The sequence below is a fragment of the Lacerta agilis genome, chromosome 12 (assembly GCF_009819535.1).
Source record: "Lacerta agilis isolate rLacAgi1 chromosome 12, rLacAgi1.pri, whole genome shotgun sequence".
NCBI lineage: Eukaryota > Metazoa > Chordata > Lepidosauria > Squamata > Lacertidae > Lacerta > Lacerta agilis.
Window position 1 is genome coordinate 33,283,186 of NC_046323.1, and position 60,948 is coordinate 33,344,133.

The 60,948-nt window shown below is 44.9% G+C and overlaps 1 protein-coding gene across 2 annotated transcripts; it reads left to right on the plus strand.

Annotated features, from left to right (window-relative positions):
• Nucleotides 1-37,405: 37,405 nt before the first annotated feature.
• On the plus strand, nucleotides 37,406-59,977 carry PTER (phosphotriesterase related). 2 transcript variants are annotated; one of them, XM_033165358.1, is made up of 5 exons: nucleotides 37,406-37,471; nucleotides 49,947-50,395; nucleotides 50,937-51,202; nucleotides 54,945-55,085; nucleotides 58,824-59,977. In XM_033165358.1, the coding sequence occupies exons 2-5, from the start codon at nucleotides 49,964-49,966 to the stop codon at nucleotides 59,032-59,034; spliced, it is 1,050 nt and encodes a 349-aa protein (XP_033021249.1). In that variant the 5' UTR covers nucleotides 37,406-37,471; nucleotides 49,947-49,963; the 3' UTR covers nucleotides 59,035-59,977. The 2 variants fall into 2 exon arrangements, with proteins under 2 accessions (XP_033021249.1, XP_033021248.1); XM_033165357.1 differs by lacking the exon at nucleotides 37,406-37,471 and adding an exon at nucleotides 48,155-48,263.
• The last annotated feature ends 971 nt before the right edge of the window (nucleotides 59,978-60,948 follow it).

The following is a 60,948-nucleotide window of genomic DNA, read 5'->3' on the forward strand; positions in this document are numbered from 1 at the left end:
AACTGGACTGGTAGAAATCCATTGCTGTTGCTTTGGTGAGGGCATTGGGAGAGAGAACCAAACTCGTCTTTAATAGCAGCCTTAGGAAACAAAAGTAATATTTGTATAATTCATTTAGGCTTGAGAGATCTCCTTTTTTAAAAAACTGAAAATCCTGAGTTCCACCACCCTGAGCTACGTGCAAAAAACATACACAAGACCCTTTTAGATGCCACAGTTGGTAGCCCATGAAGGGGGAATAGGGACAAACACACGGGTTCCATTTAAGTCACCCTCCAATTTGTGGAAGGTGATCATCTGAAATGGGCAGGGACTGCTGTATGTGTGCATTCTTGTTCTGTCTTGTATAATGGACTCAGCGATGCTGAGATGAGCAAAGGAGAGGTGAAGGAGAGGTTCAGTGGTACCTTGGACAGCAATCCTCTAGACAGCCCCATGCAGAGCTCAGATTGGATCCACCAAAGGAGTGGTGCTCATATGATGTCTCTGCAGCAGCCAGCCTCAGAATGAGCCTTAAATAGAAGCAGCAGCAGCTCTACCTCGGTTGCCCTTGCCTTCATCGAGAAGAACCTCTTCATCTAAAGGGTCTACTTGAGCTACTTGAGTTGAGTCTAATGGACCAGAGCAGGCTGTGATTCCATTAACATTTCTGGAGTCCTTTGAGTCAGAGGAGGGTAACATAATGTCCTTGGGCTGGAGCCTCCTCTTACACAAGTGGTTATGGTTCATTATGTACTTCCGGGGCTGGCTCCAAGAGTAATTCTCTCTCCCACTCCAAATCCCCAGCTTCGTCCTCTAAAGAGGAGTCAGATTCAGTGTGATGACAGTTTCCACTGATGCATTTCCTCTCTGTTCCCCCCCCCTTCAGATCTGTAACTAAGCCTCCTAGAAGGTGCCTATAATTTTGAAGGCTCTGAAGCACCAGAGTTGTGTCACTGCATTTTCCCTTTCCATTCTTGTTTACTTCCCCTGACCCTCTTGTTTACTTCCCCTGACCGCAGCACAGAAGTCAAAGAAGGAGGTGGGCTATAAGCTGGAGGAACCACCTGAAATTTCACCTTGTACCTCGGGGCATAAAATGCTGTAGAACATGACACACTTAATCTCATATTGGGCAAAAGATTCTTGCATTGCAGGGGATTGGACTAGATCAGGGTTTCTCAAAGTTGAGTCTCCAGCTGTTTTGGGGCTACAATTCCCATCATCCCTAGCTAGTAGGTTTCAGTGGTCAGAGATGATGAGCTAGATGACCCTTGTGGTCCCTTCCATCTCTACGATTCTATGATTCTGCCTGTAGTTACATTTTCTGGGTGAAGACCTGCTATTCTTTTATTTAACTGGTTAGCATAGCATAAATGCAGAATAAATACTCTTAGCCAATTACTTGCTTTTTCTAAAGTTCTGGAGCTTTTCCTACCAGCTGTCATTTTGAGTAAGCCTGTGCTGAGCAGGAAAAAGGAGGTGGCACTTATAAGCTTCAAGCCTATTGCCTTTGATAAAGGCCACGAAATCTATGGAACTATAGAAGTTCAAACAGATAAGCCTTTGTGTGTGCCAGATTCCCCTTAAAGCACGAGGAATATTAATAGCAATAGCCTCTTGCCTATGCATGAAGCTGCTAGCAAGGATCTCATTAAAGAAGCAGCTCACGTGACTACTTTGGTTGTTCCAACACTGTCCTCCAGATAAGGCACCAATTTTATTCTTGCCAGGGAACTGTTGCCTTTAACTGCTTCATGACACAAGCAGAAAATCAGCAGGAAGAGCTTTGCCATTGCTGTGTCACATCACAATGATACTGAGGTTATGTGCCAAAATCTGTCCTCCAATTTCTTCCCCTGTTAAAAAAAAACTTCAATTTTTCTACCTCATTCTCAGGGTGCTTCAGAATTTCTTTAGGATTTTGGTAGGTCTGGAGTTTTGAACTTAACTAACATCGAAAGGGGGCTAAGGCGGGTGGGTGGGATTCTCTTTACAAGAAACATCTTCATTATTCTGCAGCCCACACTGCCTGATCTAGGTTTGATATGGCAAATGGGCAGAGCAACACAAAATCATGGGTGGTCACCTGCAATGTTTTAAGAGGCTTATTGTGTTTTAATCTCGAATATATATTTGTATTATACTGCCCCACTTCATTTTGTAAGACACCTAGGCACAAGTTGCATAAGGCAATGAACAAGTAAAAGTAAAAAGTAATAAGGAAGATAAAATAAAAATATATAAAATAAAAATAATAAATAAATAAATAAATAAATAAATAAATAAATAAATAAATACAGTATAAGGAAGAATACTGAAATGCAACACACACCCCACCCACTTTGGCTTAATCTGCCTCTCTCGTAATACAGCCAGGTCTCATCCAAAGAATGAGGCTGAATGCTTGGAGATTCAGGAAGGAGAAATGGACGTACTTCACACCACACACAGTTAAAACTATGGAATTCATAATCAGAGTATAAAGGGGTGGCCACCAACTTGAATAGCTTTAAATGGGGATTAGACCAATGAATGGAGAATAAAGTTATCAGTGGCTTCTAGCTGTGCTGGCTGTTTATTACCTCCTGTACTGGAGGCAGCATGTCTTTGTATTTCAGTTTCCGGGAAACACACATGGTAGAGTGCTGTTATCACACTCATGTCCTGCTTGTGGGCTTCCTGAAGCATCTTGTTGACCGCTGTGCAAAACAGGACACTGGACTGAGTAGGGCTCTTCTTGTGTTCTCTGTGTCCAATGGGGAGGAATGGATCGACAGGAGAAGGAAGGGTGAACCAGGAAGTCCTCCTCCCCATGGCATAAAGTTAAAGGTAAAGGAATCCCTGACCATTAGGTCCAGTCATGTCTGACTCTGGGGTTGCAGCGCTCATCTCGTGTTACTGGCTAAGGGAGCTGGCGTACAGCTTCCGGGTCATGTGGCCAGCATGACTAAGCCGCGTCTGGTGAACCAGAGGAGCGCACAGAAACGCCGTTTACCTTCCCTCCAGAGTGGTACCTATTTATCTACTTGCACTTTGACATGCTTTTGAGCTGTTAGGTGGACAGGAGCCTGGGACTGAGCAACGGGAGCTCACCCCATCGCGGGGATTCGAACCGGCGACCTTCTGATCAGAAAGCCTGAGGCTCTGTGGTTTAACCCACAGCACCACCCACATCCCTCCCCATGCAATAGCCAGGTACAAACTGGGAGGCCACACACCTGTTCTTACAAGGAGAAATTGAATTGGGAGCTCCCAAGATAATGTACAGAATAAATCCACTTTTATTGTGACATAAACAGAGATCCTTGGTCCATTGGTCCATGTAGCTCAGTACTGCATACACTGATCATCAGAGGATCTCTGGGGCTTTAGACAGGGATCTCACTGGAGATGCTGGGGAGTATCCAGTCCTGTCACTGTTATCTGTTCCTATGAAATGATGCTTCTTGCCATGAGATTGGTTAGGGTTCTCCCCTCATTGTCAGCACTTGCCTGGCAGAAGTAGGAATGAGAATTAACCCCTCCAGCCTGCCCAGCTGGGGGGAAAGAGTCAGAATTCCTTGGCAGGCAAGCCACTCCCCCCCCCCCCCGTTTCTCTTGCAGGGAGTGCGGTGGCAAACAGGATGAACAGAAAACATTGTGGGAGGTTACTCAGGAATCCCCACCCACCCACCAATGAAGCTTTCAACAGGAAATGCAGAGGCATGAATCAGAATATGGACAGAGGCAGAATGAGCTAACAGGCCACATGCATTGAGAAGGTGGCAGGGGGGGGGAGCTCTGGGGCTGAGAAGGAGAAACACACACATCTGAATGAAAGAGAAAGGGAATAAAAATTGAAACATATCTGGGGTAAAATGAAGATTCAGTAAGGTTGAGATCTGATGCACACTTTTCCTGGAAGTAAATTCCATAGTACAGTGGGACTTACTTCTGAGTTGCACAGGGGTTGCATTTAAATGACTGCAGCCCTAAACATACATACTAGGGAGTAAGCTTTGTTGAACTCAGTGAAACATCGTTCTCAATAAACATGCAGTGGACTGCACTGTGCCAAGCCTAAGGCTGTAATTCTGCATACAGTTATGCGTCTGAATAAGCAGGAAGCAGGATCTGAATCCAATGACATAGTCCAGTCAAGAAAAATCACAAGGGTGCAAAGCAGGTTCGGTAAAGAGTGTGGGCTGGGGAGGGTGTTTGGCAAGATAGAGAGGTTTGGAGGGCTGCATTTGGCCCCTGGGGGTGAGGTTTCCCATGTAAAATGTGCCCTGTGTACCTCAGCTGTTGAAGGGAGTTGAGGGGAGTGTGGGGCAGCAGCTGAATTTGGCAGCTGTGGTGGTGCAGAGCTGGGAAATCTGTGGCGGACTTCAGTAAAGGCCTGTGAGGACTGCCCACCTGCACTTTAAGAAATTGTGCCTGGCCTGACAGAAGCGAGCAGCAGTAAATCACATTGAACAATTTGGAATTAACCCTTTATTAGCAAAAACAGTGTCTGCACAGTAATATCAAGCCTAATGAGTACACCAGTTCATCTCCGACAGGTCTTGACCCCATGAAGCAGTTGCTGACACTGAAGATCCCTGACTCCCCACAGCTGCCTAGGTCCAAGCAATCTGAGACTGTGCCTGCATGAAGGCACTTCTCTGCCCTCTTCATGCCTCTCCTGGTTCTGGGAGACAAGTGAGGAGGGGAGCTCATCACAGCAGGAGGCAGAGACACTGGTAACTCTTCACCAACCAGACTCCTCTCTTCCTCTTATCCTCCCTCCTATCCAGCTTCAGTGTCTGCCCCTCATTCTGGACTGCTCTCTGCCACAGACTCCTCCCTGTTCACTAAGTCCTGTTACCTCTTCAGCTTCTGACACCTCCTCCCAGTATTCTTCTCCCTCAGACCACTCATCACCATCCCACCACCAATCCCTGAGCTCTGGGTCTTCTTCACTTGGTAGTTCCCCAGTTGGTGCCTTCCACCATTCCTGTGCGTCCAATCAGTCCATCACACAGCCCTACCCTTGGACAGAGTGAGGCAACCATCTGAGGTGGTAGGTTCTTGGGGTTGAGGAGCAACAGCAAGGTGTCGGAGGACAGAGCAGTGTATGCCACTAACTTTCCTTATCCTTATCCTACTTTTGCCCTACACTACACTGGCTCATTTGATAAGATGGGAGATGAAGGTTTATGGTTATGAACACAGGGAAGAAAAGTTAGAGCAAAACGTGCATTAACCACTAGGAATACTCGCTGATTTTGTTTGGTCTGCAATCCACACTTCCACTCGTCCCGCTGCTTTCCTCCAGGAACACCAGCTATTTACCGCTGAATCAGAACAAACATCAGTCAGGTTTTCTATGGATTTTCGTTTGTTCCGATTCAGCAGTAAAGAGCAAGTTTTCCCAGAGCAAACGATAAACCCTGCACCTAGGAAGCACAGGACAAGTGGAAGGGTGGGTGAGCCCTTAGTCGACCAACCTGATTCACGTTTTAATACAAAGATAGGAATGTACTTGTCCTTTGCTTTTCATATTTTCTGCCTTTTGCAGTGCAATTCCCACCTTTATTTGTCATATAAATGCGTAGGGTAAAATGCCCCACAAAATGTGTATTTTGTGAAAAATAGGGGGGGTTGTTTAATGAAAAAGCATGTGTATTCTAAATATTGACACAGATTTATTTATTGTCTGAATGGTAAAACTCTGCGTAAAAGCATTTGGAAAGCAGCGTTGGAGGCCATATATAACTTTGGTTAAAATATATTTTTTATGGAAGGGTGCATAACAGTAAGGCACTGCAATAGCAGCAATTCATGATGTTCCCCTTTTTAAATTAGGTATTTATTATCAGAGAAACCTACCAGTAGGATGCCAATATGATTTCCCAATGAGTGGTGCTATTGTGCCTTTCTGTAGTAGGATCAGGTTATGACGGAATGTGAATTGTGTCATGTAAACTGGGGGAGAACGTAGCGGAATGAGGAGGAAACAGGATAGAACAGACATATGTGAATGAACACATGTGGGACCGACACAGACCAAAAGAAGGCCGGTCTGTGTGTCTTCCCCCACTGTACACTTTGGAAACCCTTCAAATGCGGTATTTCCAGGATGGAAAGCCCTGTATGTTAAAGTATACCTGCAGGCGGAAACAGTCCACATCTGTGCTTGCTGTGCCTTCTTCCTCACCCCTCCCTGCCCAAACTCTCAACAGTGATTGCCCAGCATGCCTAAGACATTTGCATGCAATCGAGGGAGGGGGGGGAGGGAGGGAGAGAGAGAGAGAGAGAGAGAGAAAGCAATTGAGGTGGGGTAGGGAATTGTCTCCGAAGACAATCAAGAGAGAAAAATCATTTCTTCATTCTCATTGAAAGTCTACCCCCTCGGTAAGGTCAGGGAATGACTGATAGACCTGTATGACAGTCAGGACACGGGCTAGCAGTCAGATTGCCTCTCCTGGGAAGTTCACACAATCAGTCCTGCGTCCTTTACACAGCCCTAATGAGCTTAGCATGAAACTCGCTGAACCCAAGCATGCAGGACTTTCACAATTAGGAGCTGGAAATGTCGAAGTCTCATACATATTGTCACACTTTAATTTTCAGAATTCGGAGCATCGCCTTCATTCTCATTTTTGGCTGCCCAAGGACTCCTTTCTTTTAGGCTGGGGGGGGTGTAGGGTGTGGGGGAGGGGAAGAGAAGATGATTAACTGACAGGCAACATGTCAAAAAAGGCCCCTAATCATGATTAATTAATTTGGTGTTGCATAATTTCTTAAACACACGATGCATTAATTTAGCCTAATTATGGATCTAACGCAAAAGTCCCCAGATGGCAGCTATAATTGAGCATTAATTAATTTGCTTGCTATACTTGTGGTTCACAAAATCTCGCGGAATAGAAGAGCTGTGGTGAAACTTGAAAACACCCACCAAAACACCCTCTCTGTCAACGACAACAAAAGCCACAATTTTAAAAAAGGAGAAACAGAAAGAACGGAAGGGCTTCTTGCAATAAACGTTGAGATTATCCACTCTTGTCTCATAAAGGTAAAACAATTTAAAAACACACCCACAACTCTAAATGAAAGCATGGCTATAACTCTGAAGTGGCCCTCTTCCTTCAGCTGGCAGAGTTTTGGAAATGTGTGTGTGTGTGTGTGTGTGTGTGTGTGTGTGTATTCCTGTTTATAATAAAAACATTCAAGTAGAATATAGAATTTACAAATCTCCTTAGGGCTTCTTCCAGATGCCCTTTCTATTGCACATTCACAATGAATTGTGCTCATGATGCTGTTGGAGCAGTCACACACAATCTCATTTTCAGTACTATTTGTGCCTGCAAACATTTTGGGGTGGACGCACTGCTTCATTGACAATCAGTGCATATCCCGCAACAACTGAATGAAATCCCATTAATTTTTATACCACAATTGTTCTGGTTTGTGTTTGTTCCACTTTTGTCGCACAGCAGTAAAGTGGTAGTATTGAGGGGAGCACTGCAGAACAGAATCAACCCACTTTTGGTGTCTTATTTTTTTTTAACCGTGTTGCAGAACACACCTGCAATAAAACAACAGTCTGGAGGGACTGAGTCAGACCGTTGGTCCATCTAGCTCAATACTGTCTACAATGATTAGCAAAGGATTTTGGGGTTTTCAGACAGTGATCTCAGCCTGCCTTATAAGAAGAGGCTGGGGATTGGTGGGCCCAGAGGTAAAGGTGGGTGGGAGAGCAGATCTGACTCTTGTCTTTGTATAGTAATCTACATCCCAGTCATACAAACTTCAGAGGTTTCTACACACATGTCTCTTCCTCCAGCCAATTCACAGAGCAAAATACCGAGTGTCACCTCAGGATTACTACTAATTGAAAACTAGTCCTGCAATGTGGCAGGATAAAAACATGTGGTGGGCTAGAAATATCTATTTTATGGGGGGGGAGGGGGGTCGTGTCTTTTTCCTGCAGCATTGCAGCACTTGTGGGATTTGATAAAATGAACATCTCACCAGAGGAATGTGTCCTATTGTAGTGCTCCTTTGGTCTGGTCAACCTAAGCTGGAATCCAAGATGATGGCAACAGCTTTGCAGCAACCCGCCTGACCTAATGAGAGTCTTGAGGGGGGGGGAGAGAGAGAGAGAGGTAGGGGTGTTGTATTTGACCCCTGGGCCTGAAATTCCCCACTCCTGATTTGGGCCAAGAATGTCATGTTCACAATCCAGGGAAGTGGGGAAGGATACTATTCTATCCCATGCTTACAGACGTTTGTGGAAGCTCATGTGCAGAAGCTCCTTCGACAACAAAAGGGGGGGCATGATGTAGCAAATCAGGCTCCAAAATGATTCATTTAATTGCCCTCTCACTAGTCACTTGCATGGGTAGAAGCAAAGGCCCCAGATCAGTCAGCCATCGCAATGATTCATGTGGAGAGATGGCCATTTGTGTGTGCAAGTAGCAGTGGAAACGAGCACAACAAATGGCACACGTTGAGTGACATTTCATTGCGCAGCAGGGCTCGCTGCTGGGAAACAAAGAGAAGAGAAAGGAGAGCTTATGCTACTCAAATGAAAGGCAGGCCGCTGCCGGTTTAGCCCAAAGAAGGGTGTCAAAGGCAGACAGTCAGGCATTTGCTCATCTCTCAGGTCAGCCCTGTAGTGTGTAGTGTCAAGGCCCAGTGCACTGATGATCAGCAGGCTCCCAAGTTGTTGCTCAAGTGTAACTGCGGACATGGAGGGTGATGCAATTACACTGGTGCATCTGTGCTGTGCATTTATTTAGTTAGTTACCGGTAGTTAGTCATTAAATAACTTTTATCCCACTCTAACACTCCCCCCTCCCAGAATGGCATTGCAGATCAGTAAAAACAAGACAGTTAAATGTGATTGATATGAAAGTGCTACCTGTGGCCTTTGATCTGGGGGTGGCTCATTCACATAAGGGCTCCATCACTTTGATACCACAGTCATTTACAAATGAGCATGCATGTGTGAATCAGTGCTCAGCACAAGCCTATCTTGAGTCATCAAAAGCAGGACCGCCCCTCAAAAAGGAATATTGCCAAACTGGAAAAAGTGCAGAAAAGGGTAACCAAATTATCAACCCCTATGTTTGCAGCTTTTTAATGTAGGGGTGAAATGGAGAATGAGAGGGTGTATAAAATCATGTGTGGTTTGGGGAGAGACATTTCCCTCCTTATAGTAGTAGAACTCGAGGTCATCCCATGAAGTTGAATGGTGGGCGATTCGGGACAGACACAAAGAAAGCACATCTTCACATAGCACCTGCTGTAAAATACTGTGCCAGATTTGCAGGCATGAGGTGTTGTGATGGGCAGTGATGATGCTCAGTCCTTTCCCAGAACCCAGGCGAGGTGAGGCACTGGCAGGGAAGTGGAGGCAGGCAGCCCTCTGGCTGCTGTTGATGGGAGCTGAGCTTGGCTGCCATTTAAAAGCTGCACTCAGGCACTGACACCGCTAAAACACATTGGACCCAGGGCCTGGCAGTGGGATTGCGAGTGAGTGTGAGGCTGGGTCAAGACTGGAGAGGGGCCCTTTGAGCCCTGGGGCCTCAGCCAGGGCCCAACCTGGCCAGCCGCTGAGTTGGTGAGAATGAAATGCTGAGCTTTGTATTAAGCCCTACAGGCTTCATATGGGATACTGTTGTCAAACCACAGGAGATGTAAAAGAACCTGCCAAATCTTAAATAAAAGAAGCACAGTGAGCTCCTTCCTTCCTTCCTTCCTTCCTTCCTTCCTTCCTTCCTTCCTTCCTTCCTTTCTTTCTTTCTTTCTTTCTTTCTTTCTTTCTTTCTTGCCATTCATTCCTCTAATTCCCAAGGAGAAAGTGTTGCAAAATAATGTACCCTGAAGCCCACTTAGTGGACAGCCTCTAATTTGAGACACTTCAGGGCTCCATTAGGTGGGCGTCCATTAGGAGGGACTAACAAACCTCGTGTCCCCTTGCCCTTTTGGCTGGCATTATTTCATTATGGCAAACCAATCAAGCGGCTGTTTCCATCATGAGAGATTAGCATCCCTTTGCTTACATCCATCAGACGTAAGCAGGTGATTCAGAAAACGAATTGCTGAAAAGGCAGAGGGGGGGGACTGTGCTCATTCAGCTGACTGATATAATTTGTACAAAACTATATGAAAACAGAGCCTGTCTTGTCTACTGGGGACGAGACTGCTGAAATGTATCTGTTAAAAATTCATGTCTACTCATGTCAGGATTCCTCTCAAGAAAGGAAAGTTAATAATAAGGAATGAACAAAAAGCACAGGCTTGTGTTGCAGTGTCATAGTAACAAACCTTTGAGCAATGCCTGCATCTCTGAAGGTTGTGTGGAAGGCAAATAAATATACAAAGCTTATTTCCCTCTCGTGCAGGCACTGTGGAAACCTTCCTATTAAATGGGACCCAGTTGGTTTGAGCAGTTTGTTTTCTAAGGAGGAAGGCTCACCCTTCTGTCCAAGCCTCTCATTCAGTACTACTGAGAATCAAATTATCTAGCAAGATCAACATATCAAAGACAGATTGCATGTTCAGACATGGAGATTATTGCATTAGTTTTCCTGGTTATAAAGCTAGCACTACTTTAAATGTTCCTTTCACACTACATTTACCTGTTGCGTTGTGGGACTCTGTTGTTGTTGTTGTTGTTGTTGTTGCTGTTTTGGTCAATATACTGCCAGCTGCACTAAATTTAATTCACACCAGTGGGCATGGTGTGACACAAGAGCAAATGTCATTGGTCATCTTCACCCCCTTTATGTGCATGCGTTCTCCTGTTCCTCCACTACATGGATAGCTCAGTCCGTTAGAACATGGTGCTGATAATGCCAAGGTTGCAGGTTCGATTCCCGTATGGGACAGCTGCATATTCTTGCATTGTAAGGGATTGAACTAGATAATCCTCAGGGTCCCAACTCTACAATTCTATGATTCTATGATGATTCACCCATAAAAATGGCCAGGAAAAACTCTATGCTAGAATACCACCCAAATGTCATCATATGGCATGATCCATGAAGACCATAGGGAAATTATAGTACAAAACAACTCTAGGTTAACAGGCTTGCATTTTTCTTTTCTTTTCAGGAAGTGATTAACATTGATATGGGCACTAAGCTTCTGCTAGATTCCACTAGATTTCCAGAAGTGGTTTTTACATTGGGTGAAAGATAATATAACACAGAGAAATTATCTGGTAAGGTGCTATCTGAATGAAGCCAGAAGCCACCCATGTATGTGATGATGGTGATGATGTTAATTGTTGTTGTTGTTGTTGTTGTTGTTGTTGTTGTTGTTGTTGTTGTTGTTGTTGCTGCTGCTGCTGCTGCTGCTGCAGCAGCAGCAGCACTTAGGAGACTGCTATATAGGTTGGACTATTTTTCCATCCAGCCCAGTGTTATCTACTCTGACTGGCAGCAACTTCTGATCCTTCTCAATGGAGATGCCAGGGGTCTTCTGGCAGAGGTGCAGAGCAGGCTGTGAGTGTCCCACCCTGATCTACAGTCTCTTTGATGAGAATTAAAGCTTTGCAGCATCACATTAGGGATGTGTTGTACCCTGATAGATATAGGTATGCTCTAAGTATTCTTATGATCTGATCTTTTCTAATTAAAATCCTCCAAGGTGGCTATTCTCTATCCAGTTTGGAGAAAGCTCCATTGGAAACAAATACATTTGGAACTGAGCGGCAAGAATGTGGTGAACTAAGACTTGCCTCCCCCCCCCCCCAGTAGCTGCTAGGGGTTTCTGAACAACTCTCAGCACCCTTAAGAAACTATGGTTCCAAAATTGGGGAAGTCATGGCTGTTAAAGTGCTCTAAGAACACTTTAAATGGTATGGTGCAAGGGTATGGTGTGGCTGTGGCCCCTGTGATCCTTGCCAAGTATTATTGGGTATAAACTCACATGAGGTGGGAGGCAACACCACTGTATATCTTCAAGATTGACCCAAGGCATTCTGGGTAGAGCCACCATTACTTGCCTGTGCACGTTCTCCTTGCACTACTGACCTCGTGGCTCTGAGGTACATATGTTATATATATGCACAGTTACATTGATACTAGTTTTCTGATCCTGAGAACGTTTGTCTTCTGGTCCCAGCCTTTCAACAAGAGCCATTCAAGGAAAGCATCATCTGCCTCCAGCACGTCCCATAAATCCAACTGTAAACATTAGAACTGCCTTTTCCATTCCTGGCCTTTTGACACACCCTATTTCCGAAATCTGTTCAGTATTCATTCAATACCTTTTCCCCAAAGGCACGGCCATCGTCTTCAAGCAATCCAAAATCCTTTCGGAAATCAAATATAGATGGTGACATTTAACTTAAGCAATTAATCATTATTAATTGCTTTGGTATTCACAGGAACAATAATAATTAGCTCATCTGAATGTAAGGCATCCTTTCACTGAGATAGGACAGACTGTCAAGGCAGGTACCCACTCCGACTTGATGATGAAGCAAGTTGAACCTGCTAGATCAAGAACTACATTTGCATTGGGTTTTGTTTTTTTAAAGTCCATGTTCAAGCTGAAATGAAATTCAAATATAAAAATTTAAATTAAAAAAAAATACATTTTAGAATTTTGTTATGTTCTTTGGGCCAAAATAGCTATTTCTTGTTTGATTTTAAATCTATTTAAATATGGGAAAAGTGACACATTATGAATATAGACGATATTTCATTCTATTTAGTCACTGTTACAGTTTGTGGACCTTCTTGGCTCAGCTTAAGTGAATAACCCACTTTAACCCGAAATCCTATTTTTGTGTGGTTCTGCCCCTATTGCTTGCCATAGTGAGCACAGGGTTGTAGCCACCAAAGTCCTACTCATGGTAGACCAACTGAAATTAATGGGCCTAAACACAGTCATGACCATTAATTTCAATGGGTCTATGCTGAGTAGTACCAAGATGGGCTACAACCCATAAGGAGAAACAACTTTTAGCACTGCTTCATTCTCTAATCTCTCCTATATGCTTTGCCCCTTGAAGTGATGATGCCAATGACAAAAAACAGGGCATTATTATTACAGTATGATGATGATGATGATGATGATGATGATGAATTACATTTATTATTTATATCCCACCCATTTGGCTGGGTGGCTTCCAACACGCATAAAAAGCGTGTTCTCCTTCCTAGAGAGCACGTGTTGCGGTTGGGGCCTAGCAAGACACCCTGCTGAAGTTTTGGGGAGGGATTTAATCTGTTAGCTAGGGTACTGATAGGGGCCGATGCAGTTGTTGGGGAGATTAGCATGTTGCAAAATGTTGATGGACAGGTCAGGGGTTATATATACTGGGCGTTCTTAGTAACTGCCCCTCTTTGCTGCGTGCATCGGATCTGATCTGTTCACCAGTCTGGAGCTTCTGCTACGGTTGTATTGGCCTTGCATTTCTTTGGGATTTATCTGTAATTCCGTCCTTGGTCTTTATTCTAAGTTCCCCTCGCCCTCTTCTACCTTAGCCTTCGCCCAGTCCTTAACTCACCGTCCCACCCCCACCCCCCTCCCCCCTCCCCCCTGTCTCCTGCTTAGCCCCTTCGGGCGTTGGGGAGACGTTTACTGCCTGGGGAAGCGGCTGTTTTCGCCCCGCTTCCCAGCCGAGCGGCGGCTTCACGCCCGGCTCCCCACCACCTCGCCGCGCGCCTAAGCACCCTCCCCTCTGTTCGGGGAGGCTGCTGCCCGCACGCCGCTTTCCTTCGGTTCGGCGGCCACCTACGGGGGCTCTCTGTTGCCTCCCGCTTGGCCCCCTCCCTGCTTTAGCAAGCCCGGAGCGCGCGGCCTTTGCCCTGCTCCGTGCCAGCCGTGCAGAGCCTGGGCAAGGACCCCCGCGGTGCCCTCGGAACCCGCGCGTTACGACGCGCCCCGGGCCCGCGCTGCTGCCGCCGTTTTCGGCGCCGCTTTGACCGCCTCCTCACGAGGAGGCTCCCCACCGACCCGACCGGCCTTGCGGGGATTCAGGCAGGTGAGCCTCCCCGCTCCCGCCGACTGCGGGGCCGCGGAGGAGCCGCGGGCTTCCTCGCCGCCCCTGCTGGGCCGCTCGGGCCTCCAGCGGGCGCCGCCGCTGTTCCGTGCGGGGCGGGCGCGATCCGGCGCGCCCCGGGCGCGATCCGGCGCGCCCCGGGCTGATCCGCCGCCGGCTTAGCGCGCCGATCCCTGCCGCCTGCTCCCGTGTAGGCCTTCTCCCGCTTGCTTGGCCTAGCGGGAGTGCGAGGGCCTGGGCCTTTCCGCCCCCCCCCACGACAAGCGCCTTCACCCGGCGCACCAGGCAGCGCCCTTCCCACGCGGCCGCTCTGTAGCGGCCAGCGCTGTGCATCGCGCCTGGTTCCACGTGGCTTGACCGGCCGAGGGGACAGGGAGACCGCGTTTTCGGCCTCCTTACCTCCGAGAGCTGCCGCGTCCCGGTGCACGCCATTGCTGGGGTGTCTCTGGTCGCCTGGCCTTCCGCTGGCCTGTACTGCTCCCCCTGGTGGCCAGCGGCTGCATTGCTTGCTCAGGAGAGCTGATTTTCGGCTGCTCTCTGCTGCCCCCAGAGGCCGGCTAGGTTACTACACCTTCGCTGGTCTCAATTGAACTCCTAGCTATTGGCTGCCACCCGGTGGCCGATTCTGGTACTACGCCTGCTGCAATTTAAACTGCTCTGCTGCCCCCTAGGGGCCATATATATATATATATAGGCAACTAATACATATATAAATAAATTAAAAAAAAAAAAAGAGATAGAGAGAGAGAGAAGGTGTTTTTGTAGTTTTAATTTCGCTGCGGTTAATTCTTTTTAAGTCTTCACAGGGGATTCCTGAGGACTGGTCAGGCTTCGGCGCCAGTGGTTTTCGGTGGTGACTGGCTTCGGCGGTCGCCAGTGCCTTCACTGCGCTTACAGCTCGCATGGCGTCAAAGGAGGTCACAACGCAGGCATCGCCTATCTCATCCCGGAGGGCCATCAAGGGCCCATCCCAGGCCTTGCGCTCTCCATCTCCGGCGCACACCATGCAGCGCATCCAGTCCTTTGTCGACAGCCTGTCCAGTGATCCGGCGGCCCTGGCCCGCTTTTCATCGGATGTGGACGGCATCATACAACGTGCCACACCGCAGTCAAGTACCCAAACAGAGCCTTCGCTTACGGACGCCACTGTTGCGCCTGATGCCTCGGATAGCGCCGAGGGGGAGCGCATTCCGCCGTCCGGGGTCCTGGCTGCGGACGCCCAGGCGTCTTTGACTCCGGGCCCACCCGCTTCCCGGGCTTCCACCCGGGGGAGGGGGGCACGTGGTCGCGGGGCCGCCACAAGGGGGCGGGCCCGGGCCATAGGCAGGCGGGGGGGTCGAGGGCAGCGCCGCGCTGCTACTTCACGGGATTCACCTTCTCCTCCTGGTTCTGTTCTAGCGTTTTCAGGTACGCCGCAGCCGGCCCTTGAGTCTCGATCCTCTTCGGAAGGCAGCGCCTACGTGGCCATGCAGGCTTCCTCCGGCAGGCGATGCCACAAGGAAGGCGGTGGTCGTCGGCAGTCCGGGAGGAGCAGGGGCACCACCACGGCTGCATCCATGGCACCCACTCCGGGTGCTTCTCATCAGCAGCGTCAGTCTGAGTCGTCCTCCGAGGACAATCTACCGATGCCGCGGAAGGCTTCAAAGGGGGGAAAACGCCGCCACAAGCATTGCTGCGGGAAGCGCGCCAAGAAGTCCCGGGACGGGTCTTCCTCCTCAACTACAGGTTCGTCTTCCACAAGTTCGGATGAGGAGTCTGTGGACTCCTCAAAGCTTTATTGGGGTTTCGGTGAAATGGCCTCAGGCCTACCTAGGTGGGCGTGGCGCAGGAGGGCGAATGCCCACCGGGCCAAATATGGAGCCGCTCAGGAATTTTTGGACGGTTCACCAGTACCTGAGGTCATGGTGTCCACTAACAGGACAAAAGACATTATACCTGGTTGCCACTTGTCCTCAAAAATTCGCACTAGAATTTTGGAAGGACGCTATGTGGACATCTTCAAACTGGCCCCTCCGGAGGATGGCCCACATGGGCAGGATAGAACAACCGCCTCAGCCAAAAAACGTGCGAGGCTCGATAGGGTGGAGAAGACTTTCGAGCATTGGCTTGATTGCTTCCAAGTGTTCGCAGGCGTGATTGTAGCTGCTTACCCCAAACGAGCCCTGCATTTGATTGTGTATCAGTCTATCGTGCGCTCGGCCTATGCAATGGCGGGGGAGGCGGCGGCAATCACGTACGATAAAAAGTTCAGGACCAGAGCCCACAGGATCACTTCGGCGCGTTGGGATCGTAGGGATCTTGACGTCTGGTCCACTTATGTGGCCCCCCTCATGGAGAAAAAGACCCCTGAGCCGCAGAAGGCAAAGGCAGCGGTTTTTCCGGCACCTCGCAGAATTTGTTGCTGGGACTATAATAAGGGGACCTGCCAGCGCGCATCCTGCAGATTCCCGCACGTCTGTGACAGGTGTGGAGGTAACCATCCCGTCTTGTCTTGTTTTTCGGGAAAACGGCCCTTTCGGGGGGGAAGGGGGGGCACCCGCCCAGCTGCTAAGGCAGCCCCCCCTCAACCAGCAACAGGTGCCGCAAAATAGTGTAGATATGTCTTTGGCCCCCACGCCGGTCCGTTTCGCTGATCTCTTACCCTGGTTGCAAATTTATCCTGATCAAAAGGCGGCTACTTATTTAAGGGAAGGTTTTTCCCTGGGTTTCAGGATTCCGGTAGCCTCGTCTCCCGTGGCACGCAATCCTGCAAACCAAAAATCCATTTCGGAAATGCCCGAAGTGGCTCAAAGGAAAATTGCTAAAGAGATCTCTTTGGGCCGCATTGCGGGCCCGTTTGCCGCTCCCCCGTTCCCTAACTTGCATCTTTCCCCTTTGGGGATTGTGCCCAAGAAGGCCCCGGGTGAATTCCGCCTGATTCACGATTTATCACGGCCGGAGGGTACGTCGGTAAATGCTGCCATCCCTCAGGAGCTTTGCTCGGTCAAATACGCTTCCTTGGACCACGCGATTAAATTGATTAGAAAATACGGCCCTGGCGCCATGCTCGCAAAATGCGATATAGAATCGGCATTCCGATTGCTACCCATTCACCCGCAAGATTTTTGGCTTTTAGGTTTCCAGTTCAACGGGTCGTTTTATTTTGACAAAGCTATGCCCATGGGCTGCTCGATAGCCTGTGCGGCTTTCGAAGCGTTTAGCACTTTCTTGGATTGGGCCTTGCGCCATAAGACCGGCCTAGCAGGGGTGACTCATTACCTCGATGATTTTTTGCTGGTTGGGGCGCACGATACTGAGGATTGCGCAGCCTTGATGCGGGCTTTTACAGCCCTGACTGAGGAATTGGGGGTCCCCCTGGCGGCCGGAAAGACCGAGGGTCCGTCCACGCAGTTAATTTACCTGGGCATCCAGTTGGATACCATTGCGCAAACCTCTCGCTTGCCAGATGCCAAGTTGGTGAATCTGAAGGAGATCATCGAGGCTTTACTTCCCCTGCGCAAGGTGACATTGAGGCAGCTCCAATCCCTTTTGGGTCACCTAAATTTTGCTTGTAGGGTTGTGGCACCTGGTAGGCCCTTCTGTTCCCGCTTGGCCAGGCTTACTGCCGGCCTTCGGTCCCCACGTCACTTCACCCGCCTCCCGGCAGACGTGAAAGCGGATCTCAGGAACTGGCTGGTTTTCTTGAGAGATTTCAACGGGGTATCCTTGTGGCAGGATACATTAAACCTGCACAACGATTTTCAAGTGCATTCTGATGCGGCTGGTTCCTTGGGTTTCGGCTTGTATTGGAAGGGCCGCTGGTGTGCCGAGCACTGGCCACCATCGTGGCAAGGCGAAGCAATTTCCCGTGACTTAACCTTCCTCGAATTTTTCCCCATCGCGGTCGCCGTCCACCTGTGGGTGGACGAGTTTAGGGACCGCCGGGTCTGTTTTTGGTCCGATAATCAAGCTGTAGTGTCAGTGCTTGCAAAACAGTCCTCTCGCTCCACGAGGGTATCGGCCCTGCTCAGGACCTTTGTCCTGCACTGCCTGCAGAATAATATTGTATTCTCAGCCCGTTTTATTCCAGGGATATCTAATGAGATCGCTGACGCTCTGTCCCGTTTCCAGATGGAGCGCTTCAGGTCCCTGGCTCCAGAGGCCCAGGAATTCCCGGAATCTTTTCCAGTCCATCTCTGGAACCTTGGCAGCAATTAGTTCTGCAAGGTGTGGCTGCTTCCCTTTCCCCTTCTACACTGAGGGCTTACAATAAGGCTTGGAGTGACTTCGTAACTTTTATCAGTATGCCCAGGCAGGTGGCGGTGCGGTCACCGCCTTCTACTTCCCAGGTGCTTAAGTATTTGGCTCATCTTTTTCAGCAGGGACGCGCCCCAAGGACGCTTCGGATTCACTCGGCTGCCATCTCCTTTTTCTCAAAAGCTTTCTTTGATAAGGACCCTGGCGCATCCTTCCTAGTGCGTAAAGCATTGGAAGGCTGGGGACGACTCCGTCCCCCGAGGGCATCAGCCAGGAGGCCCATCACGTTCGATGTCCTCACTAAGATACGCACTGTTTTACCTTCCATTTGTTGGTCTAAGTATGAGGCTAGACTTTTTGCAGCAGCTTTTTCCATTGCATTTTTTGGGGCACTCCGGGTTGGAGAGGTGGTTCTTGAAGCCGCCCAAGGGGCGGTTTCCAGGGGATTGCTTTTGCAGGACGTCGCTTTGTCTACTTCGGAGCTGGTCCTCACTATTCGGAATTCGAAAACGGATCAGCTGGGCAGAGGTGCGCTTCTACGGCTTCCGGCTACTGGAGAGGCCGGCCCGTGTCCAGTGAAAGATACGGCCAGGTTTATGGCCATCAGGAGCCCTGGGGACGGCCCATTCCTAATCCATCAGGACGGCGCCCCACTGGCGAGGCGACAGTTCGCTATGGTCTTGCATAAGGCTCTGTCGGCCTGTGGCTTCCCGGCTAACGAATTTGCCCCCCATTCTTTCCGCATAGGGGCAGCAACTACTGCGGCTCACTGGGGCCTGTCGGTCGAAAGAATCAAGAACTTGGGAAGGTGGAAGTCTGATGCCTATAAGGGCTATGTGCGCGGGAGGCCATAACTTCCCAATTTTTATGCTGCCTGTTTTCATCTCTCCTAGGCCTAGCAGTGGTTCGCGTCTGGATTATGGGACACAGTATTGTCCACTGGGCCGGTGTCAGAGCTCGTGAATCGGGAATGGGACCCGCTCTGGGTCTTCCTCGTCATGTGCACGTGTCCTGGTTCGCCAGACGGGGGATGCTTTGGGGTGAACTGCTCCCGATGGTGCGGACTCTCGTGGCGAGGGAGGGCCCCCCCTCGGCCATTGTGATACAATTGGGGGAAAATGACTTGGTTTCGGTGGGCTGCCTGGTGTTGCGTTCCTTAATCCTGAAGGATTTGGAGGAACTGGTGTCCATTTTGCCGACCACTAAAGTATTTTGGTCGCATTTCTTGCAAAGGCGTGTCTGGCGTGACAGCCATTGTCCTGCGGCTACAGAAAGCGCTAGGAAGCGGGTTACGGCAGCGGCAGCCCACAAAGTTTTGTCGTTGGGCGGAGCAGTTATTGCGCACCCAGAAATCACCTTCAAGGCAATAACCCTTTTCCGGCCGGATGGGGTGCATCTGTCACCTTTGGGGTGTGACACATGGCTGCAAGCCGTGGCTTCAAACTTGAAGGTTGGGCTGGGTTTGTGAGTGGTTGGCGGCGAGCTCGTTTGCTCGGTGGCGGTTAGGCATTGGTTATTTAATTGGATTGCGGGAGGGGAAGTGGTTGGCCGTGCCTGCCCCTCCATTGCTGCTGCTGCGCAGGGAATTCCGTTAAAGGAATCCAGGGGCTCTCCATGCTTGTCCGTCCCTGGTCATGGGTTAGGGCCACGCAAGGGCCCCTGGGAGCATTAAGGGAGAGGGAGGGTCTTGGTCGCCCCGTCCCCCAAATACTCTCACCAAAGTGTTTTCCCTCTTGCTGTCTTCCACCAAGCGGTTGGAAGTCAGCTTGTCCCCTAGATGGGACATAGTCAAACCAATGCCTAAGCAACCACTCACATGTTGTAATTTAATAAAACGGTTGTGGCCAAATTTTTATGCCATTAACCTTAACAAAATTTCTGTGTCTGGTGTGAATTACTTGGGGGTGGACTTGAGGACCTCTACACGCAAAGCGTGTTCTCCTTCCTAGAGAGCACGTGTTGCGGTTGGGGCCTAGCAAGACACCCTGCTGAAGTTTTGGGGAGGGATTTAATCTGTTAGCTAGGGTACTGATAGGGGCCGATGCAGTTGTTGGGGAGATTAGCATGTTGCAAAATGTTGATGGACAGGTCAGGGGTTATATATACTGGGCGTTCTTAGTAACTGCCCCTCTTTGCTGCGTGCATCGGATCTCCCACCCCCCCCCTCCCTGGTATAGGCGTGCGCTTTGACCTTGCTATTGCCTGTCATGGGGTCGTCTGCTTTGACAGGGGCCTAGTAGGAATTTTCCCAATTGGCAGATTGGTTTTGGCCATTGGGCTTTCGCCTACTACATAGCAATTAGTCACAACTGTAAGGTTGGCGGTTAGGCATTGGTTATTTAATTGGATTGCGGGAGGGGAAGTGGTTGGCCGTGCCTGCCCCTCCATTGCTGCTGCTGCGCAGGGAATTCCGTTAAAGGAATCCAGGGGCTCTCCATGCTTGTCCGTCCCTGGTCATGGGTTAGGGCCACGCAAGGGCCCCTGGGAGCATTAAGGGAGAGGGAGGGTCTTGGTCGCCCCGTCCCCCAAATACTCTCACCAAAGTGTTTTCCCTCTTGCTGTCTTCCACCAAGCGGTTGGAAGTCAGCTTGTCCCCTAGATGGGACATAGTCAAACCAATGCCTAAGCAACCACTCACATGTTGTAATTTAATAAAACGGTTGTGGCCAAATTTTTATGCCATTAACCTTAACAAAATTTCTGTGTCTGGTGTGAATTACTTGGGGGTGGACTTGAGGACCTCTACACGCAAACACAATAACATCAAACATTTAAAACTTCCCAATACATGGCTGCCATGTTGTATATTTATTTATCTTCTTGACAGCTGATGGGTGTTCCACAGGGAGCAATACACACTAGATCCACTGAAATCCATGCAGTTTGTCATGACTAATTTAAGAGCATTGAAGCCAATGATTACTTTGAGTATGACTAGGTAATAATAACCTTGGAAGATGATGCTAATCACTAATAGTAGTAGTGCAAGATGTTGCTTGCGTATTGTCAGGCGTATTCTTGTTCAGGGTTCCAGTCAGCTCTGTCCTCTGCCATGTTGCCATAAGTTACAAGGGCCGAAAACAGGCTCTCTACTCCCCCTGTGTTCCCACTCCATATTCTGTTTTTCCTTTCCAATTCACATTCAACCATCTGTGGCAACTGAGCATGGCCAGTCTTCCTTAGGCTCTCATCGGGGGTTTGCTCTCTCGAACATACATGATACGTGAGAATCAGGCCAGTGGCTCGCCTAGCCCACCATAGTGTTCTCAAAGTGGCCACCCAGAGGCCTTTTAATAGCCTGCAAACAGGACCTGAGTGCAAGAGCACTCTCTCCTGCTGCAGTTTCCAGCAAGCTGGTATTCAGAAGCATACTGCCTCCAACAGAGACGTCACCTCTTCTTTCTCCATAGTGTTTCTTTCTGTTCCAGTCCTGCTGGTTTGCCAACTGAGTTAACTGTTTCGGCAGTGATTATGATGAATTTATTTGGGGGGGGGGTCCAACAAAAAGTTGCAAGGTTGCCTGCTGGATACCGTATATACCCGAATATAAGCCGACCCGAATATAAACCGAGGCACCTAATTTTCCTACAAAAACCTGGGAAAGCTTATAAGCCGGTTCACCTTTGCCGCTGTGGAGAAGGAGGAGGAAGGAGCAGCCTTTGGGCTGCTCCTTCCTCTTCCTCCTTTGCCAAGTTTGCATTTATGCGAGCAGTTCAGGAATGGAACAAGCTGCCTGGGGAGAGTAAAGAACTGCTGTTCTTGTACGCTTCTTAAGGAATGGTTGACTGGGGAGAGTGGGTGGCGGCACGAGCTGAGAGAAAGGGCTTCTTTCTCGCCGCCCCCACCACCCGCCTCACTCAAGTATAAGCCGAGGGCAGCTTTTTCAGCACAAAAAATGTGCTGAAAAACTAGGCTTATACTCAAGTATATACAGTACCTTTCCTGCACCAATTCCCGCCCCCCCCCCCCGCCCATGCTATTTCTCGTTTCTTCCCTCCCTGTTCCCAGTTATACATAAATCAGAATAGAGAGATATGGGGATCTTCTTTTGAGCCCATGGAGATGAACAGCTGCAAATAAGACACACAGATAAGAGAAACCATCAGTAAGGAGGAAGAATAAAGACTGGGAGGGAGAAGATATGGGAAATATTGGTTTTTTAAAATATAAACACAGATTATTTGGGGGTGAAAAATATAACTGGTTTCCTTCCTTTTACCGTAATTCTTGGACTCCTGTGTTGGTTCATTCCCATGAATTTGAAGCAGGCATTTACCTTTAGCAGCACATTTTATTCCTTCTGAATTTATGGGTTGCGATCATAACCTAATGAAACTCGGGTAACAAATACTAATGAACTATGAGTTAAAAGTAAATGTTTTCTGAGAGATAATAAAGCTATTTGGGGTATCAATTTATATTCCCATTTCTGATTTATTTATAAGTAACAGTGGAAATGCTTCTACTTACTTCACCTGGCCTGTAGGAAAACCTCTGATTTTGTACTGCATATCTAGTCACAGCTCAGACAGAGAGTTTGGGGTGATGATACTGTGCAAATGCATTTTCTCTGTCATATTTCAAAGCACAGGTTTGCAAACACTCTCTTTCCAGTTTGGGAAGTTTAAATTGAAATAGCCTTCAGCTGCCCTCGCCTAGGATAAAAATAGTCCTCTCTCTCTCCTTTACACACACACACACACACACACACACACACAGAGAGAGAGAGAGAGAGAGAGAGAGAGAGAGAGAGAGAGAGATATGAGCAGGTTTTTTTAAAAAAAAATCCAGGCATCTAGCTGACAAAATGGTCCTGGTTGCCAAAGAGGTCATAAAGCATGTTACTTCTCCTCCTGTAGGAGCTGGCCACTTCTTCATCTTACACCCTTCTGTCCAAATATCCCAGGTAAGGCTGAGCTCTGGAGCTCTTCAATCAGTTACTGCTCAGGGAGAGAGGAGAGGGTAACAGATCAGAAACCCCAGCAAGGACAGACACTCTCCTGTTTTTGTCCATGCAACTTAGCATGTGCAAGGAACATGGGGGAAGTGATGCATGTCAGAACTGAGCCCAATTGGACCCACCCTGTCTAGGGATAGGAAACTATGTTGATTTTGCTTTCTCCCCAGCTCTCATTTTTCCCAATCCTAAATTCAGTCCTATACATTTTCACATCAGTCTGTGAAGGAAAACTTCCATCAAAATCCATCAACATTTTACTGTGAATTTCTCATTATACATACATTTTTCTGTGCAATTTTGCCTCATATACACATTTTGGTAAATTTATGTAGGCTATTTTCACTAATACATGGGTGTGCACACATTCCACTAGTATATGTCCTTTTGTAAAACATTATTTGACTGGATAATTGCATTCAAAATTTGGAGAACTGCAAATGTCAAAGAATGGATACACAAACACACACACACACACACACAATATTGTTTGGACAACTCTGGGGTTGCTGCGCTCATCTCGCTTTATTGGCTGAGGGAGCCGGCGTACAGCTTCCGGGTCATAGAATCATAGAGTTGGAAGAGACCACAAGGGCCATCCAGTCCAACCCCCTGCCAAGCATGACTAAGCCACTTCTGGTGAACCAGAGCAGTGCACGGAAACACCGTTTACCTTCCCGCCAGAGCATTATCTATTTATCTACTTGCACTTTGATGTGCTTTTGAACTGCTAGGTTGGCAGGAGCTGGGACCGAACAGCGGGAGCTCACCCCGTCGCAGGGATTCGAACCGCCGACCTTCTGATCGGCAAGCCCTAGGCTCTGTGGTTTAACCCACAGTGCCACCCACGTCCCGTGTTTTCAGTAGAGGTTGTAAAAAGGACTCAATGTACATACAAACCATATAGGCTTTGTATGTGGAGTCTAGAACCTCGTAAAAAACAAAATCCCTAAATGTGCAGACAAGCCTATTGTCACACAGTTGTACTTCAACAGAGTCTGTTGTCAAGCTCTTTTGAACATATGTACAGTAAGTTGGGGGCAAAGCCAATCCTGTAGCATGAACAGCTGTTGGTGCTATCAGGTCTCTGCTATTTCCTCTTTCCACTCTAGCTCCTGGAAACTCTATCTGGTCCCTAATTTCTAAACAAATAATCAGACCATTGCTACGTTTATTCAGGTCCAAAATAAATTACCGATGCTATTTTGAAAGCACAGTTGGAATTCCACAACCAGCACCCAAGAGCAGAAGAATCTCATGTGATTCTGTAACAAGTGTAGAAACAGCTTCAAGAACATTCTAGCAACATTGTAAAATGTACTGCTAGGGAAATAATAAAAGTTTAAATTTAACCTTAAAAAAAGGACATTCAAAGCCTTTAAAAATTGATTATGGAGTGACACTGAAAAATGATTCTAAGCTTGCAACTCGGGGGGGGGGGGAGAAAGAAAGTGAAGAAATTTAGAACTGGAATATTAGAGGGCAAAAAGAGGGGAATGAAAATTAGGTTGCAACCACGCCTACTCAAGATGCAGAAGCCCCATTGAATTCAATGGGGCTTACTCTAGTGCAAGCAGGGTTGGGATTCTATGCAGCTCTTTTTCCTGAAATATTTTTTCCTTGTTTGCCCTCCCTATTCTTTGAGAATGCCAGTGAGTACATGGATACAGGTCATTTGAGCTATATATTGTACTTGGGTTATCAGAAACCCTTTCATAATGGAGGAGATAGAATTAATAATGAATGCACCAGCAACTGATTTAAAGGGGGAGAGTTGCTAGGAAGAAAAAGCGCACAATTCAGTGGTAACTTTACTTCTCCCTCTGTGCTCTTGTGCACCTCCCATTCCTCAATATGGCCCAGTTGACTGTATTTGGATTTGTAGTAGTCAATAAATGTGATATGTAGCAAAATGGACAGAAAACAATGCAAACAGTACAATAAAATACTGTCAGTTCTGTGCATTATGTGCAATTCAGATCAGTGCTTCAATTTTTTTTTTAACAAAGCAAGTCCCATGCTGATGAAATACATACTGACCAGCACAGGCCAGCATGCATAATGATCAAATGAAATGCTTTCATAAAGTAAATGTAAAAGACTGGGACATTTCATCTTAAAACGGCATTCTTGGATGGGATTAGGACAGATCTAGAGATGACAGTATTCAGTCCCAGAAATTTATAAGCTGCTGCTGCTGCTGCTGCTGCTCCTGCTTCTTCTTCTTCTTCTTCTTCTTCTTCTTCTTCTTCTTATTCTTATTATTATTATTATTATTATTATTATTATTAATTTATTTATTTATTTCTACCCCACCCATCTGGCTGGATTTCCCCAGCCACTCTGGGCGGCTTCCAACAAAAGATTAAAAATGCATTAAAACATCAGTCATTAAATTTTTTTGTAAGCAGGGCTGCCTTCAGATGTCTTTTAAATGTAATACAGTGGAACCCCGGGTTATGCACGCGATCTGTTCTGGGTCGCCGTGCATAATGCGGGCGTGCGTAACTCAAACACACGTAAAAAAAACCCGAAAACCCAGAAGTTGAGCGCATCCTGCAGTCGTGCGCACTCCCGCGTGCTCCGGAAAACACTTCCAGGGGTGGGAGTGCATATCCTGAACGTACGCAATACGGAGTGCACGCAACATGAGGTATGACTGTATAGTTGTTTATTTCTTTGACATCTGATGGGAGGGTGTTCCACAGGGCAGGCGCCACTACCGAGAAGGCCCTTTGCCTGGTTCCCTGTAACTTCGCTTGTCGCAGTGAGGGAACCGCCAGAAAGCCCTTGGAGCTGGACCTCAGTGGGGAAAGAGGAAAGAATGTTTGTGTTTGCTTGGCACAATGTTCTGACGTGGATGCCATTGCAATTGAGGTTTTTGTGTAGCATACACTACCAACATCCACAACCGTTGCTTGGCAACTCACACACAAGGTTTCTGTGGAATACTGAAGGGCCCCAATCTACCATTTGGAGATTTTAATCAATCCTATCTTCAAAGACAAGAACTAGGGGACACCTGCTGGCAATAGTGGAAAAAACATGCTGGATCCAGGTGTGAAGGAAGGGGGGGTGCGGTGGGTGCAGTCTGCCCCTGGTGTCACCACTGAGGGGGGGTGACAAAATGCCGGGCGGCACTCACTGCAGGGCCTGCAGCGCACCCGAGCCACACATCTCTCATGGGAGAGACGCAGTGGCTTAGGCACGCGCAGGCTCCGCACTACCCAAACGGTCCGCCCACTGCCTTCCCCCCCCCCCAGCTGTAGGGCAGCTGAGTAGGAGGAGGCAGGCAGACTCCGAAGCCCCTGCGGTGTGCCCTGCCCCTGTGGGTGGCTCGCCCCGCCCCTATGGGCAGCTCACCCTCCCCTGGGCGTACCTCCCCAGGCACAGGAGCGGCTTCCTCAGCTGTTGGCTGGATCTTCAGGTACCAGCAATAATTTTTTGTATGCGAGGAGGAAACAAGCTACTTGGGAGGTGACCCATGTAAATTCAGAAAGTCTTTGGGAGGCTGGATGTGTAACACAGGCAAAGGTTCAACCTATCTACACATTGTAACATTCCTCATTGCCATACCTTTTGGAATGTGGATCAAAAACACATTCCTTTTTTTCTGCAATACCTAGGATGCTCTGCCAAAGAAATTTGCAACGGTTGGTTGTGGTTTGGGAAACTTATGGCCCTTCAGATATTGTTGGACTCCCATCAGTCCCTGCCAGCATGATCAATTATTATGGATGATGGGAGTTGTAGTCCAACAATATTTGGTGGTCCACTGATTAGTCGTCCTGGTTTAAATGATTGATTTGACATTGTAGAAGAGGTCATAAAAATGTTACAATGTTATGTAATATTAATTAAACGGCTAATGTTATTGGGGATTTTTTTTTTTAAAAGAATACAAGTAGGTGAGTTTGAAGGAGACAGGCCCTTCAGTAGTCAATGACCTGATAAGTAGCTTTGTAGTCAAATTGTCACAGCATTTCCATTTGCTGAAAGAGAGGACGGAACACCTGGCGATACTATTATTGCACTACAGAGGTCCGTACATTTCTTCTGAAGCATCCATTACTGGCCATTATTGGATATATAAGTGGGCTAGGTGGGCCTTTGATGTGACACACTATGGCAGTTCATTTGTTCACATCAATGTTACGTGCAATTGCTGCAGCAAAGTGCTAAACACTGACCTGCCACTGGTCATACTGTAGCTGCTCTCTAGATAAATAGAGTTAAGTCTCTAGGGCTGTTAATCTGACACTTTTCATGAAAACTAAATTCGCACCATAAAGAAGCAAAAAGGGAAAATACACAGCCTGGTTTAATAAAATGATGTTGAGTTGTACAGATCTGTAATAAACCAATAAAACTGGGGAAGTGGCTCTATTTCCAGAGCCATTGGAAAGATGTTTTTTGGAGTAGCGCGCTAAACAAAACTAATTTATTCTGGTAGTGTTTCCAGATGGACAAAGACATTCAGAAAGGAACCCTATTTAAATTTAGTGGTAAGCTTACAGAGGCTTTGTGTAATTGGAGAACAATGGTAGTGGCATGGCTTTTGCAAAGAACGGCACTGGTACAGATGTATATGTATATGTATGTATTTCCATGGCATCGGTATCAAAATTAAGTTGTTGTTTTTCCTCTTTCTCTATGCAATAATTGCACTTTTGTATCATTTACATCCCTAATAAGACACTACAATCACTATTGCATGCAGGTTTCTCTTGCCAGATCAGTAAAATTAGAAGAGACAGGCACCACTTTAAGGCACTTGGGACAATTTACTTTGACATAATAGGGACTTTCTGGGGGACTAAGGAGAGAAGTAGAAGTCTTACTATGCATTCCCATTTTAGTATGGTTAGATGGACCTGCTGCTTTTCATATTACTGATTACAGAGGGTTGTGTTGTTGTTTTTTAACTTGCTAGAAACAGATCGCCACATTATCCTGGTTCTCGTTTTGTCCTCCAAATTGTTCTCTTCCCTCTGTTATTCACCCAAGGTCATACATTTGAAGCACATGGCTTTTCCCAAAGAGTCCTGGGATCTGTAGTTTGTCAAGAGTGCTTGGAATTTTAGCTCTGCGAGGGTTTCATCTACAGTTCCCAGATTTCTTCGAAGGGAGCAACGGCTGTTAAAAATGTGGCATGGATGTGCTATAAACGTATGACGTGGGTGTGACCAAAGTATAACCCAGTTCATTACAAGGTTCCTCCTATATCTGTTGTGAATTCTGCCTTTCAAGAGCTGATATACACCTTTGGTGCCTGCATTTATTCATAGGTATCATGGTGTGTTATACTCACTGATTAATAGTGAAGCATTGTAAATGGGCATACCATCACCGAGCCCTGGTTTTGTCTCACTGGAGTAGTTCAAAAGCAGCTGCCAGATGGAACATACTATTACATACCGCTGCAATATACAGAATGTCTAGTTTTGGACATCAAATGTGATTTAAACCATCTGAGGCACAATCTAGAAGCGTTTCCTGTTGTGCTACCATCCCCATTCCCACTCATCTTTCCCGTGTTGGCATACACAACCAAGCTCTGGGATACAAACATATCTATTATGGCAGACCATGTGCCCATCTAGCCCAGTTTGGCCATACTGATGTCACACCCACGCCAGACATTTAATGCATTTCCACCATCATGGCTTCCCACCTGCAAACAATCCTGGGAACTGTAGTTTGTTGAGGGTGCTGAGAGTTGTTTGGGTGCCCCCCCCCGAAATGGTCATTTATGTATGCAACAACTGTGGCCCGTGTTTTTGTTAGTCCCAAAAAAGGAAAACGAGCAAGGTCCCAACCAAAGAAGATTGGCAGACTTAACGTATAGAATAAGAGAACAAGAAGAACATGTGTTTAAAGAAGTTTGGAAAATGTTGACTGAATATATGGGAAATAATTGTGTACAGCTGAAAACACTGGCAGCATTAACAGTGTAACTAAGTTTTGATGGATGCAATAATGGAATACTGAATGGTATAGTTTTTGTGAAATATGCAGGGATATAAGATGTGTAAAATGAACCATGGAAAGAGAAGAAGTCACTGATATCTTAAGTGTGTAAAATGTTTATTTGAAATTGTAAAACAGAAAATTTAATAAAAGTTAAATTAAAGCTATGGTTTTCCCAGTAGTAATGTATGGAAGTGAGAGCTGGACCATAAAGAAGACTGATCGCCGAAGAATTGATGCTTTTGAATTATGGTGCTGGAGTAGACTCTTGAGAGTCCCATGGACTGCAAAAAGACCAAACTTATCCATCCTTAAAGAAATCAGCCCTGAGTGCTCACTGGAAGGACAGATCCTGAAGTTGAGGCTCCAGTACTTTGGCCACCTCATGAGAAGAGAAGACTCCCTGGAAAAGACCCTGATGTTGGGAAAGATGGGGGGCACAAGGAGAAGGGGACGGCAGAGGATGAGATGGTTGGACAGTGTTCTCGAAGCGACTAGCATGAGTTTGGCCAAACTGCGGGAGGCAGTGAAAGATAGGCGTGCCTGGCGTGCTCTGGTCCATGGTGTCACGAAGAGTCGGACACGACTGAACGACTGAACAACAACAACATTTTTTTAAAAAGAGAGAATTGTTTGGGTACCCCCACACAGAGCTCCAGCTCCCAGGGAAAAACATGACTGTTAAGGGGTTTAAAATGTATTGTGTGGATGTGACTACCAAAAACAGTATGTGACCACCAGAAGATGTATGCTTCTGAATAGTGTGGTGTAGTGGTTAAGAGTGGTAGACTCGTAATCTGGGGAACCGGGTTCGCGTCTCCACTCCTCCACATGCAGCTGCTGGGTGACCTTGGGCTAGTCACACTTCTCTGAAGTCTCTCAGCCCCACTCACCTCACAGAGTGTTTGTTGTGGGGGAGGAAGGGAAAGGAGAATGTTAGCCGCTTTGAGACTCCTTCGGGTAGTGAAAAGCGGGATATCAAATCCAAACTCTTCTTCTTCTTCTACTACCAGCTGCTGGAAACCATAGGGTGGGAGAGTTTTGTTGAGCTCAGATCTTCTTTGGGGTCTGCCATGGTACCTGGCTAGCCACTGGGAGAACAGGATGCTGGACTATAGATGGGCCACTGACATTGTCCTATTCCAGCGGGGTCATATGTTCTTACGGTCGCCTTTCTGATTGCCTGTACCTGGCTCACTCCTTAGTGCCTGCTAACAGCTATAAAATGAGCCTACAAGCAACAACACTGGATGGGGTTGTTGTTTTTCATCGTCTGATAACTACCTTTCATAGTACATTATGCACAAATTTTATTCCAAATGGTTAGCTCTGGGCCCTTGGGGCTATCTGCACACTTCTCTATTCTTCTCTCTTGTGCAGACCTAACCACCTTCTTTGTAACTCAAGTTTGCCTGACTGAGCTAATCTAAACACAAGAGCAGCAAGGTGCAGATTTCATCCTTAAAATGTAATAGATTTTATTTATCCGAGATCAACAAATAGCATCACAATGCAAGGTCCAAATTTCTTTGTTGCCCAGGGGAGCCCAAGAGGCAATAAATCAAAGCAACACAGCAGCCAAATGGGTGATTGTTTTCAATTAAAAGAAAATAGACCTTGCCTTTCCTTGTCAGGATACACACTTAAGAACATACTAAATAATCAAGCTAGAACGTCTGCTCTCAGGAACAGTTGTTTTGTTTTAATGGAAAACCCTCGATGAATAGAAAAGTAGAAGGATGAAGCTTCCTACAGTACATGGCAACTTCTGTTTCTGTTCTGAAATTTATTAACACTAAAGGTGACAGTGTCAACAATTTTGAATTTACAATATGCATTACCAAAATGGAAGGTACATGATGCTGCTTAATCCTAGGCAAATTTACTCAGAAGTAAGACACAATTATTAAACTGGCTTTCTTTTTTCTTTAATAAAAATGACTTGTTGTTGTTGTTCAGTCGTTCAGTCGTATCCGACTCTTCGTGACCCCATGGACCAGAGCACGCCAGGCACCCCTATCCTCCACTGCCTCCCGCAGTTGGGCCAAACTCATGCCAGTCGCTTTGAGAACACTGTCCAACCATCTCATCCTCTGATGTCCCCTTCTCCTTGTGCCCTCCATCCTTCCCAACATCAGGGTCTTTTCCAGGGAGTCTTCTCTTCTCATGAGGTGGCCAAAGTACTTACTTGCAAGTAAACGTGCACAGCCTAAATATACACTTGAGAAACAAATAAATGGAAAAAATGGACCCCGGTTCTGCAAATGCTCTTGAGGGCCTTTCCATTTTGGGGAGTAGTTTTTCAATATAATTTTTGCCCAAGATGACTATTTTAATTTTAATTTTCTTTGGATAAGCTTCATGTAAATATTGGAGGGAAAGTATTAAAATCCCACCTCCATTTCTGTGATAATCATTTGGTTTCATGAGTTGCCAGAGTACAATAATATCTACTAGCAACAATAAAGTCCTTTATATTATATTTAAGCAAATGTTCAATGGTTGGGAATAATATGGGCTGTTTAAGTTATGTGATTTTAAAATAATTTAAACTATATTAAATATACACAGAGGCAAGCAGCATTAAATCCCTTTGTAGCACAAGTCTAGGAGCTCCTTACATCTATGCTGCCCAAAGTACGTGTGATATTAAGCACATGATAAACAGCAGCCAAGAGGGTCTGAATCAAGACCACAATATGCAAGGAAGAGGGTTTGATTCCTTCTTCCTGCCCCATAGTCCCAACAACAAACCCCCTTTCTTCCAAGCTGCTATATTCTCCCCAGGAAAGAAGCTTCTATTGTTGTAAATTACACACCTACAGGCAGGAAAACATTTGCTACATTTTCTCAATAAGTGACCAAATATAGGCAACCAATGCTGAGTATTCATTTACCACAGTGTTCACATAACCATTTGACAAGCTACAGGTGGGTAGCCGTGCTGGTCTGCCATAGTCGAAACAAAATAGAAAATTCTTTCCATTAGCACCTAAGAGACCAACTGAGTTTGTTCTTGGTATGAGCTTTCGTGTGCATGCACACTTCTTCAGGTATCTTCTTCAGAATTTTCTATTTTGTTTCGACATTTGACAAGCTGTTTGTCTGCGCTGTTCAGCCAAGTAGTGAGCAGTATTTTCCTTTTTTAAACAATCCCGTCGCTCCTCTTGATTTCTTACTAGGTGCAAAGGTGTAGTAAGAGATTCCTCATGTATGGACAATACTTTCCCTATTTGACCATGCAAACTGGTAACATTCCCACTAGGCAATGGTCATTTGTTTAATATAGTCATGGGCACCCTAGAATCCTTCCTTGAAAGAAATCACTGACCTACATTATCCACACAGAATTGTTTCAACAGAATAATTCATCCAGGCAATATGAGTAGATATGAGTGGTGGTGAGAGCAGGGGCTTCTCTGTCGATCTTATTAATAACTCTCCTGGAGTGGGTTGCTTTTGGTTGAGGGCATGCCACTTTATTATTATTAATTGAATTTATACACTGCTCTATACCCACAGGTCTCAGGGCAGTTCACAGAATAAAATCAAAATATAAAACCACAAAATACAAAACAAAAACAAAAACAACAACCAATAGAAATATAATACACATCAAAGCTAGCAAACTTCAGCCTGAAAAGTGAAGGCTTCTCAGGGAACTGTCCCCGGCTCAGCGCAAGGTGGTGGAAGGGCTCTCGGGATGTTACAGAGAGCCCCAGCCCCACCTGACCAGTAGCACATCCTCTTCCAGCGGAGGAAACAGCGAGGTCTCCAGTGGGGAGGGGCAGGCAGCTCCAGGTTTTCAGAACAGAGGCTCTGGGGATGTTGGAGAGACCCTTCACTCCCCTTGCTCAGTGGGCGAGGAGGGAGACACACCATTTCCAGCGCCCCAAGTGCGCAGAGGGGTGAAACGCAAGGAGGGGAGGCAGAAATTTGGGATACTGAAACTCTTATGTTGAGGTCACAGCCGGAAGGGGGCCACTCCCGGATTCTGCTAGTGACTGATACAGACATGAACTTGCAGGTCTGCACTGTAAATAGCATGCACAATAAACCTCTTAAAAGACAGTTTGGAATCTTACCCGTGAGCAACCACCCCGCGGACCTTACAAGGCTCAAAGTTCTACTCCTCTCTCCCCACCGCAGTTCATCCCAACTTGCTCCTGCCCCACCCCCACCCCCCAAGCAACCTTGCTGTGCTAATGAAGTATTAACAGGCTTGTCTCTCTGGATCAAGTCAGATAAGGACAAAGTACAATATTATAAAAAGCCTCACACGAGTACCCTGTCACAGTTAAAATTCAATTTAGTATAGTCTTAGGACACCAGCTTGAGAAATTTCAGTTTCAACTGATCTAAATCATTTCAGATCCATCTGTCTGCCTTCTGACAATACATTATGTTAGCATACATGCTATGAAAGTACCTGCAATAGCTTCATATGCTTAATTTATGTTCCACACATGCCGCGTAACAGTATCTTGAGCACATTGCAGGTTTTGGCCATGCAATCTCACCGAACTGGATTAAGGTGAACATGATGCCACAGAAAATGTTCTTTATGTAAAGTATAGAACCATTTTTATCATGGCTGTTTTCTAAATCTTTCGGTTTTCCTTTGCTTTGCTTCTAGATGCGCAATGCATTTAAAGCTCTAAAACTGTTGTTGGTGTTTGGTTATTGAAATATACTCGGTGTCAAGTGTGAATTTCATGCTCTTTATTCAGCTCATAGTAGCAATGAATGGATCTTTCCCCAAAACGTCTGCTATATATACATTATTTACACAATGGGCCCCACGTGATTGGCTAATTCCGGGCTACTCCTGTAGGCCAATCAGGTCACTGATTCACTTCCACCTGGAGCTGGATTGGGTGGCTCCTGCGGACCAATCAGACTGCTGCATTCTGGATCCTATTGTTCTAGGATTCAGCTCCGTACATAACAGTTATATAAAATGCCACCGAGTTCACAAGGCACTGATTAACGTAGCACTTATTGTTTTGTTCTCATTAAAGATTGCCCTTTGATCTGACATTGTGCAGATCAGGCCGCCTGTTAAGATGGTATGCCTAAGGATCATGGGTGTAGGCAGGATTTTTGTTAGTCGGCGCAACCTTTTGTTAGGGGGGCAGCACCTCATATTTCTATTGTATTGATTATGGGGGTGCCTAGGATGCCCTCTCCCGCAGAATGTCATGTTCAGTTGTGCTTATAACAGATGAGCCCCATGTTTTACGTATCCGGATTCCAAGCTAATTGGCAGCAATAATGTGGGGTGGAGCTTTGGGGGGCTTCAAGTGGAGGGGAGAATTGTGCAAAATGGGCTTGGATCCTAAAATAGGTTAACAAGCAGCTTCAATTTGAATTGGGGAAAAGAACAAGCCGGCTGCCTTTTGTGCCGGTGACCTGTCCACACAGCCTACCGGTAATTCCTTGCACGTGAATGAACCATGATGCTCTGAGGTCACAGCATCTGCCACATATGGCGAGGGAGAAACGAGTGTGGCTTCCTTCTTGTTCACATGGTGAGAGGCGGAGCCATCTTAAGCATGTCTGGTGCCGTGGTGCAAAGACCCCTCCACACGTTCCTTAGCTATTTCCTGGGTTCAGATATGCCTCCTTTCACTCAGCCCAACAGCAGCCAACCCAGAGATAGCTGCTATATGAGTGTCCATCAACATGTGATGGAATGGATGCAAATGAAAAATAAATCCTACAAAGTGCTGGAGGAGACAGATTTTAGTGTAGATTTAGGTTCCGACTTCAGTGACTCCTGGATAAAGGCTGCATCTTTCAGATGATGCTCACAGACCCACCACAGACCTACTCTTAGACATCCAGGCTATAGTGCTCTGGTGCCTAGATTGCCCACACCAGCTAGTCCTCCAGGTGCTCTTTGCACAAGATGAACATGAGATATGACTGTATTAGGAATTGGCATGGTTCCCCTCTTGGTGTGAGCCATGCCAATTCCTAATACAGTCATATCTCACGTTAAGGGCGCATCAGGTTACGTGTTTTTGGGTTGAAGACCGCGGGAAACCCGGAAGTACCGGAATGGGTTACTTCCGGGTTTTGCCACTCACGCATGCACAGAACTGCCAAATCGCGCCTGCGCAGACACAGCGCTTCAGGATGTGAACGCTGCGGGTTGTGGACGTGCCTCCGTCACGGATTACATCCGCAACCTGAGGTTCCACTGTATAGTACTATAACATTTTGGGAAAAACATTATTTAACGTGATCTAGGGTGGGTAGGAAGAACAGAGCACTTGCATAAATAATCTCTTATTTATTTAATACTTAAATTTATTTAAGTAAATAATCAGGCTTACATTTTGTCCTGCTCCAGAAGCTAGGAGCCGAACCAATGGCTTTTGTTACAAAGGAGATCCTACGTAAATGTCAGGAAGAACTTTCTGACAGTAAGAGCTGTTGACGGTGGAATGGACTCCAACAAGAGGTGGTGGACTCTCCTTCCTTGGCATTTTATAAGCAAATGTCTGGTGGCCATCCATCATGTATAATCCAGCTGAGATTCCTACATTGCAGGGGGTTGGACTGGATGACCCTCAGGATTCCCTCCAACTCTGTGACTTATTTCTTACTCTATTATGCTCCCTGGGTTTATTCACAATGCAATCCATGCCTACTCAGAAGAAAGCCCTAACACAGTGGCAGCATAAAGATGCACCCCTAAACACACTTTGCTGATTCTCAAAAGTCCCACTGAACCTAGGGAGGCTTGCTTCCAAGTAAACATCCATAAAGTTAGGCTGAACATTCCTAAAGTGAGAAGGCTGCCTAGAAGATCTGTCTGTGTGTGGTTATTTTAATAATTGGGGGGTGGGGGAGTATTCCACAGCCATTCCAGGGAGTCAGCTCTCTGAAATCTAGCTCTAAATCAGGAGTCAGGGAGTCAGGAGTTCCTGATCTTCTGACCTAACTTGTTTATTAACTAAAAGAGTTGTGCAAATGCCTCTCTTGAGCCATGGCTCCAGTGGGGTGGAAAGAAGGGTGGCAAAGTGTGTTTGTGTAGTAGTCCCCAGGGCATGCACAGAGTGCACTGCCATCCCCCCATTAGCCAAGGCGCTGAAGTAGCTGGCCTTCTGCCTCCTCATCACGTGGGTTTTAAGAGGAGAGGCAAGTTACCTTTTCCTGCTCAGCAGCAGCCCGAGATGGGCGGCAGCGGCTGCTCGGTGGAATTGGCGGCGCCCCGTGCCTCTCCCTGGAAGCGGAAAGGAGATAGACGCGGGAGAGCAGCGGTGGGCAGGAGAGTGACCCCCTATCAGGGGAGAGAGGATCATTTGCCTCTTGCTGTGAGGCGGCCACGGCTCCGTATCCAACACTTCCTGGGGAAGAGCCTCCAGCCTGGGCTCATTCCTGTGGCAACAGGAAGGTGGGACAGGGAAGCCTTGGGCATGTTTTTCGCCCTGGGTACAAGGGCAGAAATGCGAACACCTCATGGAAACCTCGGGCAAGTCAGAGAGGGAGAGAAACAGTGCTGGGGCAATGGTGCGCAACCTGCGCGCAGCAGCTCCCAAAGCTTCCCGGGGCTTCAGGGGAAAGGGGAGGCTGCTGGCAAAGCCCGCGTGCCTCTCCCACCCCCAGAGAGCAGCCTGGGAACGCAGGGGACAATAACACACACCCCTGCAAGCGCGACGACGGAGGAGGGGCGGCGGCAGAGCAAGGCCAGGCCAGGCGCCTGAAGCCGCAGCGCCTCACTCGCCACCCCGAACACTAGCAGCGCGGACTCCCGCTGCTGGGCGCCCCTGCTGGGTGCCCCTAGCCCTAAGCCAAAAGGGAGAGGGTGAACAGCTCTGGTGAGAGGGTGCACGGAGCTCTTCCCCTGCTGCCGGCTCCCTCAGTAAATGTGCATTAGATCGGGTGGTTTACAAGGCAGCCAAGGCATAGCTGTCAACTTTTCCCTTTTCTTGCGAGGAATCCTATTCGGAATAAGGGAATTTCTCTTTTAAAAACGGGAAAAGTTGACAGCTATGAGCCAAGGCTCTTCCCTACAGATTTAACGGGTTCCCCCCAGGCCGCCTTGACTTTTCCCTTCCTACGCGCGCCGCTTTCTGACAGGTCCTGAGGCCAGCAAAAGGGAACTGGAGCGTTAGGTGGGAACCGCCTCCCCAGGCAAACTCCTGCCTGTGGCCTCAGCGGCCGCCCTGGTTGGCCCAGGAGAAGGGCGGAGTTCAGGAGGCGGGGAGGCCCAGCGAGGCGAGCAGGGCCCTCTTGCTCCGGGAGTGAAGTCCACTTCCTTGTGGGGAGGGGAGCTGCGAGGGCGACGGCAACAGCAGCAGCACCAGCAGAGAGTGACCTGGGAGGTGGGTGAGCCTGGAGAAAAAGGAGCGAAGAATAAGTTTCTTTTAGGGGCCTTGCGAGACCCACCCGCGCTAGCAAGGCGGGAATTTTAGGATGCCGTTTTTGTCAGTCTCGCCTGCTTTGTTTGGTAGAAAACACCACGGACTCGGCTCTCTCCCCGCCCAGGGTTTAATAAAAGGGCGGGAAACCCGGTTGAAGGGTCCCCGCCCCACTGCTCGATTCTCTTTGTCAGGCAACTAGTCCATGAATCCCCTCGGATATATTTGCAGGCCTCGGCTTTCCTAATTGTGGTGGACTTTTGGGTCGTACTTGCCCCCTCCTTTTAAAAAAAAACCTACAGTAATCTGGAATTGCAGACCCTAGTTCTGTAATCAGTCACCATTGAGATTGTTGTTAGTTTGTTATCGTCACAAAATACTGTTAAGATATTGTAAGAATCTGGATTACTGTATCAAAGTGCTTTGTGTATGTTCCTCAAAAGCACTAATTAGAATTTATGCTGTAACCCACTGTAACAGGATTGGGTGTGTGTGTGTGTGTGTGTGTGTAAACTCTTTTATCATTTTACCAGTCCGCTGCCCCCCAAAAGTAATTAAAGCATGCAACTGATGAAAATGTAGTAATCGAAATGTAGGCAGTGGGTGACTATAAGTGATTATTTGCCAAACGGTAATTCACAGTGGAGTAAGAAAGTAAGTGGTATTGTTGTGCCCAAGATGTGGAGGCAGATCCGGCTCCAGGTTTTTGTCCCTACCTACTTATTTCCACTGTCCTTCCTTTTCTCTCTGTGGCTGTCCTTGTTCTTTTTCCTGCATGTACCATCTTGGATGCTTTCTCTTGCATGCCAGTCGTGGTTGTCTTCCTCCACCTTTCGCTCAGTCCTTTTATGCTCCTCTGCCTCAGCTATTCCCCCCCACTTGTGTTGCCTGCCAGCGGCATTTTGAAGCCACTGGGGCTGCTGCAGCCACCCCACTTCCTTGCCAGCTGAGGCTCCTGGGTTCCCTGCCAGGGCAGATCTGCTGCTTCACAGCCCCTGCAGGTGATGTCAGGAGCCAGTACTGAGACCCACAGCAGCCTTCCATTGTCCCCATTATCTGTTCAGGCTTTGGGATTGTCCAGAGCAGCAGACTACTTACTTGGACGTGATGAGTTAGGGTAATTCTTGCAGTTGAACATAGCTGGGATTTGACAAACTAGCTGTCACTGACTGTAGCCCCATGGTTTGCCTGGAATAGATGACTGCCTCTCTGTCCTGGAAAGCGATGACGTTGGTAGGATAGGCAGGGTTTTCACAGAATGCAAGATCTGGTAGCTGAATTATGGACACACTCTGAGTCACATGAAGATGAATGGTAGTGTAATGAACAAAGCTGCTTGCTATTATTAATGATTTTGTAAGTACTCGTATGTCAACAACAGGTTTTGCGTCGGGACCAAATGCTTCTGTTCCAGCTAGCACTTCTTCAGTTTCAGCCACCATGAGAGTTGGAGGTGCAGATAAATGGAAAAGCTACAGCCTTGACTCCTTGATTGAATGCTGCCCTTGTGGATAACATTGGAAAACAGGTGCCCTGACTAGACTAGATATCTACCATTGTCATCTTTTTGTATATAGATAACGTGGCCCATAAAATCAATATCCTATGACATAAGATTAAGAGCTGTTCTGATGTCATGCTGTCTTTCCCGGGAGTGCTTTGGGAAGAATTTCTCTTAGATTAATGTTATGGAAAGCATTATGTTGGAACTGGAAATCCAGTATTATTAGCATCATTTTAATGTTTCCCATGAGTATTCCATGCAAGTTATTCTAAAAATGTTTGTCTGTAAAGCCCCTGAGAGCTCCAGAATTTGAGGGAAGTTTGAACCAGTTGATTGCTGTGCCTGTTGTCTGGAATAGGAGGAAAGCAACAATGAGAGCTGAAGGACAGAAGCAAAACATATTGGGTTTGTTGGACAGTCTGTAATTAAAATATACTGTGCACAAATATGTGCCTGAAGAAAATTAATAATAATAATGCTAAAGTGTTTAATGTTGTCATAGAACCTAAAACTAATGCTGCAGGGCCTCTTAACAATATCTGCTGACCCCAGCCAGTAAGTTGGCAGGGTGTGTGTGTGTGCAACCCAACAGGAGCTGGCCCTGATGTTGTCTGTGCCTGCCTCCCTCCCTCTCTTCCTCCTCACAGTGCAGGGCAGATGGTGTCTTTGCAAAATTGATTCCATGTTCTCACCTGATTCTCAGCCCGAGGAGCATTTACAGAGGTGTGGCTATGGAAGGTGCAGTGAGCAGAACGATTTTTGTCACTCCTCAGAGAAGGAAGAGACTTGTGGTTGTGGCAAGCTACTCCTTTCGAAGGGGGACAGAGGCAGCAGTGTTTGGAGGAATGTTTCATTGTTTCAGTTGTCTCTACACTAATGCACAGAGCATGGGAAGTGAGCCAGAAGAACTTGCATTACTGAAACCTGGTGGGATGATACTCATGAATGACATGTAGAAACTGAGAGGTACAGCCTCTTCCAAAGGAACAGATCAAACAGCCACAGGCAGTTCCTTTTCTTTCACCTTGATTCCCCCTACAGCTTTTGTGATCCTTTTCGATTTTCTGTCCTAAACTGTTGTCTGATCACTGCTTTCAAGAGATTAAGTCTGCAATCCTCAACAAGCCCCACTGAACACAGTGTGGGACATACTTCTGAGTAAACACAAACAGGATTGCACTATGTGGCTATGCTTCAGGGATGGTGGAAGCAAAACTTGTGAAATGGACTTTTGCGTTTTCCTGTCAAGTGGTGTTGTATTAAAAAGGCTATATAAATGTCAATTGTTATTATTAATCCCTTTCCTACATTAGAAGATTTAACGGACATAATGTTTTCCGTAGTGACACCATTGTCACAATCACTTCTGCTGTTTTAATTAGAGGTGGCAACAGTGGCAGTCAGATGTTTAATTATATTTTGTAAAGGTGACCAGAATTAACTCATAAAATTAGCAGCTAATGCAGTGCACACTAAGTTGACTGCTTCTGGCCATAGTTAGGACGAAGAAGAAAATAGTGGTCACAAAGTCCATTAGAGAAGATCCAGGATGAGCACTGTGCCAGAGAGAAAAAATGGAATAAGAAGCCATTTGAAGGAAATGAATCAATTTGTTTCATTATCTGATTCAGTGCGGATCTTCTGGCTGGCTCTTAATTTTTTCAAATTACTCCATGTTATTCTTTGGAAACCTAACATGCTGTCCCAAATAGCTAGCTGTTAGCATTACCTACAGAAATTAAATATTAAACCACAAGCAAATAATTCATTGTTTGTTCAGATTGTACTATCTCAGTCCGGCTAAGAATTCAGAGAAAAGTTTACAACTTATCTTAGGAGGAAATAAATTTGTGCCATCTTGATTTCTATAGCCAAATATCTTTTCACTCTGAGTGTTACCATTTCTTTGCTGTTTCTGGTTCATCTGGCTGTAAAATTGGTGTAGTTCTAGTAAAGAGAACCTTCAAGTATTCTGGCTAAACCAGATCTGGGACTCATTGTCTCTCTTCGCAGTCAAAAGGAACTCTGCAGGTGTTTGAGAGAGTGAAATGTTTCAGTTTATGACAAAGCGTGAAATGTGATATATCTCTTTGCAGCTGGTGTGCTTTCTGCCATTCTGTTGCAATCCTACAAAAACTTGGGAGGATTGTAGGATTGAGTTCCCTTGAACTCAGTGGGATTTACATTTGAGTAGATACGTTTAGCCTGCTTTCTGCTGAACATTACTCCAGACCTACGCAGCTTGTGACTTAAATCAAGCCAAACATAATCTAACAAACAGGATGCAGAAGAAGGAATTTCAGTTGTAGCTTAGTCTCTCTGCTGAAAATACCCTCTTGTCAACAGCTATTAGAGTTGCAGGAGCCCTGTCATTGGCATCTGGACATCCTACCAATACCCCCCTTGTTTTTGCAGTCCCAGCAAAATAAATAAATAAATGGAGTTATTTAATTTCCTATATAAGGGAGATGAGAACAAAGGAGGATGCATATAATGAGGCAGACCATTGTTCCAACTAGCTCAGTGCCATCAACCCTGATTTTACAGTGGCTCTCCAGGTTTTCAGACAGAAATCTTTACCAGCCCTAACTGGAGATGCAAGAAATTGAACCTGGTACTTTCTGCAGGTGCTGCACCATTCGGTTTCAGCCTTTCTTCTGCTTAGAAAGACTTTGGATTTAGGTAGACTTTCTGATAAGGTTATGTCCCTGTGGCTCAGAATAAATAGAAACAGCAAGCCATGTTGTTGTTTTGCAACCTTTATAGTTGTTGTTGTTGTTGTTGTTGTTGTTGTTGTTGTTTGGCAACCTTTACAGAAATCTCTGGGAAGAATTGCTTGATCCAGTAATCATTTTGTATCCTAGAAGGATATGTGTACTTTATGTTCCCCCCCTTTCTTTCTGATACAAATAAGTTTATTACAGAAACTGTAGCAAAATTCCTGTTGAGAGCAAGAAAGATGCAAGCTACACCTGCATCCAAATAAACGTAACAACTTTGTCTTACCCATCGATAGATTTCTTTGATCCTGCATCTCATTTGTGTATGTTAACAGTTGCAGAAGTTTTATTTGGAGGCCACATGACCCGGAAGCTGTCTGTGGACAAACTCCGGTCTCCCTCGGCCTATGGATCATCCAAATGCAGCTTGTGGTTTGTTTGTGGGGAGCCTGGGTTTGGGCATCATGACAAGGCTTGTAGTTCGCTCATGGTGCAGTGCTGGAAGGAGTAGGAGAGGGGGAAGCAGGGAGTTCTGAGAAGGCCTGCATATTTGGATTGGCTTTAAGGAGAGACAGAGAGATAGAGAGAAACTAGAACTATGGGAGTACAGGGATCCCCCCCCCCGCACTTATGCAGAGGTTACTTGATGAGCCTCCATGAGTGTAAGTGAAATCACGTAAAGTAGGGAGCACCACACTTTAACAGGGATGGTGCACGGGGAGAAGAGAGAGAGAGAGAGAGAGAGAGAAAGAAACTCACTTGCTGCTGGGGCTGCTGCCTGGAAGTTGCTCAGGGCCACTGCCCAGCCTGTCCTAAGTCTTCCCTCGCTCAGGCCACTGCCTACCTAGCATGCCTTCCCTCACTGCTGAGCAGCCCAGTATGCCTTCCCTTGCTCACTTCCAGGCAGAAGTCCCGAGCAAAATAACACCTATCTATCTATCTATCTATCTATCTATCTATCTATCTATCTAATGAATTGCACACAAGTGGAATTTGTATAAGTGTGGGGGTGCTGCTGCTGAAAAACATAGTGGCATTAACTAAGGAGCTCTAATTGACAGCAGCATCCTATATATGCCTGCACAGAAGAGAATCTCACTTAATTCAGTGGGGCTTACTCCCAGGCAAGTAGCTATAGGGTTGCAGTCCTAATCTTACAAGGGACACAGGTTCTGCTCCCCACCCTCACCCCCTACCTGAGCAAGTTGGCCTTTTTTAAAGTATATTTTGGGTTTTATTAAAACAGGTTTTGGATGAATACTTACCTCTTCTACTGCATGCTTTCTTTTTAATAATAATAATAATAATAATTGTGTGGGTGTGTAGGCTTAAGCAATATTTCCTCTATCCCTTATATTGTTTTAAAAAGATTTTATTTGACAGTGAATGTCCCACTTCACCTCAGCAGTGGGGAGCATGTGTTTTGTTGGCTTGTTGGCTTGCCTCTAAAACAGCAAATAGTCTTACTGATGGCGGGGGAAAGGTATTATTCTTCAGCAACACTCTCCCACCATTACGATGAAACCATAATCATGCAATTGCTCCAGAATTTGGCTGGTGGGGTTGTACTTCTGCTAGTTAAGCTGCTGCCCATAGTACTTAAAAAAAAGTAACATCTCCATGAGCTCGCAGGTCTTTGTTTTGTTTGAACCTAAAGTATTTTAAACTTAAGCAATTTTAAAATTAAGCCATTTCTCAAATTATGACTTTTCCATTCTACAGTTTGCATTTCACTGCTTTTCACACCTTTCCTAACATACTGATATGTACAGTAAAGTTCCACTGTGAAATTTCTTCAAATCATTTCAGTTTTTTGCAGGTCTTATTAAATGTCAGCGACAGAGCGCCATGCCTGCCATTGAAGTATTTACTGCTGTCTCTAATAAATAACAGTTCTAAACCAAGATACAACACTTTGCATAGACATGCTTTTTGCATGACTGTGTAAATAACTCTGTGAAAGTACCGGGGGGGGGGGCAGGGATTGAGGGCAACTCATCTTTCCAAAAGAGCAAGCTACAATTATCTCTCCACCCCATAGAAGGCAACAAATGGCTACTGGGACATGCCTGTACTGAGCATCTTGGGTCATAGCAATCTGGATTTAGCATTGTTGTTCTGCATCACATTTACAACAAAATGCATTTTTAATATGCCACTATAGAGAGCCTGGACTAACAGCATTAAAATGCGCTTGCCAAGCTGAAATGACTGCAGAGACCGTGTGTGTGATTATTATAGTACAGCAATAAGAGATTACTATATGAAATTAACCTAGGGAGTGTACTCCTTACAAAAGCATTATAATGACTCGGGGCTGGTATTCACACTACTCCACTGGCACAAACCTTATTTGGTAGAGAGATGTTTGCACTGCTATAATAATTTGAGGAACCATTCTAATCTCATTGGAAATTAATACCCCTGTTTGAAAATAAAACGTACTGTTACCTAAGCATTTTGCCCGTGGGCATGGTTCTGGATTATATTTATAATTGATTGTTAAACTATGGTGACAGAATGATCAATTGTTTGTGGTGTGCTTTCAGGTTGATTCAATCTGCGGGGTTTTCTAGATCAGAGTGTTAACTTGCCAAATTAGTCTTGCAAACTTAATCTAGCAAAGAGTACCAGCTTCGTATAGCAGTGTTTCTTTTGTTCCTTTGCTACTAACTATGTAGGGTCTACATATTCAGAGCAGCTGCATGGGAATAGAAAGGAATATAGCTTTAATTTCAAAATGTTTTAGTAGCCTCCTATGTGGTGGCTGGAACATAAGAAAATGTGATCTGCAAAGAACTATCTAGCCAGAAGAGAAGTGTTAGAAACTCAGATATATAAGCAAATGGCTCCTTAAAACAAGGTTGCAGTCTCCAAAACGGAATATGCAATTGTCATTTTGAGGCAAGACAGCTCTAAACTTTTATTTTTCAAATGATGGACTGGCTGTGGTTGATTATCAGTTAAATGTCTGGCTAGTTCAGAGCTAGGTTAAGGAGTTTGAGAACTGAAAGAAGAAAAGTCACTTTATTCAGGGACTGTCGACATATATATTGGCCTGTTCCAACCTCCTTTTCTTAATGGTGACACGAACCATTCATAACGTAAGAATATTCTTCACAACTGTGAGCAGGGCAGTGCGGTAGGGTAAGCGAATACAAGCTACAACCATTCACTGTTATGTTGTTCACTGCTCCTGCTGAGACTGCACAGAGAAAGCATTTTGGTTCCTGAAATCCCTTCTTATTGTGCTGATAAAATATAGCTGATAGAAATCTACAGGTTGTGGCATTAGTGTGAGAAAACAGTCAAGATCCAGTGCTCCCCAGGCATGCACCTCAAGGTGGTGGTGATGTCAGGTGCCATATTGGTGCCCAGGCATCTCCACTTGGTTGCAAGTGGCCAATAGCCAGGTGCAAAATGTGCCTAGCGCCTTCAAACACCGTAGAAGAGTGGTCTGCAGTGCAACCGAGTTTAAAAAAACACTGGAATAGACTGATCTACGACAGGTTGGTCAGAACAAATGGATCATTCTTTGGGGGCAGTAGTTTGGATTATATGTCCTTTTGTTCCCTTCCAACTCTATGCTTCTACATTTTTTCTCCAGTAACGTACACAATCAAGCTTTGTGCCAAGAAAAAGTTGGATGTGCTTGCATCAGTATTCTTAAGTTACCTTATATACAATTGCTCATGTTCAAGTATGACTCTCTTGACAAAAAAGGAACGTGAGTATTGGCTTAGGGTCAGGTTTTTCTGATCCCTTATCTGTTGTGTACGTGTTTAATTATAGGAAAAATCCATAGGAAGCTCAATGGAATTTTTGGTCAAGTCAGAACTACAGACTGTAGGGGTGTGTATGGAGGTTTCACACTTGGGCTGATTCATATGTTATGTTCAGCTACTGATATTTGCATTTGACAGTATGTGCAAGTAAACAACCCACAAAGATGGTGTAACATATGAGAAATGGTGCATATGTAATGATGCAAACTTGACTTCTGAAGCAGGATGAGATCCAGTGGCAGAAATCAGTGCTCAAGGCAAACTGTGCAAGTTCTCCCACATGGGTTATGCTGTTTACTCAAGATATACAAGTGCCCACCAGTTGCTAGAAGTACCATGAATCTCCCAAACCGAAATAGTGGGGCAGCTGTTGACTTCATTGTTACAGAAAACTAGATGAAAAACACAAACACACCTCAGTGGTTAAAATGTTTTTGTGCAGTGTAGTTTTATCAGAGGTGAAAAGGAGCCACGCAGAATAAGTTATGTTGAGCTCAGCATATTGATTAAATCTAATTAACTCTCCAGTTGATGTTTGTTTAAAAATGAGAACATCTCTTTTAAGTGACGAAAGCCAGTCCGTGTTATGCAGTCACATTAACCTTTCTTTCCTTCTTTGCCTTGACTGTAAGTATGGGTAGGAACACTGAATTTTCACCAAAAATATAGCCTGCTCTAACAGAATGTTAGCTCCCATCAAAATTAGTCAATTAATAGCCAGGGCAGAGAGCTCAAATTTAATCAGAATGTACAGGAGATGTATTTTGCTTTTAATGCTTTGCACTAGAGAAATCCCCTTGGAAATCTTGTTGATTGTAAGCACTGTTTGTTACCAAACTTCTGTCTGCTCCTGGACCCAGGAATCTGCGCTAGCAAAGCAATATTTCTTTACCTTCAATAAACAAATCAGTACTTTGACCCACATACTGCAAGGGAGACAGAAGCTTAAATCCCCTGAGAAAGGGTTGAAGGAGTGTGCATGTTTAGCAACAGAAGGGCTGATTAATAGTAGCCATCTTCAAATATTTGTTTCTGTTGCTCCAGAGGATAGGGCCTAAACAAGTGTGTTCAAATTACAAGAAAGGAAATTTCAACGAGGCATTAGGAAGAACTTTCTGGTGGCATGAGCTGTTCAGCAATGAACAGACTCTACTTTGTTAGACATTTTAAAGCAGAGGTTGGAAGGCTACCCAAATTAGAAATGGTGTAGCAACAGATTCCCTTCCTTGGCAGTGATTTGGACTAGAGGACCTTTTGAAATCCCTTCCAATTAAGACTCCAATCCCTTTTTCATTCTACTCTCCAGTGATATTTTCCTTTAGAAGAGGACAGGCACATCTGCCCTTTCATTCCCAAGAAAAGCATTCCCCCCCCCCAACATAGATAAGCCATGCAGTATTGTATGATTCTATGCAAGAGATAAATGCAATGGCAAATCGGCAGGTGTTTTTTCTGCACGAGGTGAGGTTTCGCAGAAAACAGCTGAACCATTCACTGACTGCTGGGTGACACGGACTCCATTTGCTTATTTGCTGGTGCTTTATATTTACAGTGGTACACTGTGGGTAGGTCATCCTATGGCACTATGGAAGGGTGCCAATTTGATGCTTTGTTTCTCCGCAGCCCGAAAAATGGGCCTCCTGGAGAAATGAGCCTCTTGGGCTCTTTGCCCTCTTGACTCCAGCTTATCTGTTGCATTCGCAGAGGGAAGGGGAACCACTGACTATCTGCTTGGAGGGCTTTTTACCAGTAACAAACCAATGTTTATGGTATTATGCGCTAAAAGGCAGACAGGAAAGGCTTCTGTTTAATCAATAATGTATGCTCCAGTTAGTCTTATCCTCTGGACATCATTAAACATGTATTTTGTTTCATAACTGATGATTTTGGCTGACTGGAGTTTATAACTAGATATCCTCAAGCCTTTGCATCTACCATCAGGCAGATCTGAATTGAGCTAGGCAGTCAGCTATGTTTAGTGTTAATGTGGAAAGTAAACTTAAAAACAAGTGAGAGTTGGGAGTTAATTATAAATAGTAGAAGTGGAGGGTATGCAAGAGCAGACCTAATGCCTCTGAACAGAATCAGACAGCAGCAGTAAGGCTTGATGTTTAAATGTTGTAGCCTACTGTGGAGGAGCTTTACTAGTAAGCTTAAAAACTTTGTATATTACAAAATCAAATTAAACCGCACTACATTTTGTTTAAATGGTAAGGAAATGTACGTTCAAGGTTTACTTAATAATGTTAATTGGCAATGGAGCAGTATCGGTTAACAAACGCGTTCCATTAAAAAGATCCACCATAATATCTCACCAGCTTGGAAAGATGCACACTGGTTTCCTTGGCATTGAGCATTGATACATAGGCTTGCAGTCCGACTCTGATTATTTAGGAATAAGTTGCATGGCACTTGGTGGGACCTACTTACAACTAAACATGTGGAATCAGGCTCTTAGTGGTAAATGATATTTGGTAGACAAAGTGAAAGAACCAGGCAATTACCAACTTTGTTTTTTGCTTGTGGCTGAGAAAGCCAATGAAATTAACAGTTGATAGGGAGGACTGAACGAACAAACATTGCTGTTTATTTAATTATTTAAGCCCTTGACTTTTTGGAACTCTGGAATAAATTGCAATAATGTTTTCCTTCAAATCCATTATTAATTCTGCAGTATGTTTCATTTCTAATGAAAAGAATATCCACCTTTGGTGCTAAGGAAGCCTTGATACTCGTCTGTCAGAAAGGTTTGTGCAAGTTCAACAAATCTGCATACAGACATTTGTTTTGCATAATTTATGGCACTTCCATGATCCACACTAGTATCCATAACTCAGTTGTGTCCTGAAAGCAACAGCATCTGTCTGGGAAAAGTCTCCTGCATAGAAGAAAAATGCCATACTCTCCTTGATTATTCCTGCCTATTTCCCCCCCCCCCCGAGTTGCACAGATTTTCTTCCTCATCCTTGATGACAGCTTGCCTAACACAATGGCATATTGATGTATTTCCCCCCCCCCTTCACTTAGAAATGCAAGGTCTCTAATGCTCTGGCATCCTTTTCTGTATTCCCAATCTCTTTTCCTGCAGTTGCATTCCCACTTGGGTAGTCCTGCTGTTGCAAGGCCAACTACTTAGGCTTTGCTGAATCTTTAAGGACTTGTGGTTTACTTGATTGTACAATAGCAGTTCAGTGTGAGCCTCCCATAGGGCTTTGAATCGAAGCAAGAAAAATGTAACTAAAATTCTGGAGAAAAGCAAGTATTTCACCCTCACAATTTCTGTGCCCCCCATCAGCACTATACACTGGTTGTTTTCATGCTCTAGCAAGAGTGAAGATGATAAGATTGCTTAGTATTTTTCTCCTCCCCCTTGTACCACAGAAACAGCCAGCAAGTACTTTCAGTATCAGGACAGAGGTATAGGCAATAATTTAAAAGGAATTTTCGCCTTACCTAGATTCACTTATTTTATCAGCTATTCTCTGTACCGATGTTTGTTTGTGCTTCACTATCCCCAAAGTACCCCAAACCCTGAGAGACTATTCTGAAACTGTGTTTAAGACTATAAAGCTACAGACTTGGAGGTGGGTGGGGAGAGGAAGTCCATATATAAAGATTTAGTAATGTTTGAATTGACTGCAAAACAAAAAGGCTCGTCATCCAGCTTTGGTGACAAGTCCCTCCATTAAGCCTTGAGTTTTGCTTTGACTCACCAGTGTGCAGTAGTTTGTACACTGATAAAAAAGATTTGACCAGCTTTATAACTACATGACATAGATTGGATGACACTTTTAAGAATATTTAGTAAGTATCTTCAGACGGAAGGACAAGCTATGCCAGCCAATCTTGATTTCCTTCTAAAGTATCCTTGTTCATTTTGTATAGCCTGCTTTCTCTCTCTTTTTAAAAGATTTCTCTTATTGAAGGATTTTCATAGACAACGAGGGTACATACAACATCTCTTTTTTCAGTTCATAGAGTCCTTTCTATAGGTCAGTTACATTTGGTGTGAGACACTGCTGTCATAGACATCGAAAATGGCAAACCCATGCCAACACCAGAAATATAAGACAAACTAGGGGACACCCAAATACCTTCGCTGACCCATCACCAGCAGCACACTTTCTTAAATAACCCAACAGAAAAAGCAGCAGCAACTACTAGGCCTCTGACCAACTTTGAAAAACTTCTCCTGACATCAGTGGGACACAGCAAGGGGATTGTATCCACAATATACAAAATATTACTCCAAGACCTTAAAAATCCCTCACTGCAAACAAAGGTTATGAAATAAACCCTACCCAGTGGTCTAAACCACCCTTCTCAGCCAAAAGAAGGGAACTCACATCGAAACTAGTTGAGTTTGCTCTTTGATGCATGGAGCAAAATTGGTGTAAGGGTCTCTAACACCTTTCTGTCTATTTTTCTAGAATACACCTTTTTAAAGATGCCTTCGCTGAAGGGTAAAGTCCAGACTGTTTTGGGCCTTGTTGAGCCTAGCCAGCTTGGCTACACGATGACCCACGAGCACTTGACAATGGATTACACTTGCTGTTACTACCCACCTCCTTCAGGCCAAGAAGCACTCTCTGAAACATCCATTGAGATGAAGAACTTGTTTTGGCTGAAACAGAATCCCTACAGCCACAAAGAGAACCTCCTCCTGCATCAAGAAACGAGTGCTGTGAAGGAAGAACTGCTGCAATTCAAAGCTGCAGGTGGTGGGACCATAGTGGAAAATACAACCACAGGGATAAGGAGAGACATGAAGACCCTAAAGAAGCTTGCGGAAGAAACCGGTGTCCATATTATTGCAGGCGCTGGCTTTTATGTGGGTGCCACTCATTCTCCTGAAACACGAGCGATGTCTGTGGAGCAGGTGGGTCTCGAAACATACTGAAAGTTGGCGCTCTCATTGGCAACCTCTGAATACCTCAAGATACTATACACTCAAGATACGTTGTTTGCCTTTAACATAATTAAAATAGGAAGCCTCGAAATTGGGAATTAAGTATGTGTGTGTGTGCATAATACGCTGGGTTGGATACAGAGGAAGTCACCTCTATTGTGGAAGAGCTTTTCCTGACAAGGCAAGATCCTTCCATGAGAAAATGAACTGCTGCTGTTATAACAGTGCATCCTGCATCTCACGCACAGTATTTTAGGATGCATGTGTGAGCTAACTTTCTGTTGCCCACACCCTTTGGTCATGGTTTGCCATTTTCCAATGCCATCCTAGGTGAGGTGTGTCTATTGACTTTCAGGAGAAATACAAAAAACATCCCCGCTCACTCAGGCATTTGAAGGCCGAAAGATACTGACCATGGCAACCTTGAAATTAGGAACTACATTATTTTACTTAAATTTTGATACCATGCAGCACAGAGAGCTTTAACTAAAAGAATGTTTATTTTCTACAGCTGACGGAGGTTATAGTTAATGAAATTCTCAATGGAGCTGATGGAACCGACATAAAGTGTGGGGTCATAGGAGAAGTTGGCTGCTCATGGCCTCTGACAGAAAGTGAAAACAAAGTACTACAAGCAACGGCACATGCTCAGTCACAGCTTGGCTGCCCTGTCATCATCCACCCTGGCAGGAATAGTGATTCACCTTTCCAGATCATTCGAATTTTGCAGGAAGCTGGAGCTGATACCTCAAAAACTGTCATGTCTCACATGGACAGGTAAATGAGCCACTCTGGTGTTGGATTGTTTGTAAATATTTCTGCTTCTAGACCAAGGGTTGTCAACCTGGTCCCTACCGCCCACTAGTGGGCGTTTCAGGATTCTAGGTGGGCGGTAGGGGGCTCTACGGCACAAGCTGAATCCTCCTTCCATCGAGCACTGATGGGCAGTAAGGAAATTTTACCATCAAGAAAGATACATTAGTGGGCAGTATGTATTAAAAGGTTGACTACCCCTGTTCTAGACAGTGGAACTTTTAAGAAACCCACAGCAGGTTGAACCTAATCAGGTTTTATCAGTGTTCTGATACTTCAATACAGCAAACATTGTCACAGTTCCAGCAATTGCAGTACTCAAAATATGGCAATTGTAGGAATACTTTAATGCAGATACATACCATACTGCCAGACTGAAACTCTAGTGAAGTTGGTGACAACCCTCAAAGCGGCATGTATGTGCAAAACTGCTTAGTCCTGCTGAGATCTACAAATCTTTAATTCCAAAATGCTGGCAGTGTAAATGGTTTGTAGATCTCAGTGCTCATTAGAATAAGAGTGTCTGTTCATGTTGGGGAGTCGCTCCTTGAGCACCTAAATAAATCATCACATTTTCAAAGTCTACATTGCGTTTATCAAGACCCATTTATGTCAGAGAAACGTTCAGCACCATAACTAAAATATTGTGCTGAGATACAACACTTACAACAGTGTTTGGACTATATGAAGTTGCACAACCCCCTTCAAAACTTATTAGAACATCAATGTCACATCAATGTCACTTCTCCAACTTCATTGGGTAATCCCTGTCTGGCTCTTAAACCTCTTTAGTTGCTTCCCTCCCCCAGCTTTGCACACCCCCAACACTTACTGCTAACTCCCCACATTCACAGGCGTACATTCAGTGACGCTCCTCCCTTTGGACTCCTGTGTTGTCCTTTCTCTCTGCCACTTCATGTCTCTTTAGAGCATTGTGACCCTGTTTCCCCCTACATTCAGTATTCCAGTGAGGCCACATCAAACACATTGGAGCTCACAATTGGGCATAGACGCAATAAAGTATCCTGGCTAGTGTCCCACATTCCCCTGAGGGTGCCTAATCTGTAGTTTGAGAAATATAGCATCAAGTTGCATACAACTTTGAACAGACACAAATATCTCCTGTCTTTTCATCTTTGACTTATTTGGCTTCTTAAATTAGCATACTCTTCTGTGGCAAAAACTCTAGGTGGGATACTGGTTGAGGGGGCATCCTCAAGTACATTAGCTAAGATCTGCTAAAAGCCCAGTCTTGCACATGTTCATTTGGAAGCAAGTTCTGCTGAGTTCTATGGAGCTCAGCTGGGGTATTCCGCTAAGTTTTTCTCAGAGCAGACCTGTTTATTTAATGGTACTTACTTAGTGTCCATTAATTTAACCTTAGTTTTAGGTAAATACCACCTATTGTTTAAATTGGTTGCATTTTGTCAGCTAGGTGGTATAAAGTGGTACACCAAGACCCTCTGCACATTTCAGATAGTCAGCAAATAGAAGCTTGAGAACTGCGGATAATGGACGGCACTGAGCTGTTCGCACCAAAGGTTTGATTCTGTGTAAGAAGAGCTTCCCATGTTCCTAACTGGTAGCTGGTCCAGCCTGCTGCATAAAGGCCATCTGCCTTCCCCTCCAGTATGTGGTAACATTTGGCATGGACACACTGGAGAACTATGTATCTGCAGATCAGATAGCTTTAAATAGCCCGACTCTCTTCCCTGAGTTATCTGTTGCAGGATAAGAATGGATCTTCCCCTTTCTCCAGACTATGTTGCAAAAAAAACACCCCAAGCCGCAACAATTCCACACGTCCTTAAATAGGTTGAATCCTCTCCTGCTACAACTGCAAGCTGTTACTGTTACCTCTGTAAACAAAAGTCACAGACCGTCTGTGGAGACCAAAGTAGTGGATTCTTCACCCCTTCAGTTACAAAAACATGGTCTCTGCTGCTAAGCCACATTTATATGACCTTGTGTGGCTGATGATTAGTTGGCAGATGACCATGTATTGATTAGCATTGCTGAAGGCTGGAAGCTATTTGTAGTCATATGACTTATCATTGAATTGTTGTGAGTGCTCTATAGCACACTCTGTAAAACTGATTTTCCCTGATCATACATGTATAATTTAAATGTGCTTTCCATGAAACACCATGTATGTTACTACCTACATTTCCACTCGTGCTTAGGCATTTATGAGACAACGGAAGCCTAAATGATTTTTTTAAAAAAATAAAATAAAACACAAACTCTCTTCCAAATTGCAACTACTTTCTTGTCTGATTGCCTAGAATTAATTCTTGATTGCTTCAGGTAACCATGCCGGTTGCTATTGACAGGCCTAATTTAAATAAATCCCCAACTCTTTTAATATATATTCACACCTATACCTAGAAAAGCATATTCCTATGAACGTGATTTTAAAATTATAATAATGCAAAATATTGCCACTACTACAGCGTATAAATACATTTACATAGCAATTTTGGCTTCTAGTGTTGAGCTGTAAATTAAAGCCATGCTACTTGCACAGTACGTCGAAAGTCTTTTGGATAAGAATCTCTGGTCCTATGTAAACTGTGATTATTATTATTATTTTTTTAAAAAAAATTTTATTATTAATTACAGTTGGCAATAATGAGTGTCCTGCTGGTGCCAGTTGTGTTTGAACAAGAGCTTTCTCTCACTCGTTCCATCTGTTCCTTCTACTTAATCCTGCTGTTAAGTCACAATATTGAATTTGTGACATCAGTCATTTCCATAGCAACAGACTATGATGCAACTGAATTAACTGTTAATGGCTTTGTGGCATTAAGCAGAAGGAGCACCAAGGTGAGAATGAGGTGAGAATGATTCTTTTGAGTTTCACCCATACAGTATTTTTGGGTAGTCGGGCAAGAGAAGGAGAAAGGGTAGAAGAATGCAAATAGTTTGACAACACCCCACATCCAACACTTCATGGAGGGCAAAGGGCAAACCCTCCTTCTTTCCACTCTGTCCTTTGCCAACATTTATGCCAAATGTACAGAGTTAAGTTATTGGCAATATATATATATATATATATATATATATATATATATATATATATATACACACACACTGTATATTCTTCTTCTTGACATCACCTCTTATCTTATCAGAAATTAAAGTTTGTTAGAAGTGACATTTAAAAATAACCAGAAGGTTTCATTAACCAGAAGGACAGGAAACAAAATGTTACTACCATATGTTAGAAATGTAACCCCCCCCCCCATTTTTCAAAGGGGGTTTCCTTAGGTGGAGTAACCTACTTCTGTCTTCTTGGTGTAGATGTACCAGAAGAATTTTAAGATATATTTCAGACAGGGAAACTGAAGGAAAATGCAAATGAGGCAATATCTGCCCTCAGTTATCTACAGTAGTTCACCTTTATTAATTGTAGTTATGTAATGTAGGCTGCAATTCTGTTTACCTGGGAGTAAATCCTATTGAACTCAACGGGACTTACATCAGAGCAGACATACAGGGTGAGTTCCACGGGGCCTCTTTTAAAAAAGACTCACCCTGCATATGCTGGATTGTGCTGTGAAGTTGACTTCTAATGAATGAATCCCTTATGAAGGAATATTTGCTATGTTTGAAGGCTATTGTCAAATGAGCTTAAATGATTCAAGTCAGCTATGAGAGAGAATTGCATTGAGCAAGTTTATAGTGTATACTGTGATTTGTACAGGACTATATTTGATGAGAAGAAACTGTTGGAGTTTGCTGAGCTTGGATGCTACTTAGAGTACGACCTCTTTGGAACGGAATTCATTTTGTACCAAATGAATCCTGATATTGATATGCCAAGTGACAACGAAAGAATTTTAAGGTATGTATTGCAATGCATTAAAATGTACAGGCATGGAAACTTCTGCTGGAGATGGCAATGTTGTTAGTGTCCAGGTTTTGAAAGTACTGTACCACAAACCGAGCCTGCGTGTAACTTGCACTAGCATGGCATTTCCATATGCCTGCCTTCAATGGATAGGTATTCTAATTAGTTTAACGTATTAAATCACAAAGGTCCAGGGCAGACATAACACTGAGTCGCTAAGCATGGTTAAGAAATAAGAAGTGGAGAGCCCATCCTCATTCCTTTTGCGTTAAAATTTATCTTTCTCTTTCCCTGAGATCTTTCACAATAGGCCAAACCAGGTGTTACAGCAGCACAATGTTTATGCTCTGTAATTTCAATATCCTGTAGCAGTGATAGAGCCATTTAAAGCACAGCTGTGGCATAAAAGGGGAATTCAAACTTCTGAGACCAAAAGTCCAGCCCCAACAGGAGACAATATATGGGGAGAAAGCATCTATAGGGGAAGGGTTCAGCCAGAAGATGGTTCTTCTATACCCTGTTTGATAAGAAATTGGCACAACCAGCATTGTAACAGGTTGTGACTCTCTTAAGCTTCCATTTTGACTTCATGGTTAAGGGTTAACGCCAGGCATAGGCAAACACAGCCCTCCAGATGTTTTGGGACTACAACTCCCATCACCCCTGACCACTGGTCCTGTTAGCTAGGGATGATGGGAGTTTTAGTCCCAAAACATCTGGAGGGCCGAGTTTGCCTATGCCTGGTTAACGCTAACCAAGGTCTTCCTTAACTATAGTTAGCAAATCAGCTTCAAAACTTGCTTATGATGAGTGTGCTTTAATCATGGTTAAGGCACACTCATCATAAGCAAGTTTTGAAGTGCAGGCAGAATGAGTGCAGAAGCAGCGGGAATGTGGTGTCCTGTAGCCCCCTCCTAATCTGCTAACCAGGGTTAGAAAACGGGATTCGTTCATCTGCAGTAGACCTTCTTAATGTAGGAAGTCTGTTCCTCTCCCTTGTGCTTACCTATCAATACTAAATTCACGTTACAAAAAGCAAAGCGAATCAAGAACTGATGGGACAAGAACAAACATTTCCACAGAAGTTTCAATGCAAAATAAATACAGTGGTACCTCTGGTTACGTACTTAATTCGTTCCGGAGGTCTGTTCTTAACCTGAAACTGTTCTTAACCTGAAGCACTACATTAGCTAATGGGACCTCCCGCTGCTGCTGCGCCGCCAGAGCACGATTTCTGTTCTTATCCTGAAGCAAAGTTCTTAACCTGAAGCGTTATTTCTGGGTTAGCGGAGTATGTAACCTGAAGCGTATGTAACCTGTACTGTACTGGCACTCTGGCTGTTGACACACATTACTTACTATTTGGTTGTCAATACAAACCAGCGTCTTCTTTTTAGCTCTTATGTGTATGGGGGCGCTGCAAAAAAAACCCCCGCATGATTGCGCATCACAGAATAATAACACATTGCTTAAAATCCTGCTGCTCTCATTAGGAAAGAAGTTAAACTAGGTAAAACTGAAGGTGTGAACTTCGTTTCAGCTTCTCTGTCAACCTGCCCTATACTGAGTTAAATTAACATACTGTGAAGTTGCTCCTAAAACCTCTCTGCTTCTTGACTAATCTGGAACCAATTTTGTGATGAATGAAAGCGCTCCTTGGACAGATACGATTGGAAGTTATGCAGGTAGAAAGGCTATTATTATCAGTAATGCTTTTGCTATTGATTGTGGCAACAGTTCACAATACAATACTCGTTTTTCCTCAACATGACAATTCCCTCATAATTCCTTCCCGAAACTGGCATTGAACAAAAGTAGCAGTAGGTTTTTATAGGGAGACAAGATTGCCTTTCACCCAGAACGATTTGCGCATTTATGCTAGAGATGCCATTAAACTTCTTTTTGTGCATTCAGTTTATTGTTGGTGAGCATGCTAGGAAAACTGGCAGGCTACTATTAATTCATAGTCAGCTCATGTTTAGCTTGTATTCATCATAGTCATACAAATCAAGCTGACCTCTGTGTCTGGTTATAAACACTGGAGAGGGAAAGGTATTTTTCAGACTTCACTCATGTTCAGTTCCACTAACACTGAATAAAAGATTTGTAAATATCCAAATTTGCATGTGCATCTTTAAATATGTCCCTTGAGACAGCATAGGATTGTATAGAGATTTATTTATTTATTTGGTCTTACGATAAGTTCTCAAAATTTTATTACTGGAAATTATTACTGAAATATTCAAAAGTATAGTTATGGTGAGTTTTGAGAGCAATTATGTGGAAAGAAAGTTGTTTTCTTTTAAAATCATTGCTGGCTTGCTTATTTGTTAATCTGTCAATTCAAGGATGTTTGAGGTGGGTGAAGCGATTATGCTCTTGTAATACTGCATTCATAATAATATATTGCTGCTTATTAGCTCAGATGTGGCTACAGTGATCATGTAAAGCTCAGCCTCGCTGATAATAGTCAGCAACATAGGGAACTCTTAATGCTTGTGACCAGATAATCTTGATTCATTCCACTATGGTTACAGTGTTCATAATAACAAATAACTGAGTATCCCAAAACCACCCATGTCCAACTACAGAATTCTGCTCTCTGGACTGTGCTGACCCCTCAGTATTTCTGAATTGCACCTGTTTTGCTAGTAGAACATTCAAAGCACGGTGCTAATAAGAGATCCAGCTCTGTCATCTCATACACAGGATTTCAGGAAGCAAACTTTCTCATGTGAATAAGCCCTTGGCCGACTAGGCCTTGTTGCTTCATCACACCTGTATTTGGTCATACGTTTATGTAGTCAGTTAGATCTAAGACAGAATGCTCTTGGATGCCTATTCTTTATAGATTTCATGCATTGAGAGTGTGCAGAGTTCTGTTTGCTGGTATCTTGTGCATGGAATTGCCAAACCTCAGCCTTCATTCACAGGCATTGTAGGATTTTCGGGAGGTGGATAGTGGCTGCCTGTGTTGGATTGCATTTCATCATCAGTTTCCCTAGCTGTTAGACAACTTCCCTCCCCATTCAGCTGCCAGTCCTCAAATGCATACTTCTCCTTTTGTCTAGATGTTTCCCAGCCAAACTGATTTTTCACTTCCCTCAAAGAAGCTGCATTATTTGAAAGCATTCTACAACTTGGATAAATATTCCATTATGTCACAACAGCTCTGCCAATAGCTGGTGCCTAGGCAGGCAAAGTGTTGGGCGAGTATCATTTTCAGCCAATTTATAGGCATAGCAGCTGTGTTTCCATATCATGCTAAACCATAGTTTAGCACAGCTAGCAGGGACAAGCCACAGCAAGCCTCGGGATTGTGCAGTCTCCCTGTTCCTCCTCCCATGGAACCAGGACGAGGAGTTCAGAAGCTACTAGTTCCACTTTTGATTAAGTACGGCTTACCATGTCATCTGCCATGTCCCTTGGACCCCAGACCTGTAGCCCATCTTAAACTGTGGTCTAAGTTTCAGACAAGCCACTTTCAGTAATGTTGGGTTGTAGACTACTTATTTGAAACTGACCACAGTTGTTGGTCCAAATGATATGACAAACAGCAGATAAGCAAAAACAGGAGGGAAAGGTTAGTTTGTTACATTTCTTTTAAAACACACAAGAATAGTTAATTTAATTTAAAATAGTGTGACTCTGTACCTGATAATTATTTCTGCATTGCTATCAGATTAATATGAACTATACCTTGACTGCTGTGTATTGTCTGTATTTTTGCAGGGTTCGGATGTTGATTGATGAAGGCTATGAAGACAGAGTTTTGCTTGCTCATGACGTGCACACAAAAAATAGGTTGAAGAAATATGGGGGTCATGGATATTCTCACATACTTGAAAACATAGTACCAAAAATGTTAATCAGAGGCATATCGCAAAAAAAGATTGATAAGCTATTGGTAGGAAATCCCAGACGATGGTTGACTTTCAAGTAGGGACTTCTAAGTATTGCTGTGGCTAGATTTGCTTCTGTGAAACTGGAAATCTGAAACCTAAATTGAGGAAAACTGAAGTCCTACAAATCTGGCATCTTAAGAGTAGAATAAGCCATAGTATACCTACTGTTTGTGTTCAGATACAGGTAGTGGGGGCAGTTACACAGCTTCGCTAAAGGGCAATTTTTATATGTAATAAGCATTTGCTTGGCAAGTATGGTAGAATTGTATAGCTCTGTTCCAAATACTATTTCTAAAATCACCATAAAGCTGCTGCGATGCATTCATGCAGTGCTTTTAGGGGATACTCCCAACAGCCTTGAGAACAGCATCATGCTGTGCAAAGGCTGAGACTGATGGAGTAATTATGATGGCTTCTGCGGGCTCATTCTGGAGTTGGGCCCAAGCACCATTGCTGGAACGTTTATGCATAATCTTAGCTGGGATCCTGTAAACCCCAGCTGCATGCCTTAAGGCACTTCTGCACAGGCACAGGAAATTCCCCATTGTTGTTTTATTTTCAACTTCACTCTGATGTGTCAGGTGACACTTGAAAGTAGGAGTGGGGAACCTGTTACCCTCCAGATGCTGGACTGCAATGCCCGTCATTCCTGACCACTGGCTATGCTAACTGGGATCACTGGGACTGGAGTCTTAATAATATAAGGATGGGTACTGGTTTCCCATCCCTGTTTTAGTGTCGCTGATCTGCAGGAGAGCTGCTATAGAGAAGGCAGGAACCATGAGTAGAAGCAGAAATACAATAATACTTTTGTCAGCTTTCCATGAAACATACATCAAAGTCAGCTGCCCAGTATATTTGTATTCCTGATATTTATGGTCAAAACACTTTAACCCCCGTGCCTCCTTTGACCTTCCCTTTTAATATATTGTGTGAATCCTACTTTGAATTGAAATTTTAAAATAAAGCAAAAAAATATGACTGGGGCTCTAAGAAAATATAGAGGTTGCATTTTTAAAAACGTGGGTCCTTTTGAAGATGATGTAATGGCTGTATTACTTTAGGAATTTTCTGTGAATGTATATTCAGACATTCAGGATTTAGTCCCAAGTAAAGTGCTTGTGGTTTCAGTAGGTGCCGCTGTGGGTTAAACCACAGAGCCTAGGGCTTGCTGATCAGAAAGTCGGCGGTTCGAATCCCCGCGATGGGTTAGCTCCCGTTGCTTGGTCCCAGCTCCTGCCCACCTAGTAGTTTGAAAGCACGTCAAAAGTGCAAGTAGATAAATAGGTACCGCTCCGGCGGGAAGGGAAATGGCATTTCCGTGAGCTGCTCTGGTTCGCCAGAAGCGGCTTTGTCATGCTGGCCACATGACCCGGAAACTGTACGCCGGCTCCCTTGGGCAGTAACATGAGATGAGTGCCGCAAGCCCAGTCGGACACGACTGGACCTAATGGTCAGGGGTCCCTTTACCTTTACAGTGCTTGTGGTTTCAGGATTTCCACTTAAAAGCACAATCTTTATCAACTTAGTTTAATGGAGCATACTCCCAAGTTGGTGTGCCTAGGGTTATTTTTGGCTAAAATTACCTCCCTCCAAAATGATTTTTTGCCTAATACTGATGCTCCTACTAAGTATCCATATGCTCTTTATTTAATGATTAGTTTTTATAAAATAATATTCAAAATTTAAAAATGTTCGCAATGTATAATTACATATTGAGAATTTAAATAGCATTTTAAGGGCTGGATTGCAAAACCGTTATCAGGTTGAATAAAAACATTTAAAAGCCTCCAATACACAGTAGCCTCAATTGAACGCACTTCAGTCTCATTGAAAATCAGCTACTACAGGCGCACAGAATGAGGTGTCCTTACTTTGATTTCAACAGGTTTAAACATGCTCATTTCTGCATCAGCTATTGGTCCATGGACTCAGGTGATCCAAACTTTTGC

Excerpts from the sequence above, each read along its gene's own strand:
- PTER (XM_033165357.1), top strand. The coding sequence starts at position 48,206 with ATGAAAAGAATATCCACCTTTGGTGCTAAGGAAGCCTTGATACTCGTC. Across the intron at positions 48,264-49,946 it reads GATACTCGTCTGTCAGAAAG|AATACACCTTTTTAAAGATG; the intron begins GTTTGTGCAAGT and ends CTATTTTTCTAG. Across the intron at positions 51,203-54,944 it reads GTCATGTCTCACATGGACAG|GACTATATTTGATGAGAAGA; the intron begins GTAAATGAGCCA and ends TGATTTGTACAG.